Source organism: Diabrotica virgifera, chromosome 1, assembly GCF_917563875.1.
Source record: "Diabrotica virgifera virgifera chromosome 1, PGI_DIABVI_V3a".
NCBI lineage: Eukaryota > Metazoa > Arthropoda > Insecta > Coleoptera > Chrysomelidae > Diabrotica > Diabrotica virgifera.
In genome coordinates, this window is record NC_065443.1 from 102670336 (window position 1) to 102731283 (window position 60948).

The window sequence follows — 60948 nt, forward strand, 5'->3', positions numbered from 1 at the left end:
TAGTTCTTTATAGTGAAATTTTGATTTTTTTGCTAGTTTTTATATTTACAGCAGTAAATTTGTAGATTCTTGTTTGAAAGGGCGCCAAATTCTATTTTGCCCGGGGCGCTCAAAGCCCTAGGACCGGCCCTGGGTGGCAACCACACCCCAGGGTGAAAGCGGAGTTCGGGTCAATATCACTTTTGAAGTTAAGGGTAGGATAAGCCTAATTCCAAAATTTTATGTAAATCGGTTCATAGTAAAAAATTTCTGAGCTAAAAAGCTTCAATGACTGTACTAATAGCGACCTATCAGTGGAAATGATAGGTACATTTTATTGATCTCATGAGAATCTTAAAAAATGGTAAACATACCGTTTATTTATTCAACAGCTTTATTGAAACTGAATTTATTTCCGACAAAATTCGAAAATTGTGTTCTCTCATTCTTCTCATGTTACAATTAATTTTGATTTTTGTCGATAGAACGCTCTGATCAAAAGAAACCGAATTTTTATCGTCGAGTTGACGCAAATTTTATTTAAAAAATTGATTTCACATGCGTAACTGACATTCAAAATTGTTGCTTCAAGCATTATTTCTACGAGAACGGTTCATTCCACACAAAAAGGGCTACAACGTTTTTGTTCGAAATTATCTCTGCTACATTTCTTGTTTGAAACATTTTTTTTATACGGAGTATAGGGTCTTGGTAAATCGATGTTTTCCATTTGTTCCCTCCTACGAGGGGTGTTTTAGTGGAAAGCCCAAGGGTAGGAGTTTGCAAACTTTTATGCATATTTTTTGAGGTCCCAAAATTGACATTTTTAGCAAAATTAAGCCATTAAATATTAGTCCTTATTAGTATGAATTTTAGAGATTCCGTGACATTTTCGTCTCTGACTGAACTATTAGTTATAGGCGAGCGGCACACCCCTAATTTGAGGCTTAGAAATCGAAAAGCGACCATAATAGGTTAATGGCAAATTTTACTGAATCTTTATGATTTTGAGGTCGCTGAATCCGAATATGAAGTTTTTTTATCTAGAATTGGTGGAAAATGTTCAAAAATAAAATTTTAAGCAATAATGTGAAAAATCAATTTTGATGATTTTCAAGTTTAACACGCTGTATCTTTGGTCACTGTAAATATTCCCTTTTTAGTTTCATGTTTACTTAAAAAAGGTGAGTGACCAACTTTTTAGTTAATAATTTTAACCAACACAGTATTAAAACATGAGTCATGAAGAAGTTTTCTGGAACATTTCAAGTCAAAATATGCAATAGGAAAAAAGTTATGTGACTTTATAAACAAGTGGCACTCCTCCAGAAAAACGCTTATTTCTCGAGATACTGACCACGGTAGGGTGAATGGCTAATTTTGGGTCATACTTTAGGATTTTGATGGTGGTGAAAACGAAATTGAGGTTTATTTTGAATTTTACATGGGGGGACATTGTCAAAATCGCAATTTTACCCTAAAAATATAAAAATATGAAATCACGTTTTTATTAAAATTAAAAGTTGCACCGTTTTTTTTTCTATAAAAAATTTTGATTTTTGTACTCTATATTTTAACATAAACTTGATTAAAAAGCTAAATTTCAAATTTTGTCACTCAACATTGGCAATTAAACTTTGCAATTCAGGAATCTGCACCTTTTACTTTAAACAATTCATAACTTTTATTATAATAAGACAGAAAGATTGAAACATCCCATTGTCTTCAGAAAGGTAAGAAATGTATAAGTACTATAAAATTTTCAGAAAAAAATATTAAAACAGAGTTGTAGCGAGTTAAACACAAAAAAACGTGATATCATTTTTTTTATTTTTAGGGTAAAATTGCGATTTTGACAATGTTCCCCCACGTAAAATTCAAAATAAACCTAATTTTCGTTTTCAGTACCATCAAAAACATAGAGTATGATAAAAACTAGCCATTCACCACACCGTGGTCAATATCTCGAGAAATAAGCGTTTTTTGAGGTGTGCCGCTCGTCTATAAAATCACATAATCTTTTTCCTATTGCATATTTTGACTCAAAATTTTCCAGAAAACTTCTCCATGAATTATGTTTTACTGCTGTGTTGGGCAATAGCTATTTGTAAGGACAAGGGAGGAAAGTGCTACTTTTCCTCCCGAGAATGAAGTTTACTGCCCGACGCGTAGCGGAGGGCAGTAATCATTCAAGGGAGGAAAAGGCACTTTACTCCCATGTTATACATATGGTTTTTCCACCTTCCTCAAATAACAAGTCATTTTTTCATTTTTACTTAATTTATTTATGTAACTAACCAACAAAATTTATTAGAACTAAAACTAACAAGTACTTGTTAAGTCAGAATAACAATTTACTGTTTTTACCATTCTGCAAAATACAGAGTGTTTTTAAATAAACGTTAAAATGTATAGATACTTACGTAATAGAAAATAGATATTGTACAGGGCGTCAATAAGTTATATTTCATGAATGAAATACCATGACGTCACTTTTACTTTTCCTCCCTAGGGAGGAAAAATATTTTCCTCCCTAGGGAGGAAAAGTACAACTTTGCTCCCTACAATCAGGTCCGGAAAAGTATACTTTCGGTAGAGGTAGGTGGAAAAATTATAAACTAAACAGTTTGTCGCTCAATTTTTTTAAGTAAACATGAAACTATCGAAATCTGACGACAAAATATTTAAAAATTAACAACTCCTCTTTTGATTTGTTTAAACATTTCGGACAAATCTGTTTGTTATCTAAATACTTTAAAGATGGCACAATAAAATTTTCAAAAGGAAATATTTACAGGAACCAAAGATGTAGCGGGGTAAATTTGAAAAATCATCAAAATTGATTTTTCGCATTTTTGCATAAAATTTGATTTTTGGATATGTTCCACCAATTTTAGATAAAAATAAACTTCATATTCGGATTCAGCGACCTCGAAAATATAAAGAATGACCAAAATTGGTCATTCACCTTAAAGTTGATTTTCGTGGTCGGTATAATGTAATTTTAGGGGTTGCTGCCGTTCGTCTATTAATATTACAGTGAAATCGTTTTTTGTACTAACAACTTCTAAATCTATTTTATATTCTAAGAATACAAAATAGTCGGTAAATATAATTTCAACGCGAAACGTATGCTAAATCAGCAACACATTGAAATTCTTCTCATTCTCAAGCAAGATCTGAGATCGAAGTAACTACTTTTAACACTACAAGCGTTAATAAAGTGTATGTCGTGACCACCATTTCTTAAAACTTTTTGAACAAACATAGAACAAATTAGAATAAGTCGATCGTTCGTGTAAGAGGTAGATGAATAAACTGGAGAAAGAGACAAAGCAACAGGGAAGGGTTCTCTATATCACGAAGTGTTAAATGCAAAAATATCTGTTACAAGAGTTTGAAGTGCAGATCTAGCAAAAGCGCGGGCTTTACGGATGTTGCCATGTCGTGGAGTTGAATAAAAATAGATACAATAATTGCCACAATCTTCAACATTTCAGATTATTAGGGAGTCAATGAGGGTATTTGGCTCCGAATTCTATCCTACTACACCGATTTACTTGATATTTTCACAGTAAGTGGGGAATAGCTCAAGAAACAAAGTCTACTCTATGCCGATGTGTGCTTTTATCTTGGGGGTGGTTCCCACCCCTTCTTGGGGTGGAAAATTTTTGGTTAAAATAGCCACGGAAGTGGTTAGAGAACCTAATTCTAAGCAAAAATTGTTCTATAATTTTTTTTTGAAAACTCAGTACTTTGTGAGTTATCCGTGGTTGAAAATTGGCCATTTTCATTGAAAAATGACACCTTTGCGGACGGTTTTATGCGAATACCTTAAAAACTGTGTATCTAACGAAAAAAGCTATACAAAAATTTTTGTAGATTATAAAAAAACAAAAAGATTCGTTCCTTCACAAATCTTCTAGTTATAATACAAAAGAGATATGTGAGGTGAGAAGAGTTTATTTTTTTGGTGCATGCTCAAATCGGAGTATTCAACTTGAAATAACATAAAAACGGTCGATTTTAGGTGTATAATGATACGAATACCTTTTGTAGTGCTTGAAAAGACCTACCTTTAAAATGAGCAATATTAAATGTCGATTAGATTCAAAATAAGCGAGATATGCTGCAAAAAAATTGATGACTCATGTATTTTAAGAAAAAATGAGAATTATATTTAACCCCTCATCCATAAGAATTTAAATGCATCGTTTTTCTTCTACAATACTTTTCATTATGGTGTTATTTCTATGTTCAAAAAGTTGAACGGGTTTAAAATGAATGGTTTTTGAAAAAGATAGGATCAAACTATAGAGCGAATTTTTAAATTTTCACTAGTAATACCACTAGAGGTCAAATTATTTCCGGAAATTTTTTTGAGATCATGAATATTTTGAAAATTTCCCGAGTCGCAGACGAGGGAAATTTTCTAAAAATATTCATGATCAAAAAAAAATTTCCGGATATTAATTTGACTTCGCGTGGTATTCGGTAAGAAAATTCCACACCAAATTTGCATTTGAAAATCCAAAGCTGCATGAACAGATTAATAGCGCGCCATAGCTTTGTCAGCAATTATTTAGGCTTTCAAATTCGTAATTTCTACTCATTGTAGTTGCATGGGAATACCATTTCAAGATAGAAAATAGTATATTCTTCAATTTTACATAAGTTTTGAGTAACTACAAGTGATAGAAAATGAATCAAAACTAAATTATGTAAACAAATAAAAACCAGTCTGTCAAAAATGTTCTGTTATTGTAAACGTCAAAAAATTTCCACTATAATTCGCTGTTGGGTACCCCACGAGCAAAAAATTTCCGATAAAATACCTCCGTTGCTATGGTGATCTGTCAAAATAACGTATTTTGATTGGTTCAAAATTACAGGTGTGGAATTTTCTTAAAAATCCTACTCTTTCTCCATGTAACTCGAAAATGATAAGAGTTACGAAAAAGATGCCACACAAAAATGTAGAGTTTTTTTAGATAAAAATTTTGTTTTTATTTTTCATTACTGTATCTCTTATTATTTTCAAGTTACATGGAAAAAAAGGAAGATTTTTAAGAAAATTTAAAAATGCGCTATATAATTTGATCTTATTTTTTTCAAAAACCATTTATTCTAAACCCGCCCAACTTTTTGAACATAGAAATAATACTATAATGAAAAGTATTGTAGAAGGAAAACGATGCATTTAAATTCTGATGTATGGGGGGTTAAATCTACTTCTCATTTTATCTTAAAATACATTAGTCATCAAAATTTTTGGCAGCATATCTCGTTTATTTTGAATGTAATCGACATTTAATATTGCTCATTTTAAAGGTCTTTTTAAGCACTACAGAAGGTATTAGTATCATTATACACCTAAAATCGACCGTTTCTATGTTATTTCAAGTTGAATACACCGATTTGAGCATGCACCAAAAAGAGAACTTTTCTAACCTCACACATCTCTTTTGTATTATAACTAGAAGATTTGTGAGGGAACGAATCTCTTTGTTTGTTTATGAGCTAGAAAATATTTTATACAGTGAGCACGTAAAGGTTGGAATAAATTCATTTTCTTAAGAATGGACGATTTTGGAAAAAAATCCCGAAACAGGTCAATTTTTATTTTTAAATTGCGACTTTTTGGCATATATATCATACTAGTGACGTCACCCATCTGGGCGTGATGACGTCATCGATGATTTTTTTTAAATAGGAATAGGGGTCGTGTGATAGCTCACTTGAAAGGTAATTCAATTCTCTATTCAGTAATATAAACATTAACATAATTATTTATACAGGGTGTCCAAAAAAAAATTTTTTAGATTAAATTTACTGACAAAAAAAGAAGAATACAAGTAATTTATTTAATTCAAATACATTTTACTGCTCTCAGAAAACAGAAAAAAATGTTTATTTGAAAAATAATCATTGCTTTTCGCTTAAATTAAATGTTCAAACTGTCAAGAGGAAGGTGGGTGGCTGCTTTAATACTGAATTTAAGCAAAAGACAATATTTATTTGTCAAATAAACATTATTTCCTGTTTTCTGATAGGAGTAAAATGTATTTTGAATTAAATAAATTACACACATTCTTCTTTTTATGTCAATAAATTTAATCCAAAAATTTTTTTTTGCGCACCCTGTATAAACAATTATGTTAATGTTTACATTACTGAATAGAGAATTGAATTATCTTTCAAATGAGCTATCACAAGACCCCTATTCTCATTTAAAAAAATCGTAGATGACGCCATCACGCCCAGATGGGTGACGTCAATAGTATGATATATACGCCAAAAAGTCGCAATTTAAAAATAAAAATTGACCTGTTTCGGGATTTTTTTCTAAAATCGTCTATTCTCGAGAAAATATCGAGAATTTATTCCAACCTTTACGTGCTCACTGTATAGTTTTTTTTTGTTAGATGCATAGTTTTTAAGGTATTTGCGAAAAACCGTCCGCAAAGGTGTCATTTTTCAATGAAAATGGCCAATTTTCAACCACGCATAACTCAAAAAGTATTGAGTTTCCAAAAAAAAACTATACCTACAATAGTTTTTGCTTAGAATTATGTTCTTTAGCCACTTCCGTGGCTATTTTAACCAAAAAAATGTCCACCACCGAGAATGGGTAGGAACCACCCCCAAGATAAAAGCGCACATCGGCATAGGGTAGACTTTGAATTAGGAGAAAAGTAGAGGCTATTCCCAAAATTTCATTAAAATCCATGCAGTGGGATATAATTCGGAGGTAATATCCTATTCTTGCTCCCATTGACTGGCGTATATCATTATTATATGAATTGAGTTTATTATATGAGTTTTTAAACATAAAAATTAACAAAACGATAATTGACATTATTATTTGCCTATATTACGCATATTGCATACCTAGGTGCATGCGCCAATTTTGTGCATATATTATGCGCAAGGTATGAAAAGTTGTCGACATTTTCAATCTGCGGGTTGTTAATAGTAAATATATGGCTCTCATGGATTTGGCTTTATTAATATTAATTTTGAAACCTATTTTATTGGCCTCAGTGAAAAGTCTTGTCAATAATTATTGGTCAGCCTCATCTTGGAAAATTTGCGCAAGAGAGGCATCGGCGTATTCTAGATCGCTTAGGCGTGTGGTTTTCGTCCATTGTATGCCTATTGTATCGCAGTCTAGTTGAGAAAGTTAAATTAGTTGCTATTTACAGTCCGTTATATGAGGTTCTGCCCTCTGGACTAGCAAGCCACGTGTTGTGGGAGTCAGTGCCGGCGCTAGGGTATAAGGTGCCCGCCTGCAAAACTAGCACAGGCGCCCCCCACCCCACACACATACACACAGATACTCGTACAACCCCAGCCTCGGGAACATTATGTGTGTTCAAATGGAACAGTGAGACCCACATGTCCGAAGATCAAACCGGTCACACTGCTTAACCTGACCCCGTATCTATCTGACCCCCCAAGCTGTACCACCACTCCTCCCCATCGCAGTACATAACGAATAAGGGTAAAAACATGCCGAAGATACATGATTGAGCGCGGTGTAGGTCGCGATCGCGGTCGCTACATCGATATCAAAACAAAACTTCATTTTCTTATGAGATCGCACATACCAAGGATGTGTCAGCCGTTCACCCTCGCGACCTTGCATCGCGGTTTACAGCGATGTCGATGCCAAAACAAGATACGGAAAGTATCTTCGGTATGTTCTGCCAGTCATCGATGTAAACCTCGACCGCGATCGCGACCTACACCGCGCTCATCCATGTATCTTTGGCATGTTTTTACCCTTAGGAGCCTTTGTACTGAACGTTAGTACCTTGGATGCACTGGGTAATGGAACACATCCTCTGTATTATTTTATGTGGTTAAACCACCTGATTTTAGGTGTAGCTAAAAGAGCTTTTCTCCCTATTAATGACTTGATTTTGGACTTGTGTCCTAAAAATGTGTGTTCCGGGCAGTGAGGCACCGACTTAAGTCGGTGTCCCGCTATCCGCCTATGTCCCCGGTAAATAAAGTTCGGTTACAGTTTTATTGGACCCCTCATCTGACAAAACAACTTCACCTTAACTTTTTTAAGAAATTGGCTAAGAGAACTATGATTGTTTTTTTGTGTCATTTCTTCTTTTTCAGCTTTTATTTTTCGATTTGGGCCCCAGATAATTTTTTTAATCCATTTTTATATAACTAAATAAAAATAATAGCTTAACCGTAAATTAATAATAGTACTGAGTAGTACTTAAATATAATTTTATATTAATTGAATGCTAGATTCTTTAACTGCAGAGTACAACTTATTCTGTATTATAATCGCATGAAATAATACTAAATCTAAAGAGCTCTAAACTAAATTTTATGTAAAATGTTTATTTTAAATATTATGTTTTTATGGGATTAATACTTAACTTGATACCTATTAATAGGTACATAATACTGAAATAATTAGACAGGCGCAGGCGGCAAAAAAACAGTATTACAATCTTGTTTATTTTACTAGAAATCATTCATTTCCTCTCATAACTGCTGATACAAAACTAACAACTTGCAAGAAATTTGAAGAACATAAACAAAGCATTCTCATTAAGAGCAAAGTTGTTTGGTTGAAATATGATATCTTTGACCAATAAATTACATTACTACATGGTAAGAATTCTATGCCGCATTGCATATTTTTGTACATTATGTGATATGCAAAACTAACAAACACAGATTAGGGTATTATGATAAATTTAAACCACATTTAAAAAATGAATTTTTCTAATTTAGTATTTTACATAAAACCAGCACAAAAAGAAGCTCATTTTGGCGTCCCCCAAACAAGGGCGCCCGCCTGCAATGCATCCCTTGCAGGCCCGTTATCGCCGGCCCTGGTGGGAGTCCTGTGTTGTCTGATGTAAAATCAAGGATTATCTTAAACATCACACTTCATTTAACGTAAACATGTAAACTGGCTTGCATATTGTAGAAGACTTGGAGGTGTCACCAGGTAAATGGACCAATAAGTTTTCAATTTAAAAATCTTTTAGTAATATTTTTAATATTTTTCAATATTATTAATGTTACTATTAGGATTGAAAACTTTACCTTTCAACTGCCAGATGACGCTAGTCACCTAATCCATACACGTCAGTGCAATGTGGGGATAAGCTTTCATGGTTGGTCACTTCGAGTATGGAGGGTGACGCCTCTCCGAGAATGACTTTAACACGAGCCGAAAATCGCCGATTCAGAGTGCTGGAGTGCACTCCGTATTCTAAGTAAAAAATAAGATTGTTTTGCCTTCGCATTGCAACTGAATAAAAATGGTATACATTTTTATTTATTTCATATTAGTATTGCTCCTATAGAGTAATTAGGTCTATTTTCCGTTGGAACTTTACCAAGCCGCAGACGGGGGTTGTGAATTGCATAGTGTAGAATTCCTTCCCTTTTGTCTTCACTGCAGCATCCATCTGGCTTGCATATTGTAGAAGCCTTGGATATGTCACCAGGGAAATGGACCAATAAGTTTTCAATTTAAAAATCTTTTAGTAATATTTTTAATATTTTTCAATATTATAAATGTTGCTATTAGGATTGAAAACTTTACCTTTCACTTGCCAGATGACGCTAGCCACCTACTCCATACACGTCAGTTGCAATGCGGGGATAAACTTTCATGGTTTGATCACTTCGAGCAGAGAGCAGCAGGCCTACGCCTCTCCGAGGATGACTCCAACAAGAGTCGAAAATCGCCGATTCAGAGTGCTGGACTGCGCTCCGTATTCTAAGTGAAAAATAAGATTGTTTTGCCTTCGCATTGCAACTGAATAAAAATGGTATATATTTTTATTTAAAAAAATTGAAGAAAAAAACCTTCTTTGTAAAAGGTATATTTATTTGTGTGTGTGTGTTTATGTTTTATTGGCACTGGTTTAAGCAACCAACTGGCCAGTCAATGTGTTTTGAATTCTCTCTTTTACAAAATATATGCTTAGTATCTAAATTTAAAACTATTAGTACTACTGTTTTTTTTTTACTCTGTTTTTTTTTATTATTTTTTTTATTATATTTTTTAACATTTTTTTTATTACATTTTTTTTTTTTTATTTTTTTTTTATTTTTTTTTTTAGTTTTTTTTTTTTAGTTTTTTTTTTTTTTTTTTTTTTTTGTATATTTTTTTATCGCGCTAAGACCTAAACCCGATTCAACCTCGCGGAGGTTTAGATCTTAGTAACTTTTTATTTTATTTAATTATTTTTTTTTTTTTTTTTTATTTTTTTTTCTTTTTTTCTCAGAGCTTTAATTTTAAACAATTAACATGGTTGTACAAAATTTTATAAACATCTAGATTGTTTGATTGTAAAAGGTATATAAGATTAAAAGGAAATTGTACATTAATTTGAACTAGATTGGCAAAAAAGTTTGATATTTCAATAAAATGTAAAGGACATTCTAATAGCATATGTTGTAGATCAGCTAGCTCTCCACATAAACATTCATCATTATCTACAAGTCCTATTTCTCTTTTGTAGACTGGAGTCAGACAGTGATTACTTCTTATTCGACAAATAGTTTTGATAAAGCCTTTGTTGGAAACTTGATTAAACCATGTCTTGATGGGAAGTGTAGGCTGGATTTTTTTGTAATAATTTCCTTTGTCTGAATTATTGTATTGTTCCTGCCATTTCGTCCGTTTGATAGATCTCATAATAGAAATTATGTCTCCCATAGGAAGTTGATAAGTATGCAGAGTGGATTCCTTCGTTGTTGCTTTTTTAGCCAGATCATCTACTATTTCGTTGTTTTTTATACCAATGTGTGCTTTTATCCAACACAATATTATATTTTTGCCCGATTTCAAAGCTTCACTGTTCATTGCTATGATGTCACTGATGATATAATTTTCTGCAAAATTATGTACATTGTATTTCAATGTCTTTACAATGCTTTGGCAGTCTGTAAATATAACATAATTGAGTTCTTTTTGATTAATACATATTTTGTATGCTTCTTTGATTGCAATGAGTTCAGCTGTGAAAATTGTCATTTTATCAGGTAATCTGTTGTTTATTTTTATACTTTTTTGTGGGTAATATATAGCATATCCAACTTTTCCTTCCATTTTTGAACCATCCGTATATAATTTCTGATAACTCCCCCAGTTCTTTTGTACACACTGAAGGTGGTCTATTTTAGTAAGGAAGTCTGTCGCACGAATATTACTTAAATGACAGTTAACTGGAGATAAATAATCTTCATAATTTAGCTTTCGAGACGAGCTTTGTTCAATTTGGTGTATGTCGCCAATGGAATTAGAAACGTTGAGGAAGCTTTCCACAACTAAAAGCAGTTTCTTTTTTTCCCAGTAATAATGAGTTAGGTATGAGGTGGTTAAATGAACAATTTTATTTAATAGCAGTTTATCGTTAACCGCTGTTTTAACTATAAATTTCTCACTTAGGTATTCCCTGCGTAATGAAAGTGGAGGTTCATTAAGCTCACATTCCATGACCAATATAGGTGTGCTACGAAGATAACCAGTGCATAACCTAAGTGCCTTATTTTTGATCCTCTCGATTTTTTGGAGTACAGAGTTTGATGCTGAGCCATAAAAAATAGATCCATAGTCTAAGATTGATCTTATCAAATTTCTGTATAGTAATATTGATATGTTTGGATCAGCTCCCCAGTTACTGACACTTACAGTCTTCATGATATTCATTGCATTTTCCATTCTTCGTAATATGTAATTTGTGTGTTCTTTCCAATTTAATTTGGAGTCTAAAAATACGCCAAGAAATTTTATTGAAGTTTTATAAGGAATACTAGTATTATCAAATTGTAGATGGCTTTGAGGAACATATCGTTTTTTAGTGAAGGTAACAATGGTTGATTTACTCTCTGATATTGTTAAGTTATTATCGGTAGCCCATTTTTTTATAATATTCAATGTCGATTTAAGGTAGTTATTACATCTATCTATTGACTTATTTTCTGCATATATCGCAACATCATCAGCGTACTGTAGGATTTTTATGTGTTGAGGAAGTTTAGTCTCTAAGTCAGCAGTATACAGTATATATAATATAGGACTTAGGATGCTACCCTGAGGTAGTCCCAAAGATGTGTATCGGGAGTTAGATTGATCTCCATTTAATCTAACGTGAACTGCTCGATTAATGTATAAGTTAATGATGTTCCATGTTACTATCTCGGGTATTCCTATTTCCAACATTTTCGCGTATAGTATGTGAAGATTAACGTTGTCGTAAGCCCCTTTTATATCTAAGAACAAAGCACTAACTGCTTTCTTATAAGTAAAGGAACTATAAATGTCTATTAAAAAGTGGCAGAGGCTATCTTGTGTGGATTTACCTTTTCTAAAACCAAACTGACTTCTTGGTAATAGGTCGTTCTTTTCTAGCCAAAATTCCAGACGGTTTTTAATAAGTCTCTCATATGTTTTTAGTATACAGGAAGCCAGACCGATTGGACGGTAAGAATCCCAATTCTTTGATGATTTTCCTGGTTTTAAAACCGGGATAATAGTGTAAACGTGCCAATCGTCAGGAATCTTTATGCGGCGCATCCAAATTTCATTATATATATTTAGTAGTGCAGCCTTACCAATTCTTGAAAGATTTGATAGCATCGAGTAATGGATATTATCGGCACCTGGTGCTGAATTTGAGTTTTTCTTCAACGCAAAGTTTAGTTCAGTGGCAGAAAATGGTTTGACTAGGAAACGGATTGGTTCTGGATAGTCGTACAGAGCATTTAGTTGTAAATCAGGAATTACTAATTCTGCAGATGGCGGTGTGATATTTTGATGGAACTCTTCTATCCACGAAGCTTCCGACAGAATAACAGGGACTTTGTTCTTTGTTTTTCTATTTTTTATTCGGTTAACTTTTGACCATACATCTTTAATAGGGACGGACCTATTTAGGGATCCGACATAATCTCTCCAGCTATTTCTTTTAGTTTGTTTAGTGATCTTCTTGACATGTGCATCATCTTTTTTATACTTAAGTAGGTTTTCATGGTTTGGATTTTCTTTGAATATACAAAAACTTTCCTGTCTTCTTCTGACTGCTTCTTCACATTCTAAATCCCACCAGTATTTTCCTCTGGAAGTCGGTTTTTTTATTTTAAATTTGGGGATGCAGTAGGATGCAGTTGTATTTATATTGTGCAAAATTTGTTCATAAGAATTTATATCTTTAAATTGAGAGAATACATCTTCCGAATACTGTTCATATAATTTCCAGTCGACATTCTTTAAATTCCACTTTTGTGAATATGGATTATATGTATGAGTTGGTTGATCCTCTAACTCTACTCTTATAGGTGTATGGTCTGAACCAAATAGGTCTTGAAGTGTTTTCCAAGTGATCAGGTGGTTTAAGTCAGGAGTACAAATGGTCAGGTCTATTGCCGATTTCGAGAAGTTCCTAAAGAAAGTAGGAGAGCCATCATTTTTGAATATTAAATTATTATCGTCTATACAGTCCATCAAGATTTTACCTTTCATATCTGTTTGGTTGTCTAGGCCCCAGGCAATGTGGTGAGCATTAAGGTCACCTCCTATTATAAATGGTCTTTCTATAGATGTTATGAAATTGTTCCATTGTTGTAACAATAACTTGGTTCCTGGGGGAACATACATAGATATAAATGTGACAGTATATGACTTAAACTTTATTTTTATTGCTACTTTATTGACGTTTATTAAATCTACTTTCATGGTGACTTCCTCGTAATATAGGTTTGAATTTATTAAAATTGCTGAGCCACCGCCAACAGTTACTGAAAAGCGGTCGTCTCTGACAATATTGTACCCGTGAAAGTTATAATACTTTTCTGGTTTAAATCTAGTTTCTGATAATAATGCGATATCAACTTTCTGGTCTTCTAATAGGTGGATAAGGTTTTCTCTATTAGAGTTAGCCGATCTACAATTCCATTGACAAATTACCAATCTATTCATTATTATATAAGAGAGAACTTAAAACTGATTGAATTGAATTTACTAGAACTGATTTTTCTGGAATTTCAAAATTTTTGTGATTTATATTAGAGATAATACTTGTAACTATATTTGATATTAATTCTGTTAATTCTTTTGATGGTTCATGTATTTTAGATCCTTGTTCTGGATTAAATGTAGATTGATACGAAGAAGAGGTGATAATACCACCAGGTCTGTTGTACATGGGGTTTAACTTTATTATTTTTTGATGTTCCATTGTTACTTGGTCTGGTGAGGAAGAGATAGGTCGTTTGTATTTTGGTGGTTTTATTATTGTATATCTATTTGAAACTGAAGGTAGAGCGAACTGATTGGAAGATGTTTGAGACGTGGACAATTGAGTAAAGGAATATGAAGAGGATGGTGCATTCATATTTGGAGTTTGATGAGAATTTATTGAGGAATTATTGGCTGCTATAGATGCATAAGTTATCTTAGGAAAGAGTTTAATTGTTTCCTTAAAAGATAAGCTGTTTTCAGACATATAATGTTTTATTTTCTTTTGGCGATCAAATTCTGGGCATATCTCCCATTCATTAGTGAAGTGTTCACCTTCACAGGATAGACATTTTTTGTTAAACGATGATAAAGAACAAGAATCGGAAAGGTGAGATTCATGACACTTAAAACAGCGAGGATTACTTTTACACTGCTTACTCATGTGCCCATACCTATAGCAGTGGTAACAGATAATTACCTTTTGCTGGTATTTTTCAACAGTGTGTAAGACATGATTAATTACTACATACTTTGGTATATTCTGGCATTTAAAAGACACAATAACTGATTTTGTTGGATTAAATATTACTTTGTCATCTGCTACTATTTTTCTTGTTATTCGTTTCACATACTCAACCGAGAATTTGCAATGGTGATCAAATTCCTTTATTCTATTTTTAAGATATTCTTCCGATATATCTGAATCTATATCCCTTACTACACCTAGTTTAAACAATTGAAATTTTGGAATGTATGCGGTCAGATTTTTTTGAATAAGGAATTTGGAAGTAACTAAAGCATTTGCGCTACTATAATTTTTAAATGAGACCCTAACTCGGTTGCGTCCGATTGAGTCAATTTTTTTTATATAATTGTCAATTTCTGGATGTAACGTAAATAGGATCTCGCCTATTTTAACAGCGTTTAATTTTCCTGTAAAATTTAAACTGGAGTTTTCAATGAAAATGTAAAAAGGTCCTAAATCAATTTTTTCGTATAAATAAACAGGCCTAGTTTTTTCTGGTTGATCTGAGTTTACTAAAGTATTTTGTTTTTCATTAATATTGTTAAGATTAATACTACTACTTATCTTATTTTGAGGCTGGTTGGGTAGAAATCCATTTAAATCTTGTAAATCACAGCTACTATCCATCGAATTCTCAATATCAGGCGGTTCGCCTCCACTAGATGACTCCATAGAGGAGTTTTCAAGTAACGTTTAACTTATGAACACTTTCAAAATGTAAACAATTGCGGAAAATCACCTCTGGTTACGATCCTGATGCAAATAAAAGGCGCAAGAAGCGGGGATCCCTTCAGCACCACTTTTTCCGGAAAAGCGTTGTACAGCGTCGGTATATTTATTTAAAACCCCAATAAATAAATATACCTTTAGACCAGTAAGGATCTGTGAAAAAACGTCTATTTTTGGATGTGAGAGGTGGCATTCGGATTTTTGCAGATAAAGTTAGGTGACACCTTCAGTAATAATAAATGACTTATGCTCCTTCTAAAATATGCCCGGAACATTAATAAAAAAATTAAAATATTTAAAAATTTCGAAAAACGTCGATTTTTCTCGGCTTTCTTTGCTTATAACTTTAAAACGATTCGTTTTGGAACAAAGTCGTAGAGATATAAAATAAAGATAATTAAATTTTGTATGATATACAACTGGTCAAAAATGTCTTAACATATTACCTTTTCTGCAATATAGCAATAAATACAAAATAAGGGGGCAAAATACGCCTGTTGTTATTCAATGTTTTTAACCACTTTGGTGCCACTTAAAACCTTAGTAATTCACTTAGGAAATTCTTTGTAACATACTTAAACCGTGTACCAAATTTCATTAAAATCGACCTAATAGATTTTGCATAATAAATTTGCAATCTAAATGTTTTTAAAAAAGTTCAAATTTTTTAAAATCATTTTGAACAAAAAGTAGACCATTTAGAAGTTGGTAATTTTTTTACATATAAAGAGGTGCTCTACCTATCTAATACACTTTACAGAATTAAAATCGGATTATTTAAGGGGCCTCAGCAATGTTTTAAACTTATTAACAATTTTTTGGCTTATAAACAAATAGCTTTGTTTAATAATAAAAAAATCATTTTTAGCAATGCAAATAATTAAAACCGGTATAATTTGACTTAAACTTTCAAATGCTGTCAGCAGAATTGCTATTTTATTTTTTAATCAAAAGTTATTCGCGTTCAAAAATTTAAATTTTTCGATTTTTTGAAAGTTCCACTGCGTTTATCTCGACAACTATGCATCCTACGAAAAAACTTATAGGAACATTTTTTGCTTAGAATTACCCAAGAAATACAAAAAAATGTTTTATTTTGCGAAAAATCGATGTTATGTAATTCCTCAAGTTCTTTGTTTATAACAATCTTATCGACATCCGGATCAACTGTTACCCAAAAAAATCGTGTTCTACGGGTCAAAAAATACATAAAAATCTTGGGTAAGTCCATCTAAATAAAGGAGCGCGTAGCACCCCCTCCTGGCCACAGCACTAATTTGTTTATAAGCCAAAAAATTGTTTATAACTTTAAAACATTGCTGAGGCTGCTTAAATAATCCGATTTGAATTCTGTAAAGTGAATTAGACAGGTGGAGTGCTTCTTTATATGTAAAAAATTGACAAATCTTTGTATGTTCTAGTTTTTGTTGTGCAATATTTTAAAAAATTTTAATTTTTAAAAAAAGTTTGATTGCAAAATTATTATTCAAAATCTAGTAATTCAATTTTAATGAAATTTGGTGTACGGTTTTAGCACATTACAAAAATTTTCTAAACGAATTAGAAAAATTCCAAGTGTAACCTAAGTGATGGAAAATCATTGAATAATGACAGGCTTGTTTTGCCCCCTTATTTTATATTTATTGCTATTTTGCAGCAAGTGTGATAAATTAAGATATTTTTAACCAATCCCATCTGATAGAAAATTTAATTATCTTTGTTTTATTCTGATACGACTTTGTTCCAAAATGAATCGTTTTAAAGTTATAAACAAAAAAAGTAGAAAAAATCGATGTTATTCGAAATTTTTAAATATTTGACTTTTTTTATTAATGTTCCGGGCATATTTGAGAAGGAGCATAAATCAATTATTATTAACGAAGTTATAACCTAACTTTATCCGCAAAAATCTGAATGCCACCTCTTACATCCACCTAAAAACAGATCCTTACTGGTCTACTTTTACATAGAAGATTTTTTTCTTCAATTTTTGTAATTAATGGTATACAGCCAGCTACAGGAAATTTTTCCTTATGGATTTTTATATTTTTATTTATTATTTATAATATTGTTGTTGAGCTGAGCGGTTTTTAAAAACAATATTGTTTTCATGATCTCTGTAGGGTTGTTGAGCATTTCTTTAACAGTAGGTTTCATATCCAGTGAAGTATACAGGTTGGTGAATGAATTACAGTCGGTGAGGAGTGAGGATGTGTTTCGCAGTCATATAAACATTGCAATGGAGGCAAGTTTGACGAGTTTCTGAGGACGTCAAGAAACTATGAGTAAGTTTGGTGTGGTTAATTCGGAGTCTTCTAATAATCGATGCTTCTTTTCTAGTTAGAAGGTCCAGGGAGAAATGACCAATAAATGGTTGAAGTTCATGTAAAGTTGTTTTACTCTGTTGCCATAAGTTTTGCCAGGCATCATTTACTGATTTTTTGAAAGCGACTTTGAGATCATTAGCTAGTTAAATTGTGGATATTCCAGTTTTGTGGTTGGTAGTTTACCTTATTTTGCTTTTTTTGAAGCACCAAATTAATTAATCAGCAAAAAAGCAGGATAAAAACGAATACAGGAATAACAAGGAACTAATAATTAAAATTGTTATGCAAAATCCACTTTTATTTTTTAGACATCTTATACAGGGTGTCCCAAAAGTAGTGGAACGGTCGAATATTTCGCGAACTAAACATCGGATCGAAAAACTGAAAAATACGTGTTCAATCATTTTCAAAAATCTATCCAATGACACCAAACACCAACCCCCACTACACCCCCTGGAGGTGGGGTGGAGGGTAACTTTAAAATCTCAAATAGAAACCCCTAGTTTTTCTTGCAGATTTGGATGCTTTGCGTAAAAGTAAGCAACTTTTATTCAAGACATTTTTTCGAACTGTGGATAGATGGCGCTATAATTGAGAAAAACGATTTATCCTGATACCATAGGTAAATTATAGAAACGGACCGATATCTCGAGAAATACACTTCCAAATAAGAAACCAAAAAAAAAGGTTTTTAATACTTTTCGAAAACCTATCGAATAACACTAAACATGACCCTCCAACCCACCCCCTGGAGGTGGGGTGGGGGTAACTTTAAAATCTTAAATAGCAACCCCCACTTTTTATTACAGATTCAGATTTGTCATAAAAAGTTAAGCAACATTTATTTGAAAGATTTTTTAGAATTGTTGATAGATGGCGCTTTAATTGGAAAAATACGATTTATTAGCCCCATCTATCAGCAATTTTAAAAAATGTTTCGAATAAATGTTGCTTAATTTTTCATGATAAATTCGAATCTGCAATAAAAAGTGGGGGTTGCTATTTAAGATTTTAAATTTACCCCCCACCCCGTCTCCAGGGGGTGGGTTGGAAGGTCATTTTTGGTGTTTATCAATAGGTTTTCGAAAAATATTAAAAACCTGTTTTTTGGTTTCTCATTTGGAAGTGTATTTCTCGAGATATCAGACCGTTTCTGTAATTTACCTATGGTATCAGGATAAATCGTTTTTCTCAATTATAGCGCCATCTATCCACAGTTCGAAAAAATGTCTTGAATAAAAGTTGCTTACTTTTACGTAAAGAATCCAAATCTGCGAGAAAAACTAGGGATTTCCATTTGAGATTTTAAAGTTACCCTCCACCCCACCTCCAGGGGATGTAGGGGGGTTGGTGTTTGGTGTCATTGGATAGATTTTTGAAAATGATTGAACACGTATTTTTCAGTTTTTCGATCCGATGTTTAGTTCGCGAAATATTCGACCGTTCCACTACTTTTGGGACACCCTATATATTCAAATTACAACAATTTTAACACATTTTGCTATATATTTTACAAATATTAGTTAAGGCTATAATAAATTCTAAAATATTGTTCGTAACAGATACAAATAGATGTACCTATGTATAATATTTATTATATATTGCATAAATATCTAAGATTTTTAGAATATTAAACAAAGCTTTACATTATTTAGATATTGTAGATAATCAAATTAATTATAAAACTTACAAAATAGTTTGCCTTAGCTTCATAATTGCTTACTTTTACACAAAGATATCTAAAACTAAAATATGAAGTCTGACGTAAAAAATGAACAAAGTCTTAAGGTGGTAGGCGCAAAATTTCGGCTCCAATGCTTTTAAATGCATTCATTTTCTTTTTAGAATGCTGAGAAAATTAAGAAGTATTTTTGAAAAATATAAACGCATAATGAAAGATTACATTATTGCTGAGGGCTGAAAGTCCCTGAGAACTTCTATAATAATAAGTCCCTATAATAATAGTCCATGTTAATAAGTTACAGGGGAGAAAAAAGAGAAAATTTAGTGTGATTTTTAATTTTAAATATCTTATTCAAAAAATACTTTTTGTTTATTCGAAGGGACTTTCGGCCATCGGTAATAATGTAATCTTTCATTCAGCGCTTAAATTTTTTAAAAATATTTATTAGTTTTCTCAGGATTCGACAAAAATGAATGCATTTAAAAGGCATTGGAGCCGAAATTTTGCGCCTACGCACAGTGGTTCCAAATGCTGAAAACGTGGTCATGAAGCAAAAGAAATAGGGATTTTCATGTTTACAGTGTTGTTTTCTCATACTATCATAGAATCGTAATACGCAGGTATAGCTTGTTTCACACATTAAGAATTTTGACCGTGCGATGGTTGAAATGTACATAGTGGCTCGAGCAATCATATGGAATCTTTCTCCCTTCACCGGACGTTTCAAGCGGTAAAGGGAGAAAGATTTCATATGATTGCTCGAGCCACTATGTGCATTTCAACCATCGCAATGTCAAAATTCTCAGTGTGTGTTTCGAGCTTTAGGATCAGACAGGATGGATTCTTATTGATTGCTCAGGGACCAGTGAGCCATGTACGACGATATTTTGGCCGGCAGTGAAAGTGAAAAAGAACGCGCATATTGAAAACGCTGTAAAACGTTTTGTAGTTTACCAATTTTATCACTGTAATGTAGATTCTTCTTTTTTGAGTACGTCTTAATGTAAGATATAAGTTGATTTAAGATTTGATAACAACAAATGCATAAAATTTGTTAATGAACAAACAGTACAAATATACCTGAAATATTCAAAATTTTTTAAACATATATTCAAAAACTTCAGATAGAAGAAGATACAGAATACAGAATCACATTCGTTTAGCTGCCTTTAAATCCCTATGAATTGCTGGCAGTGCAGTGGTTTGAATACAAAAATGTGAAATGACGCATACCTATAAGATGATTCTGGCGGTTGTTGAGTATGTATTGGCGGTTGTACATAAGTAATAGCGTCTGAATATTGTACCTACTTAAAAAAAAGTTGTATTGGTAATGTAATCAGCAATTTCAAAAGTCCCTTAAAATATAAAATTTCAAAAAAATATGCGTTTCAAATAAAATTTTCGAATTTCTTTCCGCCTATTTGATCCGCCATTTTGTTTTTCAAAAAATAATGTCAGATTTGTAATCAGCCACCTTAAATTAGCAAATTTGAAAATAAGTTTTGATTGATATTTTCAATTTCTGTCTGCCATATGGGATCCGCCATTTTGTTTAAAAAAAATGTAACCAGCGATGCCAGAAACCCTTAAGTATGAAACTAATTCCAAAGTTTATGAACAATATACGCTTTTAAAGGGTCATGATTACTTTTTCGGCATTTGGAATCACAGAGCTGCGCCCTTAAATGTGTATTTAAATATTCACAACTAAAAATATTTATCTTAACAAACATTACGCTAAAACTAGTTATCAATATGTAATGTTAAAAAATGTAATGTACTACTACAGGTAGTTTTATTTTTAAATACAATAGTATAACATGGTTTGGCGTTCGGCTAGTCTTTGCACATATACCATAGCTTTAAAATGTGTCTTTACTACACGAAATAAAGAAATAAGAAATTGTTAGTTGTTATAATCTATTTGAAAAAAATATATCTTAATGCGCATTTACCCCACAAATGGTCACCAGCAATCCGTAACGCCGTCAATTCGTAACGACGACACTTCGTAATGGCAACAGTTCGTAACTACAACTATTCGTAACGGTATAATTCGTAACGCCAACATTTAGTTTTTGGAATGTGTACAATAAATGTATTTTGCATAAATTACTGTATTAATATAAAAGTATGTACTTAATAGAACTTTTTTAAGACCACTTTTTTTAAATATATTTCACCTATTATATTTTTGTAAATATGAAAACTGAAAAATATTTTTTAAAACTTTGTATCCTGAATTATCATTTTAATGCAGTTAAACAGTACGAGTTAAAGGTAAATTAAATTTATTTTAAGACACAATTTTGAAAATTCCACGAAATGTGTCAAAAATGTTTAACCTGATATAGTCCTGTCACCATTGGGGGTACAACGGCCTCCTTTATTTAGATGGACTTACCCAAGTTTTTTATGTATTTTGACCCGTAGAACACGAATTTTTTGGGTAACAGTTGATCCGGATGTCGATTAGATTGTTATAAACAAAGACCTTGAGGAATTACATAACAGCGATTTTTCGCAAAACAAAACATTTTCTGTATTTTTTGGGTCATTCTAAGCAAAAAATGTCTACAAGTTTTTTCAAATTGCAATTTTTGAACCCGTATAGCTTTTGACTAAAAAATAAAATAGCAATTCTGCTTACAGCATTTGAAAGTTCAAGTCAAATTATACCGGTTTTGATTATTTGCATTGCTAAACATTATTATTTTTTATTGTTAAACAAAGCTATAAACACATAGTGCTTGAGTAATGTTTTCAATGCATCTCTCATTTAAAATCGAACGAGTAGGCGCGTTTACAAACAGGCAATTTCTACGTAGCATGCATTAAAACGCATGCATTGGGCACGGGTCAAAACGCTCAAACACCATTTGTTTATAACTTTGAATCACAATAAAAAAATTAATTTTTAGCAATGCAAATAATCAAAACCGATATAATTTGGCTTGAACTTTCAAATTCTGTAAGCAGAATTGCTATTTTATTTTTTAATCAAAAGTTATTCGGGTTCAAAAATTGCAATTTTTCGATTTTTTGAAAGTTTAACCGCGTTTACCTCGAAAACTATTCATCCTACGAAAAAAGTTATAAAAACATTTTTTGATTAGAATGACCAAAATAATACAAAAAAAGTTTTGTTTTGCGAAAAATCGCTGTTATGTAATTCCTCAAGTTCTTTGTGCATAACAATCTTATCGACATCCGGATCAACTGTTACCCAAAAAATTCGTGTTCTACGGGTCAAAATACATAAAGAACACTTGGCTAAGTCCATCTGAATAAAGGAAGCCGTTGTACCCACCCGGGCGACAGCACTAATACTGGACCTCGAATTTTGACCCTTCGCTTCGTTATCGATCATTCGCTATCTGTACACTAAACAGGATACGAAGCGAATACGTTCGATAACGAAGAACGGGTCAAAAATCGAGGTCCTGGTTCGTTAAATTTATAAACGTAACTTCAATAAATTGTAACTAATAAAAGTTGGTTTCCGCATAAACAATAATGAACAGAATAATTCAATTTTGAAGCATATGAAAGGCTGAGAGAAACTTTTAAAAGTGAGTTGCCCACATGCCTAAAGACAAAGGTTTTTGATCAGTGCGTCCTTCCATTCTTGACATATGGAGCAGAAACACTTACCTTAACTAAAGCCTCAGCCACGAAACTAAGAGTGACACAGAGAAGAATGGAGCGGTCCATGCTGGGAACAACTCTGCGAGACAAAATAAAGAACGAAGAGATCAGGAGAAGAACAAAGGTAACTGACGTCATCGAAAGGATAGCCAGACTAAAATGGAAATGGGCAGGACATATAGACAGAAGGGACTAAGAGAAGACAAAAGAAACTTCGATCGACCGCCTACAAGAAACAAGATGGACCGACGATTTAAGAAGGATAAATAAAAACTGGATGAGAGCGGCGCAGGATAGACAATGTTGGAAACAAAGGGAGGGGGCCTATGTTTAGCAACTTTTGAAACTGGATGATGAATTCAGGCCTGAACTCTGAAACAGAACAACATAAGAAATATTGAAAGTTTCGAGATGTAGTGCTACCGTCGAATGCTGAAGATAAGTTGGGTTGAAAGAGTCACAAACCTTGAAATAATACGAAGGATAGGAAAAGACCCAGAAATTTTGTTAACAATAAAACAAAGAAAACTCGAATATTTGGGTCACCTGATGAGAGGACATAAATACGCATTACTTCAAAATATAATGCAAGGAAAAATAGAAGGAAAATGGAATCCAGGTCGTAGAAGAATGTCATGGTTGCTGAATTAGAGAGAATGGTTTGGCTGCACCGCTAATGAACTCTTTAGGTCAGCTGTAAACAAGGTCAGGATAGCCTTGATGATTTCCAATCTCCGATAGGAGTGGCACAAGAAGAAGGAGAAGATGAATTCAATTTTGACGTTACGAATTATTCCATTAGGAATTGTGCTAGTTACGAATTGTCAATGTTACGAATTGTCGCCGTTATGAACTGACGCCGTTACGAACTGACGCCGTTAAGAATTTTCTGTTACGATTTGTAGGGTTACGAACTGTCGCTTTGCGAGATGTCTTGTCACGGAGTTGAAAACAGACGTGATTTAGAAAACAAATTCGTTAGGTATATGTGCAAAGAAGGCAGCGTAATAATTACAATCTATATTCCTATAACTAAAAAAAAAGAACTAGGTAAGCATTAAGGGAGCTTTAAAAAATATTGTACTACGCCAGTCAATGAGAGGAAGAACAGGTTATTACCTCCGAATTCTATCCTACTGCATGGATTTTATTGAAATTTTGGGAATAGCCTCTACTTATCTCCTAATTCAAAGTCTACCCTATATACTATGGCGCTTTTATCTTATGGTCGGTTCCCACCCTCCAAGGGGTGGAAAATTATTTTGTCAAAGTATCCACGAAAGTGGCTAGAGAACTTAATTCTAAGCAATAACTATTCTATAATTTTTTTGCGAAAACTTATTACTTTTTGAGTTATTCGTGATTGAAAATTGGCCATTTTCATTCAACAATGGCACCTTTTCAGACGGTTTTTTGCGAATTCCTTAAAAACTATACATCTAACTAAAAAAACTATCTAAAACATTTTTGTAGCCTATAAAACAACAAAGAGATTCGTTCCTTCATAAATCTAATTATAACACAAAAAGAGATATGGTAGGTGAAACGAGTTTGTTTTTTTGGTGCATGCAAAATCGGTGTACTCAACTTGAAATAAAAGAGAAACGGTCGATTTTAGGTGTATAATGCTAATAATACCTTTTGTAGTGATTGAAAATACCTTTAAAATGATTAATATTAAATGTCGATTACATTCAAACTAAGTTCAATGACTAATGTATTTTATGAAAAAATTGGAAGTGTATTTAATCCCTCATCCACAAGAATTAATTTAAATGCATTGTTTTCCTTCTACAATGCCTTTTATTATAGTGTTATTTCTATGTTCAAAAAACTAAACGGGTTTAAATGAATGGTTTTTGAAAAAAAAAAATAGGATCAAATAGGACCCCATTTTTAAATTTTCTTACAAATCTTCTTTTTTCTCCATGTAACTTGAAAATGATAACAGATACAGTAATGAAAAACAAAATCAAAATTTTTATCTAAAAAACCCTACATTCTTGTACGTTATCTTTTTTTCGTATCTATTATTATTTTCGAGTTACATGGAGAAAAAGGAAGATTTTTAAGAAAATTTAAGATGCGCTCTATAATTTGATCTTATTTTTTTTTTTCAAAAACCATTCATTTTAAACCCGTCCAACTTTTTGAACATAGAAATAATCCTATAATAAAAGGTATTGCAGAAGGAAAACGATGCATTTAAATTTTGGTGGATGAGGGGTTAAATTATACTTTTCACTTTTTTTTTAAATACATTACTTATCAATTTTTTTGCAGCATATCCCGTTTAGTTTGAGTGTAATCGAGATTTAATATTGTTTATTTAAAGGTCTTTTCAAGCACAAAAAGTTATTAGTGGCATTGTACACCTAAAATCGACTTCTCTGTTATTTCAAGTTGAATAAATCAATTTGAGCATGCACCAAAAAAAAACTCTTTTCACCTACCATATCTCTTTTTGTATTATAACTAGAAGATTTGTGAGGGAACAAGTCTCTTTGTTTTTTTTTATAAGCTACAAAAATTTTTCATATAGTACTTTTAGTTAGATGCATAGTTTTTAAGATATTCGCAAAAAACCGTTCGAAAAGGTGTTGTTTCAATGAAAATGGCCAATTTTCAACCACGAATAACTCAAAAAGTATTGAGTTTTCAGAAAAAATAAATGGAACAGTTTTTGCTTAGAATTATGTTTTTTAGCCACTTCCGTGATTATTTTGACCAAAAAATTGTCCATCCACTTGAAGGGGTGGGAACCGCCTCCAAGATAAAAGCGCCATAGTATATAGGATAGACTTTGTTTCTTGAGCTATTCCCTACTTACTGTGAAAATATCAAGTAAATAGATGTAGTAGGATTGAATTCGGAGTCAAATACCCTCATTGACTGCACTATACTTATTATATGTGATAGGTACAAAAAAAAATAATTTATTTGGTGTTTGGTAATGTTAGTAATAATGGAGTATTTAAAAATAGATTTCTAATTGTATGTATCTGACACTCAACTTCTCAGCCATTTAAACAATATTTTTTATGGCACTTCCTAAGCAGCAAATTAAAGCAAATATAAATCTAGCAAAAACAATGGAAGAAATCCATAGTATCAAGTAGAAAAGCAAAAATACTGCTAAAAACAATATAGATCGAAAATATTTCATAGGGCAGTGGAGAGACAATAAAAAAGGCGAAAACATAACACAGAGATGAAAGATTGAACACATCTATAAATGGATATTTAAAATGGCGATCGGGCGCCATTTCGTAAAATTATTTTAAAATGAATAATATACCAAGTAATACATCATTTAAAAGCTCTTTTATCCGATTCTGTCGGGCTATTAAAAAAAGCAAGATAGTATTAAAAAAGTTTGGATTATTTCAAAGAATTTGGTAGTCTTCAGCTTTTTTGTAAAACACTCGAACAGGTAAACTTATTCTTCCAGTTGAGCCCTTGAGAAAATTAACAAATTCAGTATTCAGAAATCCAAAACACTAGTATTTCAGAACAATTACAATGTACATCCACCATTCATAGTCAATAAGAACTTGCTAGAACAGCTCAATAAAAATAATTGAAAAATTGTTGAGCTGTTGGATCGAAAAACAACTGAATTCCGAAAAAGATATGACTTTCAAAATTGTCCAAGCCAAGAATGGCTTTGTATGACTGGGAGGTCTCGTTGCGATCTACATATTATATAAATTTTAGACAAAGGACAACGAACTATTACGTATGGTCAATCTTACTGTATCGAGTAGAGACCCTGACCTTAATAACAACAAATCCGAATTAATTATGTCATGTACAGTAAGAGTGCTCAAAGGAAGGATCCTGCGAAGTGTCATCCATGACACAGAACTTACCTTAACAATTAAATTGTAAAAAACAGCGTATCTAGACCATTTGATACGCAATCCAAAGCATTATATTTCCCAAATAATAATAAAAGTGTTAAAGATGGAGGAAAAAGAGGAAAATGTAGCAAAACCCTCTAACGATTTCGTAACATTAGAGACTGGACAGGCTTACTCTTCGATATATTAATCAGAACAGCTGAAGATAGATAATAATATGTATGCTGTTGTAATCGCTGTTGTAATCAGCCGAAGATAGATATAAGTATGCTGTTGTAATGCTAACCTGCATTAATGGTGATGATACGCACGGAAAAAGAACTTATTAGTTTCAATCCTATAAACAATCCTGAATAAAGTCCAGCTTCACGTCTATAAACTTTTGAAAGCAGCCACCAGTAGTCTTAAACTTACAAACTTATGTGGTGCCATGCTTTGCGTAGTTGCCTTCCAAATATTGTATCGCTTCATAAGCACAATTTAGAAAGGCGTGGTCTAAAGCTGTGTGTTTATTATCATTTTCTAAATCAATCAAATCTTTGAAGATAACCTCGTGTGATTCGTTAATGTAATCTAAAACGTTCACCGCATTTCCAGAAGATGCTGAGTGTATAAGCGAATCTCCTTTAAGGTTTTTTACTCTTAAAATATCAATGTTCATATGTTCCACGAAATAGTGAATGATTTCGTGAGCATCATTATGTGCTGCAAAATGTAAAGGAGTGTTTCCAAATAGGTTTTGGGCAGTACAAAGTGAGGTATTTTCACTACAGAGAAATTGGACTATTTCTAATAATTGGTTATCCATACAAAAGTAATGCAACAAGGTATTGCCAAACTCATCAACAATATCGACCAAAAAATCATCACGTTCGATCATCAAATAACGTACCAGTGCATGAACATCTTTAGTGGTCATTGATTTATTATACATTTCACTAAGATATGAGCTCATAGCATAATGACAAATACCATATCCCTTATCATCGAGAGCGTTAATATCTGCTCCTTTTTCTGCTAAGAATTCAATTAATTTAGGATATGTAGCAGAATAGTGGAGAACTGTTCTACCATTTGAATATGTTTTACTTAATATTTTCGAACAATCTTTGGATTTTGTTAAAAACAGCTTTAAAGTATTTATATTTCCTTGCTGCGCGAGGTAGGTAATATTAGTCCTCTCAATTCTTTCTGGCTCAGAAAAAATTTCATTGTATACTTCGCTTATTTTTGTTAAATTGTCTTTAGATGCTATCTGCAATATATCATCAAAAAAACTGCATGTTCCTGCGTATTCAAAATTAAAAAATATAATATCCAGTAATTCAGAAAGAATCTTTTTACTCTTTGTACAAACCAATTTCCAAATATATTCAGCTGAAAGATATTCTTCAAAAGTTTTGTGCCTGAAGATGTATTCGTCATAAGATTTTTCGATTATACCTATTCGTAATACAAAATCATGAATGCTGATGAGTTCAAAGAATTTTTCACAATCGGTGTTGGCAAAAATGTTCTTAACAGCTATTAGCCTCATATCGTTTAAGTAACGTTCAAATGTATCGTCCAAAATACTACATAAAACACTGTTTTCTTCCGAATATTCTAATGCAAATACGCGTTTCTTGATTTTTAAAAAGTAATTGTAAATCTCATAAACGTTTTCTCTCGTTAGTATAATTGATGTTTGTTTTTCGCTTTCGACAAATATTTCAAACATAAGACTCATATATAAAGGATTGGACATCAGATGATTCAATTTAGTAAATGTTTCAACAAACTTGTGAAAGCTGGACTTATCTTTTATCGACTGGATTGCCATATTAAAATATGTTTGTTGGTCGTCCTCAGAAAATGGATTGATAATTAATATTTCAACTTCTTTTACAGCTTTTAATGCTTGCATAGAAATATGGTTGTCTCTGAGAGCAATGAAAATTTTAGAAATGCTATTTACTTTTAAAAGAAGAGTAATCATTTTTTTGAAATAAATTAAATACGTTGTATTAAGCTCAATAAAACCGTCAATGAGCACATACTTTTCCAAAGAGTTCATCAGTTCCTGTTCAAAATTGCTTTCTGTTCCTTCTAATTGATAAAACAAATTCATTAGTGGTTCCCCTTCATTTGCTTCTAAAAATTTTACTACAGAAGCGATATCAAGATGGATAATCCACGTTTGTGGTGACCTTTCTTTTTTTAAATGAGCTACTTTGATGAGGTAAGTACTTTTGCCAGAGCCTGGTGGGCCTACAAGAACAAATACCCTTTTATCAAACGCGTCGAAATCATAATTTGAAACGGGCAACCCTGTCGCACTTTTCAAAGACCTACTAATATGACAATATTTTATGTTCTCCAAAGATTTCACATATCTTCCTATGTGGAATGTATTAAGGTCTCTTAATCTTGTTAATATCTGTTCGTCAATATGTTTTTCAAGGTCTTGAGCATAATTAAGTAGCTCCCTTAACTTTAAAGTCTTCTTTGGAAATTGGAACACAATTTCTCTATTTAATAAAACGTCTCTCGAATCAGAGTTAAACCAGCTCAAAGAAATCTTGTCTTCGATACTTGTAAGTACGTTGTTGTTAGAGTAACTTGTCTCATTAGCAACGAAAAATGCTAATTTTTTTGAGTTTCCACCCATAATTGTTTCCAATATCTGGCACGCGTTCTTAACTTGATCATTCGTAGATTGAGGAAGGCAAATTATAAGATATTTAAATTTTTTTAATTTAAACAAATTGATGTAACTAATCTCATTTTCTTGGATAAATAAAATTTGGTTGTAAAACAGATTATCCGGCTTTTTGTCAAAGTGTCTTAAACTTTGAACAATGCGTCTTAAACTCCAATGATAATGAATACCTGGTTTGACAAAAACAATTTTGTTCTCGTACATTTCATGCATAGTTTCAAAATTAATTGACGGATCTAGATACATTTCCGTCAGATGTCTACTCTGTTCTCCATAGAAAATGGAATGCGTGTAGAGATTAGTCAAATAATCTTCCTGGTTACGTTCCATTCTATACCAAGTCTCTATTTGATGAAGTAGATATATATAGTTCACTTTTTGGTTAAAACTGTTAATTTCTTCCTCAATATTTGCTCCTAATTCAGCTTCGCTTATTTTTATATACCGAAATTTTAAAATAAATGCTTTTATATCTCTTTTGCTTACCATGGTTCTTTTCCATAACTCCTTTTTATGATCTGGCTTAATATTCTTTTTAAACTTACGGATAGTTCTATAAATTTTTCTAACCGTTTGCGTATCTAGTTTAACACCAAATAATTTACTTCTTTTAAATATATCTGTAATCTGTTTGTCCTCCTGTTTACTAATTTCAAATAGAGGTGATTTAATGTGAGTATTGGTGCATAATAACAAATATTTTATATTTTTGATTTTTATATTCTTGTATGATAAAATATATGCAATCAAGTTATAGTCAGTTTTTTTTGGAGAATCTGAAATAACTTCATTTTCAGGGATACATGATGTGCTTTTCGTTTTTGCTTGGACTAAAATTGCTCCAGAATTAGATTGGCACACCAGATCATCAAACTTACCTGCACAATTGTCTTGGGTCGACAACCTCCAATTGCAGTTTTTATAATATTTTACACCTGTGACTGCAAATAAGGTTATTAATTTAATTTCATAGGGGACCCCGCCAGTTGGAGGTTTGGATTTTTCATATTTCATATTTTGTTGGTCAACGTCATCGTCAACGACTAAAGGATCGTTTTGTTGTGCCCAAACAAGACAATTGTCAGGATTAAATGTATCGTCATTTAAAATATTGAGAAATTGACAACATTCATTACTTAAACTCTCAGTACAGCTTCCTGTATTCGTATTCATGTCCATTATTAGCCCATCTGAAAAGAGTATTACGTAATAAATAATTTGCTGGTTATTTATTTTATGAAATCTAAACTATAAAGTTAAACCAAATATAATATGAGTATATTGGATATTCCAAGTTATTATTTACAGTCAATGTCTCGTCGCTTATTTTAAAGAGGAAAATAGTAAAGCACAAAAGGTTTTGTCCATCAAATATACCTCTAAAAGCGTTTCAATAGCTTCAATTATTTTTACCAGTCTTTCGAAATAAACTCAAGTTTTTTAACTACGATATGCGGCAAAATAAACATGAAAAACTAAAACATGATTAGAATGTTCAAAATTAAAATGGAGAACTGTTGATAAACTTCTGCACTTCTCAGTATAATGTAAAATAAGGGTACAAACATGCCGAAGATACATGGATGAGCGCGGTGTAGGCCGCGATCGCGGTCGAGGTTCACATCGATGAAGGTCAGACCATACCGAACGGTAAAAACATACCGAAGATACATGGATGAGTGCGGTGTAGGTCGCAATCGCGGTCGCTACATCGATATCAAAACACACCTTCATTTTATTGTGAGATCGCACATACCAAGGATGTGTCACCCGTTCACCCTCGCGACCTTGCATCGTGGTTTACAGCTAGTACATTATTTCACGGTTTTTGCTTTAAATTTTAAAGAACCGCTTGGATTGACATGAAATTTGGCATACGCATAGCTTACATGTCAAAGAAAAAAAGTAATATTGTGCCTGTGTGTGCTTTTGCCCTGGGGGTGACTTCCACCCCCTCTTGGGGGTGAAAAAATATATGTCCAAAATAAGTCCGAAAATAGATAAACTGACTAATTTTAAGTAACTTTTGTTCTATAGAGCTTTTACGCCAAGTCAACATTTTTCGATTTATTTGAGAGTGAATATCTTCATTTTTCAACAAAATACCTACATTTCTAGACGGTTTTTCGCAAATAACTTAAAAAGTAAATATTTTGTAGAAAAAAATGTTCTTAGTAAAAATATAGCCTGTAAAAAAGTAAAAAAAATGGTGTACGCCTTAGGTCTTTGTCAGAGCCGGCCCGTGGATAATATTTCACCCGTGCGAATTACTATTTTGGCGCCCCCCCCCCCCAATTGGCACAACTTTATAGGAAAATCATGGTTGTAAAAGTAAGGTATATAATATACAACATGTTTTATTTGAACTTAGTTGACAAATAATACAATTAGATTTTATTTACAAGTCCTGAATACAGTTTGGAGAATGGTTATACAATTTTCATGACTATGATTATTTATCAAACGTAATAATGAAATAAAAAAATACGAAAAAAATTTTTAAGAAGCGCTTTTCTTTAGTTATGAGTGACTAAAATTAAAAATATTATAAAAAAATCAACTAAAAAGCAAAAAATAAAAAAAAAATTGAAAAACACATTCGTCAAAGAAAAGCGTGGCGCGTGTTCATCGAATTAACGGTTTTCGCCCCACGCTTTTCTTTAACGGATGTGTTAGATTTTTTCAATTTTTTTTTATTTTTTGCTTTTTAGTTGATTTTTTTATAATATTTTTAATTTTAGTCACTCATAACTAAAGAAATGCGTTTCTTAAAAATTTTTTTTTCGTATTTTTTTATTTTTTACTTTTTAGTCTTACACTTTTCAAACATTAAAATATATCGTCATGTTTATTAAAATATGTATAAAACATAATGATGTACTAACATGAAAAGTAGTCGGAATCGGCAAAAAATTTGAAACTTTATTGTTTATTAATGAAGCCAAACGTAAACAATTAACGTAAAAAGTAAAATTATGTATTGTTCATATCATTAGCTATACAATCCGTAAAAGTTTCAAGTTTTTACATTGTAAAAAACAAGAGAATTTAAGCGCTTTCCATTAAAATCGTTTTTTTTTATTTAAACAATTAATAAACATGAAAAATTTTTTTATTGGCTATTCGTATATTGTTACTGCGAATGCATATGTCTGCAAATTTTCATTCATTTGCATTAAAGAAAAGGCAGTCAAATTAACGTCTAAAGATTTGACGCAAACTATTGAACTAAATAAAAGCGTTTAAAAATAGTTTTAAGTTAATAATAATTGAACTTGAAAATGAATTAAACTTAAAAATGACAACGTTGAGCTTTGGACATAAAGTGTTATTCCTTAACAAAGTTAACTTTCCTAGATTTTCTTTGGGAAAACTCATTTACAATTGCATTAACATCAATATCCTCGAGCACTGCAAACTCAATTGACATCAAAGCTAGTCCCACCAATCTGTCTTACGACAATGAAGACCTCAGATAATTTTTTATTATTTTCAACTTGGAGAAACTCCTTTCTCCACTCGCGACAGACACTGGGAGGGTAAGAAGGATTCGCAGTGCTACACACAGGTTAGAAAAGTTCTCTACAAATCCGTTGTCTGCTAAGTAGCTCAACATGTCAACTGGGCCTTTGATTTTGCCTTTGTCTTCTTTTTCGACATTGTGACCATCAATGTCACTATGCTGGCCATCAGTAAGAGCAATGTGTAGGTCCTAGCAGCATTTTAATAAGGTTTTGTCATCACTTGTGGTCTTTGAATGTAGAAACCCAAACAGATGGTGATAGTATTGAAGCTGCTCAAATATGTCTCCCAGAGAAGAGATACATTGATCCAAGACCGCGTAGAACAATTTAGTTTTGAACACGATCTCAGGATCAAGAACTGTTTTATCACTTGATTCATAAGAAAACATTTTCTTCTTTTTTCTCGGCCACAGTTCACTTTCTTTAGGGAATGCTGGGCCAACTTCAATCATTTCGGCCACTTCCCTGCAATCGACTAATATTCTGTTGAATCCTTCATCACTCCTTGTTTCTTGAAAAAATTGCTTCGTTGAAGAAAGCAAAGCAAGAGAGTTTGCTATGTCCATGTCAACCTCTTGAAGTTTGTTGCTTATGTATGAGGTTTATATTAAACAAAATCATATGCCACGTTACTAAGCAGCAGATGAATCGGAAGTCTTTCAACTTTTTGGCCAAACTTGTCTCTATATTTCTTCTAGCCTTTTTTGGTCTTGACTACATTCAAAAAGCACGTTGCACACAATGCAGAGAGCAAGGCGACACACCGCGCCAGCCCCCCATCGATCAGTAGAAGAAATGGCGCAGGGTGCGCAGTATTCCACCACACATACAATTATGTCTTTTTGTCTATAATAAAATTAAAACTGACTAAAGCTTTCTGAAATATTACTAATTCATCATAAATGAATGAATAATTGGCTTAAAAAATTGACATTTTAAATAATTGATCGCTTTTTGATTTTTTTTTTGGGGAGGGGAAATTCGCCCCAATCCCTTGGCGCCCTGTGCGGGCGCACGGCTCGCACGGCCCTCAGACCGGCTCTGGTCTTTGGACCTCGTAGAACCAGAGTTATAGCCCATGAAAAATAGATTTATATTCACCAAATTTCAAATAGAATAATTCGAAGTGAAATATCCAAAAAAATAAGCACTTTTTTGGGAAAAATTCATTATAACTTTTTTTAAAGTGTTTTAAAAAAGCTTTATTTCTGTTTTTATAAAAAGTTCCTAGCATTAAATTTAAGCAAGTTACGCTCAAAATAAAGTTAGTCCCTTTTGTTTTGGCAAAAAAAAAATCGGGAAGACCACCCGCTAATTAGCAACTTAAATGAAATTAATCGTTACCGCTCCACAAATTATTTTACTTATGCTGTGTTTATATGATCTTTAAGTTTCATCGATTCAAAGTGCTTATTTTTGAAAAAATTTTGTTTTAAAGTAAAATTTTTAAAAATTTTAATTTTTTCAAATATGCTTTTTTTCAAAATAACTTAAAAATCGTTAGAGACACCAAAAATCTCGAAAAACAAAAAAGTCAGCATTGCTTTTCTGAATATCATGTACTTTTTGTTTTTCTGTTAGACAAAAATTGATTAAGATTTGGTGTTTCTAAATTAGCATACATACGTGATCAGTAACTCGTTCAACCCCTTTTAACTACAGCCCTTTCAAAAATAAGGACTTTGAACCGATGAAACTTACAGATCATATAAACAATATATACACGAGTCAAGAAACTTTTGAAGTCGTAACGATTAAGTTCATTTGAGATACTAATTAGGGGATGATTTTCCAGATTTTTTACCAAAAAAAGGGAATAACTTTATTTTGAGCGTAACTTGTTTACTTTTGATGCTAGAGATTTTTTTATAAAACAAAAAGAAAGCTTTTTTTAAACACTTTAAATAAGTTGTAATGAGTTTTCCCCGAAATGTGCTTCATTTTTGGTTATTTCACATTAAAGCCTATGAACCTATTTTTAATTATGTAGCTATAACTCTGCTTTTACTAGACATAGAGACGTGATATATACACCATGTTTTTAAATTTTTTACAGGCTATATTTTTGCTAAGAATGTTTTTTCGACAAAATACTTACTATTTGAGTTATTTGCTAAAAACCGTCTAAAAGCGTGGTTATTTTGTTGAAAAAATAAACATATTCACTGGCAAATAACTCGAAAAGTATTGACTTAGTGAAAAAACTCTATAGAACAAAAGTTACTTAGAATTAGTCAGTTTATCCATTTCCGGACTTATTTTGGACGAATATTTTTTTACCCTCAAGAGGGGGTGAAAACCACCCCCCGGAGCAAAAGCACATATCGGCACAATATCACTTTTTTTCTTTGACTTGTTAGCTATGTGTATTTGTGTATGCTAAATTTCATGTCAATCCAAGTGTTCTTTAAAATTTAGAGGTTTTGCAATATTTTACCGTTAAAGAACGTATTAAGCGATGTCGATGCCAAAACAGGATACGGAAAGTATCTTCGGTATGTTCTGCCCGTCATCCATGTAAACCTCGACCGCGATCGCGACCTACACCGCGCTCATCCATGTATCTTCGGCATGTTTTTACCCGAAGATACCTTCTTTTCAGTGTTCTTTGCGGTTTCCATATATCCAAAACTTGTCGCAACCTGAATACAACAAGAAATGAATAAATACACCAGCCGTACCTCCGGCAAATATCACGTGGTTTAAAAACCACCAATAAACTTTAATTTACCACGCGATCAGCAGCTCTATCGCGATGTAAAACAAACTATTTTGTTTTGGCATCGACATCGCTGTAAACCGCGATGATAGGTCACGAGGATGAACGGGTGACATATCCTTGGTATGTGCGATCTCATACGAAAGTGAAGGTTTGTTTTGACATCGATGTAGCGACCGCGATCGCAACCTACATCGCGTACATCCATGTATCTTCGGCATGTTCGTACCCTAAGAATCATCATGAAATACTTCACGCCCAAGAGAGCGGCACCAACACAAACACAGATCAGAGTCGAAGGACTACATACGGTATCCACGCAATACTTATACAGAAAAAGAATATCAGAGAAGATTGCTGAGAATTAAATATGAGAAAACGATAACTTTACGGAAAGCTGACAAAAACTCAACCAACTCAAAAAACCAAGAAAAAACCTCATGCTATTATCCCGACATGGTAAGTATTTGGTATTAAATTTAGTTTACTCTCAAAATTAACACCAACCTCTGATCTTATATGTATGTTATTTTAAAATATAAATGATATGTTATTGACTTACTAATCGTGGTATTTTCTTTCTATTGGTAATTATTACCACATTTGGTAAACTGTATATTTTATGACAGTGATTTTGGAAATGTTACAATGAATTGTCTATTGCCATTATGCGAGGTTTGTCTTGATCGTTGTAAACTATCTTTCGATTTAACTTAATTTCTAATAAATGTTTTACTATCTCTTTTAAATTATGCTTTGCAGCCAAATGAAGAGGAGTATTACCTTTATTATTTTTAATATTAACATTACCACCTCTACCAGTAAGCAAATGTATAATATCTTTATAGTTATTATCGACTGCTATATGAAGTGGAGTGTCACCAGAAAAGTTCTGTGGTTGTACAGCACAATTATTATCTAAAAGCCATTCTACAACATGCTGTAACTTGTTCTTTACTGCTAAATGTAATGGTGTATCACCATTCTTATTTATGTGAATGCTCTCTTCATCCCTATTATAAAGTGAAAATATTAACAGCTCTGCATTTTGATCCACAGCTTCGTGTAACGGAGTATTACCGAGTAAATTTTTACGCAGCGCGTCAGCATTGTTCGCTAGTAAATATTCTGCTAATTCTGTTCGATTGCTTCGCACAGCTAAGTGCAGGGGACTATCTCCATTATGATTAGGTTTATTGATGTCAAAGGCATATCTCTTTAGTAATATTTTAGCTATTTCCAAATTATTGTTTTTAACCGCTTCGTGCAAGGCAGTATTGCCTTCTATATCTGCTATTTCACTTTTAATGCCACCATCTAATAGCTCAGTAACTAGGGAAGATAAGTTCCATTTTACTGCTAAATGAAGGGCGGTTTTATTAAGTTCGCTAACGCTATTAAGGTTACTTGTTTTTGGTAAAAGCATTTTGGCAATTATTTCCTCTTTATTTCGTAGAGCTACAAGAAGTGGAGTTTCGTTATCTTTATTGACATCATCTGCAGGGTGACCATTTTCGATTAGTAATTGCACTTGATCCTTATAACCTTTTTTGACTGCTAGATGAAGCGGTGTGTCGCCATCATTATTTTTTTGGTTAATTATATCTGATTTTTTAACTAGAGATCTTACAGTTTCTTTTGAATTATTTAAAATAGCTAAATGTAGTATCGTATTTTGATGACCGTCTATATTTTCGAAGTGATGACTGTGATTTATTAAGTAATCTAATACGTTTTCATTTTTGTTTGTTACTGTAAAGGTATCTTCATCATAAGAATATAGCCCATTGCATTTCCTACATTTGGCTAACATCAACATCAGAATATTGTCTCTTCTGTCTTCGGCTATTTTAAGTATTTGAGAATTTTGAGTATTTTCAGTAATTCTTCCAAATATCTCAAATACATGTTCCTGTATGTTTTTAGTCTCCAGCATACTATCTATTAAAAGATTAATATTGTAGCTGAACGAACTTAAAAAAATTTCTTTTATTATAAACTCAGCCATCTCTGTTGTAAGTTCATCTTCTTTTAACAAGTCACAGATATGTTTAGCAACAAAATATTCTGCATAGGTTCTATGGCAAAAATAGCTAAGTCCCTCTATTTCGCTTATAATTCCAAATTCATATAATACGTTTTTGTCTATGTCTGGGGTATCAAGAATTTTAAAGAGTTTATGATAAACCTCGTCAAATATACATTTAATCGATTTTTTAATATGCTCATTTTCTATTGTTTCCAAATCTAATGTTTTATTAAGTCCAAATTTGTTGTCAATATTATTTTTATAAATATTAGTTGATATTAAGTTACTAATTTTATCTTTGTCTTCCATGTTCAGAAAATATTCTGCAATCATTCTAACTTCTAACGGGATTTCTGTTGAAGAAGGAATTACAATTTCCATCTGTTTGACCAACTGTTCTGCGTATGCCTTATATGTGTTGTCCTCTTCACCATTCTCTTTCAACTCAAGAATATTACTCCAGTATTTGTAGATAAACATAGTGGCATCTAGTTTGGAAATAGGTCCCAAATGGCATATATCAGCAGTAACTACAGTCAAAAGACTTTGTACGATATACGGTCTAGTACCTACAATAATGTTTGCAATGTTCTTCTGTTGAGTCAAATGATACAAAGTATGCAAGTATATATTCGAGTAATTTGGAGGTATTTGATCAATACCATCTAGTAAAACAATAACTTTATTTTTAAGGTAAAACACTCTTCGTTCAAATGTGTCTTCTTTTAACCATGGTACTTTTGTCAGGAATTCCTCGAATTGTATGTGGTCCACATTATCCTGAGCTTTCGCTTTAAATAAGTATTCGAATTCCCACAAATTAATTTTAAAAATCCAGTAAGGCTTAGTGCTTAACAGATATTGAAGCCTAGATAAAAATGTAGTTTTTCCCATACCTGCATCTCCAACCAATAAAACTACTTTAGAATAAGTTTTTAAAGCAATATTTTGCAGGAAGTCATCTTCTGTTATTACTTTGTTAAAAATTTTAAGAAATCTTGAAATATATAATTTGGAGTCATAATTTTCATATTTTGCTTCATCTAAAACATATTGCATTTGAATACTATCATTAAAAATTATTTTATGCAACATAACTTCATCGAAAATTGTTGGCCAGATATTCGGATCATTTCCAACAACATCTTGCAAGCAGAAATCATATCCATTAAAAATAATTTTCTTTTCTAATATAAATTTTTTCGTTATGGGAGAAAAGCTGTCAAATGTTATTTCTTCATTTATTTCGTCAAAGTCAAAATATTTCTCTATATCTTGCTTTACCTTTATATGCAGATAACTATCTGTTGTTAAAAATACTATCGATTTGTATTCTTTTGGGATGTTATTATTCCGTATTGTTTCAATTATAGTATCCTTCAAATGGTTATAGGAAAACTGAAACAGAGTAATTACAAGAACACTATATTCTGGAAGATCGAAAGCACGTATCATTTTTGCTTGAATATCTATGGACTTTGTGTGATCTATGAATAATACTTCGTCATGTAGTATACCAAAACTAGCCAATATTTGAATAACCTTTAACAGGTGTAATTCGTAAGTAAATGGGTTTTTTAATGAAATTATTATATTTTGTCTTTTTTGTTGACTAAGAATGAAGTGCACATGTCCTTTAATTTGTCTTATCATAATTTCTAACCCATTATTTACAGTGACATATACTAAAACATGCTGGGGACGAAGAAACGAATGTTTCGTAGTATACTTTGACCACCATTTTTTTAAATTGTCAGAAAATACGCTAAATGAAATCTTTTGTGGTATTGTTGAATCCAAAATATCGATTGTTTTGAATAAATGTTGTACTTGTTTTTCTAGGTGTTTTAGATCAATAGAATATAATTGAAATTTATTCAAAAATATATTTACATATTGTCTATCTATATCAGTTCCGGTCAAAAATAGTTCTCCCAACAAGTGTTGATATTTTGGATTAAACATATAACATTTTGTAGTACCAAACAAATTTAAAATATGGTTTTGTTCTAAATATATTTCTATCATGCAATCCTCCATTTGTCCTACTTCTAATTTATAATCGTTTTTAAGAACTTCTGTTTTCAAATTTGAGTTAATATTTCTCAAATCAATTCTACCATTGGTACAGTGCGAAAGGGATTCAATGTTTTTAAAATGCTCTTCTATCAAAGTAAGTGATTTCAAATACTTAAAAATAGTAAAATTTTTATTATAGAGATCGAAAGGGAAAATTTTGTTGTACGGTAGTGTTTTCCCAAATGCCGTATATTTTGCTCGCAACAGAATCGATTTTTGGGCTGTTTCATAAACAATATCATCGAAGTGACCAGCAAGTTGATTGTCTGCTGATAAACGAAAATCATCTTGTTGTTGGTAGCCATGAAGAAGAAATAGTTTTAATAAATTCAAGTGAAAATTAATAGAATCTTCAATTTTAAAAGACGGATGTGCAGCACTTGAACACATTTGTTCATCAACTGATGTGAATACAGCATCTAGATGCATTTGATATTTAAGTTGAACTACATCCTCAGGTACAAATATTTCTTCCTTGTCATAAAATTTTTCTAGTTGTTGCAAAAAATACGCATACATTGGTAAATCTGTTTGATCAATTTGAACTTCTTTCATTAAAGTCATTAAAGTTATATCTAAATTTGCTTCTTTAAAAAAAATTAATTTTAGTCTATTAATACATAGCTTCAACATATCAACTACATTTTCACTCATATTAAATATTTTCTCAATTTTCCATTTATTTTTAGCAGTGAATTCTAAAAGAAGATCAGATATAATTTCTTGATGACTTTTGTTGAACACATAGGTTTTTGCTCCTGTGATTTGTGAAAACAAAGATTTTTCGTCAGATTCTATAAATAAATTATCTCTAATATTCTTGTCACTGCTTAAACGCATATTTCTTAAAAACAGCCAATTTAAATCATTTTCAGTAGTAGAACTATTGATGCAGAAAATAAAGGATGATATATCTGATTTAATATGTTTCCAAACATCTGAAGTTCCACATATAATTTCGAATATATGTTGTAAATTAGTTTTTGATAGACTGCTCTTTTTTCGATGATGGTACAATCCTTCGATAAATAAGTTTTCATTAGTAAAATCACAAATCAGGTAATCAAGTTGTGTAGTTATTCGAATTTTTTCATTATTTTTGTACCCGTTAAGCAAAATTAAACCAATTATTTTTTTTGTGTATTGTCGTGGAAATAAATCCATGACAGGATGTCTGGGAAAAGAAGATGTCTCCATTATCCTACAAAAAATTAAAACGTTTTATGTATTGGCTAAACTTAATATTTAAGATATACATATATCTAGCAGCTTACTTAGAGATCATTTAAATGTAAAATAAACTATGCCTTATATTATAGGCCTGGATCCCGTTGAATAACAGCAAGCTGAAAATTTGTTAATAGTTTAACGGTGTCTAGTCGGACAAACTTTGATGTATGGGAACACTGGAACAGGGGAAGTTTTAATTGTGGAACGTGATTTTAATTGTGGAACGTCTCATCCTGACAAGTTTATGATTGTGAAACTAGCAGGTTGTTGTTAAGTTTATTCAATAGCAAACTTTATATTATAATATATGAAAAAATGTTTGTCCGACAAATAGGTTGGGCATTTTAATAAGTCCGACACGTAGAACATGTCAAATGACAGGTATTGGATTGGTGGTAAATAGCAGTCTGATTTTTGCATGAGAGTTTAATAAAAGGGGAACAAATTAATTGGAAGTTCTGTCCGACAAAATACATGGGAAGTTTTCGTAGTCTGACGTTCGAAACATGTAACCCGTTCCACAATGAAAACTTCCCCTGTCCCAGTGGTCCCGTACATCAAAGTTTGTCCGACTAGACGCTGTTAACACGTTGACGGACAGAAGGTCTCTAGACGTCTAATTTCCATTGTACTCTGGGCTAATTAGCAAAACAAGAAAAAGTTATTTACTAGTAATTTTATTGCTGGAATCGAATCTTATGATTGTATATATTAATAATATAGGTATGCAAAGTCCGCAGATAGTGTGCTACTTTTTTATAAACAGAATGGCGCCCGAAGATCGTGTTTTTTTCAATTTTTGCTCTATAACTCCAAAGATTTTAACTTTACACCAAAAACACCCAAATAAAAATTCACCCTAATTAAATTCTGCATAGAGATGTGTTTTACCCGATTTACCTCGACGAAAATTTTCCCCGGAAAATACGGGTTTTACCAACAAAATTTTTATTTTTCTACTAAAAGTTTAGATAAGTAATTGCTCATCAAAAATTAAATAACTTAGTAATTTAAAAGATCCTTTCGTATAGAGTCTATAGAGTATAGATTATAATTCCAGAAGCCGATCGAAATTGAATGAACAATTTAGCAACAATTGAATCGTTAATTAAAAATTTACGGTCGCTATAATAACCACAATAATTATGATACATAAGAATAACTATGATTTTTGTATAAGAAGACACTGTATCTCTCTAATGCACCTTACGGAATTGAAATTGGACTATTTAAGCGGCCTCAGGAATATTTTAAAATTATAAACAATTGTTTTGCTTATAAACAAATAGAATATCTCGGGAAATACCAACTTAAACTATGAAAACGGTGTTGGAAAAAAGCGACAGGACGCTTCTTTTAAAAGAAAAAACGTTTAATTGTGATGAGTGGTTCCTGAGATACAACCGGTCAAAGTTGACAGGCATTTACGGTAAAGACATAAACAATAAGATCACAATTTTCGAACCATCACCTTTTTATTTTTGTCCACTTTCTCCACACCAATTTTCATATCTTTAAAATACTTATAACATATATTATTATAATAAAAACTATCGATATTACGAGTGAAAATTGCCATAAAAAGCAAAATTCCAATAAAATATTTGGTTGGAGAAAATGTAATTTCAAAGTTAAAAATCAAGTAATTTTCTTCATTCTTTTTTTGTTCCCAAGTAACTCGAGTAGAGTCATCTAACTAACGCATTACTAAATGTCAATCTTGATTTTGTTTTATTATGATAGATTAATTCATTTATAAGAAAGAAAATAACATATTTTTTACAGTTGTTAGACTTTTTTTAGATAAACTTACTACATGTGTACCTTTTAACGTTAGAAACACAAATATTCTCATTTGAAAGCTGTACTGTTATTTAAAAAATCTTTATTTAAACAAATTAAACAATGTTGTTATAATAAATAAATATATTTATTATAACAAAACAAAAGCAATTTTGACATTTAATAATGCGTTAGTTGGATGGCTCTACTCGAGTTACTTGGTAACAAAAAAATAGTGAAGAAAATTGCTTCATGGGAAACAGAAAAAATGCATTTTTCTAACATATACCGATTTTATTAAGATTACATTTTCTCAAACCTAATTTTTGATTGGAATTTTGCTATTTTTGGCAATTTTCACTCGTAATATCGATAGTTTTTATTATAATAATATATGTTATGAGTATTTTAAAGATATGAAAATTGGTGTGGAAAAAGAGGACAAAAATAAAAAAGTGATGGTTCGAAAATTCTGATCCTATTGTTTATATCTTTGCCATAAATGCCGGTCAACTTCGACCGGTTGTATCTCAGCAACTACTCATCCCAATTAAACGTTTTTTTTAAGAAGCGTTCCTGCAGCTTTTGTTCCAATACCGTTTTCATGATTTATTTTAATTTAATATTTCCCGAGATATTCTATTTGTTTATAAGCCGAAAAATTGTTTATAACTTTTATTCTTATGTATCATAATTATTGTGGTTATTATAGTGACCGTAAATTTTTAATTAACAATTAAATTGTTGCTAAACTGTTTATTCAATTTCGATCGGCTTCTGGAATTATAATCTATACAAAAGGATCTTTTATATTACTAAGTTATTTAATTATTGATGAACAATTACTTATCTAAAATTTTAGTAGAAAAATAAAAATTTTGTTGGAAAAACCCGCATTTTCCGGGGAAAATTTTCGTCGAGGTAAATCGGGAAAAACAAGTCTCTATGTAGAATTTAATTACGGTCAATTCTTATTTGAGTGTTTTTGGTGTAAAGTTAAAATCTTTGGTGTTATAGAGCAACAATTGAAAAAAACACGATTTTCGGGCGCCATTTTGTTTATAAAAAAGTAGCACACTATCTGCGGACTTTGCATACCTATATTATTAATGCATACAGTCATAAGATTCGATTCCAGCAATAAAATTGCTGGTAAATAACTTTTCCCAAAAACGGCCTATTCTCCGATAATCTGCCCAAACTATTGATGTAATGTGACACAACGTCTATAGACGTTGCATTTTTTCCCTATTCTACTTTGCGAAATATACAGGGTGTTTGGTAAAGAATGGGCCATAGCTTAACCTCAGGTTCCTGAGGTTAAAATAGGCCGATTTAAGCTAACTTACCTTAGTACAAAGTTTATAATAACCGAGATACAGGGTGTCAAAGTTAAACTGAATATTTCCTGACAGACATGAGATATCAACACGAAATTTGGTACGTGGGGGTTTTTCGGGACGAGAAAACTAATCCCTACCAAAAGTTATGTGTTGCCCAGAGGGCGCCACATACGCCTTTCAGCACTTATTTAATACGTTCAATTTTTTTTATCAGTCACTCCGTATAATTTTGACATTAAAATTTTTATTCCCCTGTTAGTTTGACTTAAAAAAGGTATACATACTTCATTCATCTCTCTAAACAAAACCGTTTACGAGATAAACGCATTTTAAAGCTGCGGTGCAACATAATTTTTAGCATAATATGTATCATTGTAGTTACACCAGAAAAATAACTTAAAACCATAAAATTATCCAAAAATGTATCGCAAATTTCTTTAAATGGAATTTGCGATGCAATGACATAAATTTGAGAACTGGCACAATTATTATGGTTTTAAGTTATTTTTCGGGTTTAACTACAATGATATTATGCTAAAAATGATGGTGTATCGCAGATTTAAAATGCGTTTATCTCGAAAACGGTTGAGTTTAGGGAGATGAAAGAAGAGTTCTTTTAGTAAAACTAATAGGAGAATAAAAATTTTAATGTCAAAATTATACAGAGTGACGGATAAAAAAAATTGAACGTAATAAATGAGTGCTGAAAGGCGTATGTGGCGCCCTCTGGGCAATACATAAGTTTTGGTAGGGAATTTAGTTTTCTCGACCCAAAAAACCCCACATACCAAATTTCATGTTGTTATCTCATACCTGTCAGGAAATATTCAATAATAAATAAAAAAAAGTTTGACACCCTGTATCTCGGTTATTATAAACTTTGTACTAAGGTAAGTTAGCTAAAATCGGCCTATTTTAACCTCTGGAACTTGAGGTTAAGCTATGGCCCATTCTTTACCAAACACCCTGTATATAGTGTCACAACACTTGCTTATACATTTGACGCACTGTCCGTCAACGTGTTAAGCTATTAGCAAATTTTCAGCTTGCTATTAATAAACTTTATTTTGGTACGCGGGATCCACGCTTATTATTTTAAAGAACAAAACAACTTTAAAAGCTTAATTTACAAATATGTAATATGTAAGATGATCAACTTGTGTTTACGAAGGTAAAAGGTAACTGTAAAGATTTCAAAATTAGTTACATTATACATACAGGGTGGGGCATTAGTGTGACAAAGTCCAATTATTTGACGATTTTTAATACAATCTAATATTGTTAAACATTAACAGTATAGCGAAATGTTTAATTTTAGTATACAGGGTTGGTCGAAACTCGGAATCAGTATTTTCTTAGTTTTTTTTTAATGGAACACCATGTATTTTAGTATTGTAATAAAATGATATTTTATGGCACTTTTTTATTTCTTAAGCATTCCCTATACCTAAGTGCTTTAATTTGTAAGTTATTTGTGATTGTTTAAGCCAAACATTAATTGCAACAAAAATCACGTGAAATTTTATTAGGTGGCCGTTAATTTTTAGAAAAAAAAATTAATGATAATCCAGCCTGATCCCTAATTTATTATTATTGGATGAGACATCCAAATAAATTCGTAGTTAAGATTGTTGGTGCACAAGATATTAATAAAAACATACAATATTCTACCTAGTCGGCTATGACAATAAATTTGCTTAAAAATTTGATATTATACTATTTTATAGTTTCAGGTGCTTTGTTACCATTACTAATATTAATTTTTCTAATGAGAAACTGATTAATAAGATTTTTGTGCTAGTGGAGTATACCAAAAATGTGCTACTAGCAATAAGAATTTTTCATCAGAAATTCCCTGATAGACGACAACCAAGAAGAGAAACGTTTGAAAATATACTAGAACGGTTTCAACGGACTGGACACTTAGATTTTGATAAATCTGATAAAACAAAAACTATTGTAAATGTTGAAAACAGGAATTAAATGCAATCCTTAGTGTCACCGAGGATCTGCATACTAGTAAAACCGTTCTTGCAATCTAAGTATCTAGTCTGTTGAGACTGTTTTAGTATACTTTTAAAGTTTCTCTTCTTGGTTGTCGTCTATCAGGGAATTGCTGATGATAAATTTTTATTGCAAGTAGCTCATTTTTGTTATACTCTCCTAACACAACGCCATTTTAAGCAATTCCTTATTAGAAAAATTAATATTAGTAATGGTAACAAATCAGCTGAAACTATATAAATAGTATAATGCCAAATGTTTAAGCAAATTTTATGTCATAGCCAATTAGGGAGAATTTTGTATGTTTAATTAATATTTTAAGCACCAACAACCTTAACTACGAATGTATTTGGATATCTCATCCAATATTAATAAATTAAGGATAAGGCTAGATTACTATGTATTTATTTTTAATTGGATATTTTCACGGCCACCTAATAAAATTTCACGTAATTTTTGTTGCCATTAATGTTTGGCTTAAAGAATCACGAATAACTTACAAATTAAAGCTCTTAGGTATAGAGAATGCTTAAGAAATAAAAAGGGTGTTCCATTTAAGAAAACTCAGAAAATACTCATTCCTAGTTTCGACCCACCCTGTATACTAAAATTAAACATTTCGATACTGTTAATGTTTAACAATAGTAGACTATATCAAAAATCGTTTAAACATAAAATAAAATTTTTATGTCAAATCACTACAATTCTACAGGGTGTAAATATTGCTACGAAATTAGCAAAAAAAGAATGTGTGTGTACTTTGTACGCACGTAAGAAGATATTCTTCTATTATATAATAGGTAATTTAAACGAAGTAAATATACTTAAAAGGTTATTTGTACTTATTTTATTTAAAAATTAAACTAACTTTCTTATCTACCACTTTCAAAAAAGAAGAATATCTTCAAAAATTATATAATAATATACTTAAAATCATAAAATCTATAAAAAAAATAAAAAAATAATAACTTGCTTGGGACTTGAACCCACTTCACGTCTACCGCGCCGTACGAAAGTTGACGGCATTTCAAACTGCACCACATTCGCGTATACGTAATGTGGGAATATACACAAACTAAACGTTTACACCATAAATTTATATGAATTTAATAAAATTATTAGTTTGATTTTTGTCGAAATAAAATACAACAAAATATAGAGTAAGAAAACGATATATGAGATGAAGATTTGTAGAAAGTTTGTTCGTAATCAGATTATGTAAATTAATGCATTGCCTACTAATAGGTAACTACATTATTTTGTTTACATTTTCCAAATAGATAGGTATTGAAACTATTAGGTATTTCCAACTGAAACATTTAGAATTACGTACCTGCGGCTTTTCAAAACTATTTAAAAAGTCACTATAATTATAAATTTGATTTTATTTCTGTCCACACATCAATAAAAACTAATATTATATAATATTTTTGTTTACCGATAACCTCCATATTGAACAATTATTGACAGATCATTTCAAAATTTCAACACCCAATCAGAGCCCGTATAACGACTAATACCATACTGTCGGTGTGAGCATGCGCGCAGATCAATCAAATTTTACCCTCAATCGATTCGCCGCTAAAGAAGAATATCTTCAAAAACGTAATTATCTTGTAAACCAGCTCGTTAAATATTACAAAACCCTATATTTTTAGAAAGGAAACATTGAGGAAAATCCAAAAATGTAAAAATATATAGGGTGTTCTATTTAAAAAAACATAAGTTTGTGTCACCCTGTCAATACGGACGTCCCTGTATATTTGAAAATATTTTTAAATTATGGTACTATGTGTGCCCCAACTTTTACATAAATAACTTTTTTTCGATCTCTTACGACAAACGATTAATTGGACTTTGTCACACTAATGCCCCACCCTGTATATACGGTATCTTTCATATCACTGTTTTTTAAATGAAACAGTCTGTATTTTATTCTAAAACTAGGTACAGTTCCTTGTTAAATGAATATAAGTTGTTTTGTATTATACAGGTTATTTACAAAGTTGTAACCAAATTTCAATGATTATTTCATTCATGGAGATTCTGACCAAGAGAAACCTACCACAATAAAAATTACAACGATTATTTTTTAAGGATTTTAACTTCCAATCGTCTAGTCTAGTACGATTTTTCATCACGTGTTTAATTCTGCTCAATCAGATTATTATTACAGCGGGAATATTCTTCTGTACATTATTACAGGGGGAATAATTGTAAGTAGATTGTTTCTGTTTAATTGCAACCAGTTTCTTAGTTTGGACAACTGTCACAATTAAGAAAATATCCATAATAAACTTTTCGTTCTGCATCTAATGTCAAATTGTCACGAAGAGAACACAAATCGGCAATTTTAAGCGCTTTAGTTTACTTCGGTAAGATTATTTCATGAATGTACTTATAAACAATTTTAACTAATATTTTATTAATATCTTCGCTAAATATTTGCTAAACTGTGCTGTTCACTTTGACAAGTTGAAAAATGTGTGTCTTGTTAATTGGGATTAATATTCCTGAATGGTTTTATACAAAGACATGAGTTTTATATGTAAGTATTAAAAAATAGTCTGTCAAATATCACACGACAGTAACAATAAATGAGAAAATAATGCACCGATTTTCTTTCTTAAACTTATTTCCAATCGGCAATAGTCACTCGAGCTATCTGGGTTCTCGTGTCTATTGGCAGGAACAAATTTTCGAAAAATTGTCGCATTGTTGTCAATTTATTCTCAATGTCTTGTGAAATTAATGTTGATTATTTCATTCACAGAGATGCTGACCAATAGAAAGCTACAGAAATAAAAATTAGAGCTGTAATTTTTTTCGATAATTTCCTGTCGTCAAGTGTTACGTCGGATGCCATTCGCAACTTTGAAATACTTTCGGCGACATTAATGAAAATTAATGTTTTATAACTTGTCACAGAGAATACCAAGAAACAGAACACCAAAAACACCAAGAAACATGTTTAGCAAATATTCAAGCGAAGATATCAATAAAATATTAGTTAAAATGATTTAAAAACACAGTTTTATTCATGAAGTAAGCTTACCGAATAACGCTCGAGCTCTCAAAAATTATCGATTTGTTTTGCCCTCGTGACACTTTGACATAATTTCACTCCCCTTCGGGTCGTGCAATTAAAACTGTCAAAGTGTCACTCGGGATACAAATCGATAATTTTAGAGCTCTCGTGTAATGACTACTGATTATTTTATTTATAGAGATTCTGACCAATAGAAACCTACAAGAATAAAAATTACAGCGATTATTTTTTAATGATTTTAACTTCTAATCGTATAGTAAGATATTTGATCACGTGTTTAATTCTGTCCAATCAGATTAAAATTATACTGAGAATTATCTACTGTAGAAAATTCCCGATAGAATTTTTTTGTTTACCAATTTCCTAGTTTTGACAACTGTCACATTTAAGAAAATATCCATAATATACGTATTAAAAAATAATCTTACGAATATCACACGACAGTAAGAATAAATAAGAAAATAATGCTTCATTTTCTACTCAAATTTGTTGTCATTGGGCAATAGCCACTCGAGCCCTGCGGGATCTCGTGTCTATTGCCAGACAACAAATTTTCGAAAAACTGTCGCATTATTTTCAATTTATTCTCACTCTCTTGTGATATTATACCCGATAATTTTTGATAATTTCCCGTCGTCAAGTATTTTACGTCAGGTGCCCTCCTTCGTTGCTACGCAAAAATACATTCAGTGACATTAATGACAATTAATGTTTTACAACTTGTCACAGAGAACAACAAGAAACAGGTTTAGCAAATATTCAGGCGAAGATATCAATAAAATATTAGTTAAAAATGATTTAAAAAGACTGATATAACGACTTTATAAAGCCAACTGTCATTATTTTTTCATGCAGAATTACCCCTTAAAGTTTGTCGCATTTATTTAGAAACACCGTGTATTGATGAAGAACATGTCTAGTTGTTAAAGTAGGTACCTAAATTTTTATTATCCAACATAAACGAATGAATAAAAAAACAGAATGTTAAGAAAACCTGAGGCTATAGTTGGGTTTTAATTTCAGTATTTTATAAATGCTACAATATTCCACAGGGTGATGCGAACTTTGAGAAAAACACAGTTTGATTGGTACACCCGGTATACAATGAAAATTTACATGTTTAGCAACAATATTATTACAGTGGTATTGTTAAAGAATCGGGATATAACATGTTCAAAAAATCACTTAAATCGGCCAACAGGTTTAGAAAATATGAGACATCAAAAATGACCAAATTTTTAAGTGGGCCGATTTCTATGCACGTAAGTTTAGGTATACTTACTGTGTCAAAACTGAAACAACATATAAACTAATAAATAAATTATTAAGGTGATACAGTAGCGATCAACAGGTAGCAAAAACGCGTTCCAAGATTGCGGCTGTAATTTTGAATATTTTTTCGAGATATTTGGCACACGTATCCGTAATATAATAAAGAATGGCGGTACAGAACCCAATTTGAAAAATATATTAATATGTGGAAATTACTCTGTAATTAAATACAATATTAAAAAGACGAGCCTGTACCGCCATTAAGAAGAACAAAAAAATACACTTTCTTCAAATAAACTTTTTTATCCGATGCCTAGATTTTGTGTCATTTTGGAACTACTAAAATTTTTTATTTCATAAGTAATATATTTTTCAAATTGGGCTTTGTACCGCCATTCTTTATTATATTACGAATACGTGTGCCAAATATCTCGAAAATTTTTTCGAAATTACAGCCGCAATCTTGGAACGCGTTTTCGCTACCTGTTGATCGCTACTGTTTCCTCTTAACAAATTAATTTAATTAAACTCGATAATACATAATTAGTTCATTAACAGAAAATAATCACCAAAACAAAACAAAACTCATAACCTCATAACGTTTTCAAGAACATTAAACTAACTCACTTGAGAAAAACGAATAAAAATCTCCTAATTAACACGTTTCATCAACTAAATATCTAAATGAAAAGTCTTATATTATCACACAAAGCACGTAAACAATAAATGAAAAATTTCTTTTGACAATTTAAGCTTACAAACGTCACTATACAACATTAACATTATAAGCATTAACTCGTTAAGCTCCTCCCATTTTTGCGACGTCAGATTTGGGCTGTCTGAAATGTAAACGTGTTTTTAAACGTATTTTAACGTCATTTCTCTTACTAATTTAAAATCACCTATAAAAGACGTTTATACGACGTAATGTTCAAACACGTGTATATATTCAACCAAAAGCTGACGTTTCCTCGATGTTATTGACGTCACTTGGTTGCCTGGGATGTTGTTAGTAGGTACAGTAGTTAGTTATTTAGCTTTTTATAGAACATTTTATAGCTTTATTGCTATATTCAAGCAGTTGGTTTTATGCTTAAAATGTAGCACTGATGGTAACCGATTAAACTGAACTTTATCACGATTACATTCGAAATTAGTCCATTATTTAATACTTAGATATAATTCATTTGAGGTCGCTACGAAAATCATTACTTTTCAAAATATTCTACAATTTTTACTATATGTATAAATGGCATTCTTAACTAGTAGGGTTGATAGTCACGCAGTTTAAAATTTAATATTGATCAAAAAACAAATTATGAATTTTGGAAATTATCATTAACTTTAATAATTTACTATTAAAAGTTAATAATACCTGCTTTTTAATCCCAGAGTTCTTAAAAATTTCAATATAATTTCAAAATAAAGGTCATTAAATTGTCTGGAAAAAAATTTAAGCGAACCATTAAACTTATTTTTTGTGCTCTTTTTAAATATGCAAAGGGATTTTGAAAATTTCAAGATACAGAGTTTTGTTTCAAGGTCACAATGAATTTATATTTTTTTAGTCCGGACCTGGATTTTTCTTGTGATTTCTAGCTAGGTGGTTTGGTCTCTAAACGAGACATATTTGTACCAAATATCAGAATATATACAAGGTGGTTCTAAAGTTATGGGTCAAGAGAGCAATGGGCAAAATCAATAAAACACCCAGTAATTCGGATATACAAATCGGTGAGGCAATACATTTCGTATATCTAGAACCGCCTCATTTATCTCTATTCACCATTCAAGTATTTCCGTTTCCCAACGAAACACCCTGTATAATTATTTAAATAAATAGGGGGCCAAATTTAATTTAGTAAGTCTTCGGTGAAAGATTTATCCTTCAACTTTGGAGAAAAAATCCCTAAAGACCTTCATTCAAACGTGAATTACCTCAGCAGATAAAAAAGTAAATATTGTGCAGAAATGACCTCTTTTTAATTATTTAAACAATGATACCCTTATTTGATTTGGATACTTTCTTGAAAATATCTTTTGTACTCACCTAAACTTTGATATAAAATTTGTTCCAACCTGTACGAATTTAAATTTTTATTTACATTAACTACTCTCGTATTACGGTATTACTGCTATAGTCCAGAGAAATAAGGATTTCCTGAGGACACTGAAATTACCCAGGGAGCTGACTACTTTTTTAGTTATTGTTATTTTAGTTATTTAGTTATTGTTTATTTTTATTAGTTAGTTTTATTAGTTTAATTATTTAGTTATGGAAGAAAATCTGCATATTTTCTGACTAGAGTTCGTGTCCGTTTTTTAATTATTAAAAATTTATGCAAACAACACGAGTTTTTCGATTTTTTGCGCCCTATTAAAAAGCTAAATAGTGGACATAAAATTACAAAATTTGATTTTTAGAACATTGAGAAAACCTTCAAAATGCCGATTTTAAAAAATCAATTTGTTGCTTCGCTAATTGAAAAATAACTAACTGGTTAATTGACTATGCCAAGGCCATAAATAAAAAAAAATTTAAAAATAAATGAAAATCGATATTTTTTAATAACTTACTAAATTTAACTTAGAACTTTTGAGTTTCTCTCAAAGTTGGATATTGGGGTAATTAACAAACCCTCATGAGACCGATCCATTAATTATTAGTTTAAAAGTTATTCTATTGGTTTATTCCAGAGACCTTTGTTTTGCAATAACATAAGACAGAAAAAAATGAAGATAGGGTAATTCTGCGTGTGCCAAATGAAAGTAGACGAGTGATACTAGCAAAATTTAATAAAAAAAAGATAAGAAAATTATTTAATATAGTCAAAATCCTAATGCCAAGTTTTTGAAATTTTGTAGTTTATAAACATTTTAGAATAACTTTAAAAATATCGCCCGTAGAAAAAATCTTCATACATTCGAAAGGCTATTATTTTAGCACGAATTTTCAACTAATAAAATTAGCCTAGGTTCATTTGGGCCAAAGTTAGCCATGTGTTTTTTAATTCGCAGCTAATTTGTTTATAATAATTAAGGAATCTCACTGATGCATTTTAAAGAATAGGATTTGTAATTTTGTTAAAAAGTTTGGATAAACATTGTACCTTCACATGGCCCTCTACGAATTTTCAAAAATGTAGTTCACATGGCTACTAGAAGGAAACCTACAAATCCAGCGAGTTCACATACCGAAAAAGCAATTTCAAACTATACTAATAAGTAATACAATTTTTTGTATCTCCGGATCTACTAAACGGATTTTGATCTTTTTTTTTAATTTGTATGCAGTTTCTACATACATTACAAATATACAATTTGTTTATAAATTTATTAACTAATAAACAGTCAAATTTGTTTAAACAGTTCTCGAAAAAATATTTTTTCCAAAAATCTATTTTTTTAATCAAAGTATCATTAATGATCATAGAAAAAGTTAAAGTGCACTTTACTAAATAAGTTGTTTTTATGAAATATGTAATTATTTATTGAAGATAATTTATTTATTAAAGTATACCTTAACTTTTTCTAAGATTAATAATGATAGTATGATCAAAAAAACGGATTTTTGGAAAAAAATAATTTTTTCAAAAATTGTTTAAACAAATTAGACTGTCTATTAATTAATAAATGTCTAGACAAATTGCACATTTGTAATGTGCACAAAAAGTACATACAAATTTAGAAAATAAAGATCAAAATCCATTGAGTATATCCCAAAATATACAAAATGATAGTAGTTTTTTTAGTTGCTCTTTTAGTTTTTGAACTCGTGCATTTGTCGGCTACCAGCTCTGCCTTCACATACCACGACTAGTCACCATTTGAACTACGTCTTTAAAAATTCCTGTAAAATATCATCTTTTCGAATATGTAAAAAGATTTTTTCTATGGAAAATATTTTTAAGGTTTTTCTAAATGTTTATAAACGACAAAATTTCAAACATTTGGAATTGAGATTTTTTATTATATTAGATAATTTTTTAATCTGTTTTTAGTACATTTTGATATTACCACTTTTCTACTTTCATTTGGCATACGCAGTATTGCCCTATCTTCATTATTTTCTGTCTGATGCTATTGCAAAACAAAGGTCTCTGGAATAAACAAATAGAATATCTTTTAAACTAATTAATGGATCGTTCTCAGATTTTGAGAGTTTATTAGCTACCCCAATACCCCACTTTGGGTGAAACACTAAAGTTCTAAGTTAGTTTTAGTAAAAGGTATTAATAAATAATGATTTTCATTTATTTTGAAATTTGCGAAGCAACAAATTAACTTTTTAACTTTCACAAAATCGGCATTTTGAAGGCTTTTCAATGTTCTAAAAAATTAAATTTTGTTATTTTATTTCAACTATTTAGCCTTTTAATCGAAACAATCGCGTTTTTTGCACTAAATTGTTAATAATTAAAAAACGGACGCGAACTCTAGGCAAGAAACAGGTAGGTTTTCATCCTATAGGTCTACAGTCTACAATAACTAAAAAAGTTGTCAGCTACCTGGATATTTTAGTGTCCCGAACATGGTCTATTTCTTGCTTATTTCCCTGGACTATTATAACTACTGATATCTCATTTTGCGTGTATACGAATGTTAACCTAAACCTGACCTTAAATCTTACTTTAATATTATAATACATCTATAAAGATATAAGAATGTTGTAGTTACTTACCTATTAAAGTTATTTAATAAATGGTAGTTAAAACTTTATGTACCTATGCTTAAAATTAGGATTTAACATTAAAATAATAGAAGATGTTTTGTCAACGTTTTGTTTGCTACCAAGGCCAAGCCAAGGCCAAGATATGCTTCCAATCCAAATTCCAAAATACCGGCTGGCACAAAAGATAAGCAATAAAATAAACTATAAATAAACAATAAACGACCACGGTCAGTGGCGTAGCTAACGCCAATGCAACCAATGCGGTGCATTGGGGCGCAGGCCTTAGAGGGGCGTAAAAAACTGATATTCTGAAAATATTTTAGCAAAAAAAATATGTTGAAGCAAAACTCCCTGTAGCTTCCCGAAAAAACAAAATGTAAAAAAATATTCGTGGTATTTTATTCCGTTAGCGCAATAACAGACGGGCGACTGTGGCCGGGCACTCTGTGGATCCACAAAAATAGTTTCCGATGATTGACCGTGGGTTCTTATGTGGCGTGGACATTGCATCACAGACGAGAAACTGTGGCCAGCCACAAATACCCCTAGTTGATGGTATAGAAAATATTTTATATTTCAATAATAACTTTGAAATTTCATGTTTCAGGATCTCTATTAGTCCCAATTACTGCAGCAGTGGAGCTATGTTTTGATTTTCACGGTGCAAGTAGATGGCGCATAAATCGTTTAATTTTCGAAAAAATTTTATGAAAATTATTTTACATGTACTTCTTTTTATAATAAACTCTAATGAAAATTTTCAAAACAATTAGTACAGCTCTTTTTATTTTAGAAATTAACAAAAAAGTATGTGAATTTCGTAGTTTTACACTAGGATAGCTCTTAATTTTACTTTCAATTAATTTTTAATAGTTAACTTTAAAATTACTGTTATATTTCTTTGAAGAATCTTTCTCTGATTTTGAATTTTGCATATAGTGGTATTTTTAAAAATACGGTGCATATATGTATAATAGATTTTCAAAACGAATTGCGCATGTTTCTTGGAATGAATAAAATACCGCAACTGGAATACTGGAATATTCCAAATGAAAGAAGCTTAAGAAGAAACCAGGCCGATTCTGTATATTCTGCGGTATGCCAGCGGATACAAAGAGTTTTAGACCTGTCTCTCTTTTGTGTCACCTTTACAAGGCATTTGAACCGGATCGCTGAATATATGGAGACTAAAATTATTCCAGAACAAGCAGGATTCAGCCCCGGAAAGTGCTGCTGCATCAAATTCTTACTCTCACCCAACATATTGAAGATGGTTTTGAATGGAAATAAATAACAGGAGTAGCATTCATAAACCTAACTGCCGCCTATGACACAGTTAACCATCAACGGCTACTCGCAAAACTCTACGAAACTACAAAGGATTTCCGACTAACAAGGTTAGTGAAATGTCTCCTCCAGAATAGACGCTTCTACGTAACGCTCCAGTCCAAGAACAGTCGGTGGAGGGACCAAAAAATGGGCTACCACAGGGAAGTGTCCTCGCGCCGATTCTATACAACATATATACCAACGACCAACCCATACACAAACAAACAAGGCAATTTAGTTACGCTGATGATACAGCTGTGGCAGCTCAGGGAAGAACTTTCAATGAAGTCGAAGTGAAACTGACAGATCCCCTGGGAGACTTAGCTCTATACTACGATAAAAACCATCTGAAACCCAATCCCACAGAAACCCAGGTATGTGCTTTCCACCTTAGAAACAAGCAGAAACAAGCATGCCCGAAGGCCGCTGGAGGTGGAATGGCGTGGTCAGATGCTGGAACACAACGAAACGCCAAAATACCTTGGCGTCCGTCTGGATAGAATTTTGTCTTACCGATACCACTGTCAAGATGTCAAGAAGAAAGTAAGTGCCAAAAATAATATCATCCGCAAGCTAACTAATACAAAATGGGGAGCACAACCACACACTCTCCGCACTTCTGCCTTAGCATTATGTTTTTCGGCCGCGGAGTTTGGAGCACCAGTATGGGCCAACTCTGCTCACCCAAAGAACGTCGACGTGGCTCTAAATGATACGGTTCGTATAATAGCGGGTTGGCTGAAACCGACACCTATCGAAGAGATATACCCCATAGCTGGGATTGCTCCACCACCTATCAGGAGGAAGGTCATGTCAGAGGTAGAACGAAAAAAGCAGGGGACGGACCGAAGACACCCCTTATATGACCACCAAACTCAGCCAAGCAGACTATGATCTCGGAAAAGGTTCCTGAAAAGATCAAGCGTCAGCTATCGCGACACATTTTCCTTCCTCAGAGGAAATGGCTGCTGGACACAATTTACCGTATCCGACTTGGAAAGCGCTAAACAGACTAAGAACCGGCGTTTCACGTTGTGCTAGTAACCTGAAAATATGGGGATACCAGGAGGACGATACCTGCGACTGTGGCGCGGTTCAGACCAGCCGGCATCTACTATCATGCACAGAGATGAGAGAGACCTGCACAGAAGAAGACTTAATTATAGCAAATGACAGGGCCATCTGTGTGGCCAACCATTGGAAATTACAGAATTTAAAGTTGTTGGTGTTCCGGACACGGAAAGTAAGTAAGCCTGCATATTTGCCTGACTTTGCTGATTGGATATGGCTGGTACAATGTCGTGTGTAGTGAAATAGTATCCCCTGGAAGTACGGAGAAATGTCTTTTGTTAGTTTCGTTGGAGGTTGGCGGGGGGGGGGGGGGAGAATAAGTCTGGGAATGGGGGCGCACGAGGAATACTTGCATTGGGGCGCAGGTCAGACTAGTTACGCCACTGACCACGGTTTTTAGACATACTACGGTTGCCCAAATCGACGGTGGTGGAGAGACTTCAATTTTTCACTTTACGTCACAAGAATACACAGAATCCCATATTTTTAAATCATTTTCGATCATTGAATGCGTGTTATTTTGTATATATGTGTAGTATTTGTGTTATTATTAAATAATAAGACAAATAATACACATTTTATCTTATACTGGGTGGTGAATCGTAAAACGGGCCATAGGAAACTCAATGTAAAATTCTAAACTGTTGAATTCCTGCTTCCCTAATTATTTTACATCATTGACTGCCCTATCCATAAATTACAAACAATTAACTTTTTATTAAGTTCACGTCTTAAATCAATTATTTATCAAATACACTAATATCAATATTAGGGGAGTGCATTTAGATTTTCACTTCGGAAAAAATCAAACAAGATAAAACTTTTTGTAATTTAATTAAGAAATGTTTAATAAACAACATATCGCACGAAGGCAAGAAAAATGACACAAGTCAAAAATTGGGAATTTTGACTTCCCAGCAAGGAAGTAGAGGTAGTAAATTACTGGTACTGGCTGCTGGAGCCATTAAAATGGGGCAAGCTATGGAACAAAAAATTGGTTCAAATGACCTAAAATCTAGCACCACAGTGCTAGAATGTTATGAAGCAGACGTCGAACAAAAAAATTCAACTAAAGAAGTAGAATTGGAAGACATAGTGCCAGAAGAACATGAAAATGTTGCAAACGAAATAAAATCCAGCACTATAGTACCACAATGTAACCAAGTAGACATCGAACAAAAAAACTCAACAACAGAAATGAAATTGGGAAACATAGTACCAGAAGAACAAGAAAATTATTCAAAAGAAATAGAACCGAGCAACCCAGTACCTGAATGTCATGAAATACACATCGAACAAACTGCAGAGGTAGAATTAGTAGCCACAATATCAGAAGATCAAGGTACGCATTCTAGATGGGAATGTACTGAAAACAACCATACATTGAGGTTCAGATTGAAACGGGTTACATCAACAAAACAACAAAACGAATCGTCAGATGAAAATGTGGATGATTCAGACTTGGATCCAGATTTTCGTATGTCACATTCTGGTTCTGACGTATCAAGTGCATCGCTAATAACATCGCAGGAGGAAGAAACAGAGATAGATAATACTCACGCAGATGACAGGAGATAATGTAAAAAAAGAAAAGCAAATCCGGTTGAATGGAAAAAATCGAAATCAAAATTGCTACGAAATGCTGGAAAATCATATGAATCATCATCAGTCCGTAAAACAAAGTTTCCTGCAAAAAATTTACGGCCAGCCTGTAGAGAACAATGCAAACTACAATGCTCAAACAAAATAGACGAACCTAAAAGGCTAGAAATATTTAACAAATACTGGTCACTTGGAAATCTGCAATCTCAGCGAGAATTTATCTCTAGAAGTTTAACTCCTATTAAACCTCAATATCAGTATAGGAAAGAAGGAAGCAGACGCCAGTGCAACCATGCGTTTCATTTCTTGATTAGCAACGTTAAGGTACGTGTCTGCAAATTATTTTTCAAGGCCACATTGGACATATCTGATCGACCTATTAGAACTGTGATAGCTAAATTAAACGAAGGATTTCTTCAAGAAGATCTTAGGGGAAAGCACAGACACCACCCTCAAGTTGACTCCGCAATAAAAGATGGTGTTATTGATCATATTAATAGTATACCAAGAATCGAAAGCCATTACCTCCGTGCACAAAGTACCCGAGAATATATAGAAGGTAGGAAAAGTCTGGCTGACTTACACCGCGACTATAAAAATGAATGTATTCAAAAAAACGTTCCTTATGCAATTTATCACAATGTATTCACGAATTTTCAACAACAAATTTAATATATCATTTTTCACCCCGAAAAAAGATATGTGTGATCTTTGCAACTCTTACAACAATGCCACAGAAGACGAAACAGTGGTATTAAATCAGAAATATGATACACATTTAAGGGAAAAAGTTCTATCCAGGGCAGAGAAAGAGGAAGATAAAAAAAGAGCAGTACTAAGCGAAGGAAACATTATAGTTGCTACCTACGACCTTCAAGCAGTTCTGCCTGCACCAAGAGGGAATTCATCAACATTTTATTATAAAAGCAAAATTAATAGCTACAATTTAACTGTCACTGAACTACAGTCAGATAATGTACAGTGTTTTTTTGGCATGAAGGTGAAGGTGCTCGAGGAGCAATAGAGATAGGTTCTTGCATTCTGAAATACCTAGAAGAAAAAGCCAACGCCACCAACAACAATAATCTTGAAATCATACTTTATTCAGACAATTGCTGTGGTCAGCAAAAGAACTAGTTTATAATGGGAATGTACCTATACGCTGTACAAAAATATAATATTAAATCTATTACACATAAATTTCTAATTGCAAGTCACACGCAAATGAAGGAGATAATGTTCATTCTGTCATAGAAAAGCAGATTAAGCGAGCACTTAAATCAGGTCCCATCTATATTCCCACTGATTACGTCAGATTAATTCAGTCTGCAAGAAAAAAGGGAAATCCGTATAAAGTAACAGAATTAGGTTACCAGGACTTTATGGATTTGAAGACACTCTCTCAGCAAATAGGTTCAAACTATAATAAATTATCGGACAATGAACTGATCCGAACAAGTGACATAAAAATACTTAAAGTGCAGAAGAATAACCCAGGCATTATTTTTGTAAAAACTACATAGGAGCAAAAATAATTTGCGCAGATCAAC

General features: G+C 32.0%; 2 protein-coding genes and 1 pseudogene across 2 annotated transcripts; 1 reads left to right on the plus strand and 2 right to left on the minus strand.

Annotated features, from left to right (window-relative positions):
- Positions 1-19153: 19153 nt before the first annotated feature.
- Positions 19154-55547, minus strand: LOC126889601 (uncharacterized). Its single transcript, XM_050658073.1, has 2 exons — positions 55406-55547; positions 19154-30883 (listed from the first exon to the last, which is right to left on the minus strand). Exon 2 carries the CDS (start codon positions 30870-30872, stop codon positions 27411-27413), a length of 3462 nt encoding a protein of 1153 aa, XP_050514030.1. The 5' UTR covers positions 30873-30883; positions 55406-55547; the 3' UTR covers positions 19154-27410.
- On the minus strand, positions 35115-41241 carry LOC126891390 (uncharacterized). Its single transcript, XM_050660569.1, has one exon. It carries the CDS (start codon positions 41239-41241, stop codon positions 36580-36582), a length of 4662 nt encoding a protein of 1553 aa, XP_050516526.1. The 3' UTR covers positions 35115-36579.
- Positions 55548-60038: 4491 nt separating the features above from the next.
- On the plus strand, positions 60039-60535 carry LOC126891400 (uncharacterized; annotated as a pseudogene).
- Positions 60536-60948: the final 413 nt, after the last annotated feature.

Excerpts from the sequence above, each read along its gene's own strand:
- LOC126891390 (XM_050660569.1), bottom strand. The coding sequence starts at position 41,241 with ATGGAGACATCTTCTTTTCCCAGACATCCTGTCATGGATTTATTTCCA.
- LOC126889601 (XM_050658073.1), bottom strand. The coding sequence starts at position 30,872 with ATGGACATGAATACGAATACAGGAAGCTGTACTGAGAGTTTAAGTAAT.